A 71834-nucleotide genomic window follows, 5' to 3' on the forward strand; every position below is an offset into this window, starting at 1 on the left:
TTCCAGACGATCTTCTTGTCCATGCTCACTAAAGTTGCTTCTCAGTCTTTTAAGGACTTGTTTTCAGCAAAGATGGTGTGCAAAAGTTCAACCAAATCGCCCAAGATGATCACATATTCGAACACATCAACACTAGGGAATTTGAAAGCTTCAACCCGCTTAGTTCATGGACCAAGTATAAAAATGTCTCTAAGTTCCTATAATGATATAGGGACTGCGATAATTCCAAGCCCCTGTATATGCTACAGATGAGATACTTCTTCCAAGACAATAAGTAGAAGCCAAAATTGGTCTTTGAAGATGGCGATCTCAAAGGGTCATGAAGTACCAAAGTACATGTACGGTATGATCTTGGTGTGCTACGGGGGATTCAAAGTATAAAGGCCTCAAGCTTCTGCATTCTCTAAACCTTCACAAATCAAGACGTTTAAGCGTAATGGAATGTAGAGAGATGGTTCAGTGGTGTCTTTTGGTTCTTTGGGTGGATAGGAAAGTAAGAGCTGGAATCCTAAAAGTTCATGATGACAATGCTTCCATGAAAGTATGCAGCGATATTGGAAGTCCACAAGGTCCTTTCACACTTCGATCACGTTGGGATTTATTTGGCCATGAAAAATTTAGTAGTTGTTCCTGCAGATGGCATCAGGAAGTAAATATGTTTTGTCATACATTATGTGGTAAAAATAAGTACACTAACTTTGTTTCTTTTCATTTAATTTTCTTGTAATAGTAGCGTTTAAATTCCAATACAGCCTTTTCTTTTCCTTTACTTTTCTCATGTACTTTTTTCTTCCTAATTATATGATCTTTCTATTTTTCATTTTTTATTCCCAAAGATACACAAACACAGACACAATGAATACACATACACAATCTTTTAGCTCTATCAAATAAAGAGCCTAAAAAACTAGCCATAATTGCAAAAAACCATCAATGAATGGTAGTAATAGACAACACCCAAGCTATCATCATTACCATGTAAGCAAGTGTGCAAATCAAATTATTAAGAACCTATATCTATCTTGTCTTGTTACTAAACCCTACATCTACCTTGTCTTATCACTAAGACTTGTGGATTCATTTTGGCGGCAAGTGCTTAAGTGAATCCCTAGGCCCAAAACACATAGTCCCACTCATGTCCTTTTTGCCGCCATTTTTCCCACTCATGTCCTTTTGGGATTTTTGCCACCTGGGTACTCATGCATTAGTTCACTTATTAAAAGCACACATTTGACACTACTCACTCCACAAATGCACGCACAAACACTCACTGTATGCTTTCAGTTATGCTTAAAATAACATAACAAAATATCAAAAATTTACTTACTCCAAATTAAAAGCCATGTATTAAGATAATTAATTAGGAAATTCTGGAGAAATTGTACATATCATGAGCATTATATGTGCATGACGTGCATATAATGTGCATCGGTTGGGTTGTCCAAATTTTGCTAAACCCAATGCTATCTTTTAGTTATTGTGCTAGTTTGTGATAAGGATAAGTTTAGTAGTTGTACAAGTACATTAGTGTACACACATCCTTATTTATATTATTAATTAAACATAGACCCTTCAACTTGCCTAGAATTTGCTCAGCCTAATATCAAAAGCCCATGCACAAAATATGTAGAAAGTATGCACAACCCATTATCACAAGCACATGCACACAATAAGTACAAACACATGCACACAATAAGTACACAGTATGGCACAAATGAATATCGAACAAACCATGAACAAAATTAACTTCAAATTACATGCAATTACACAACCCTAAAGCCTAATTCATTAATTTTCCCTAAATTAACTATACAAAATAGTCAATCTCACATAAAACCCTAAATTCCCAAATTGGGAAAACCTAAGTTCAAATAATGAAAATTCAATTCAAAACGCCCCTCTTTTTTTTTTTTTTTTTTTTGCCATTACAATTGTCTGAATCAATGGATACCAAACTCGCCTTGGCCGCGAAAATTATAGAAAAGTTTGCAAGCTTGGCGTCGGTCGGAAATTGGACAGGATTTAGGTCGCGTCGTTTGGGGATTTAGGATTCTAGAGATGGGGGCCGTGTGAGAAAGGTTTTCAAACAAGGAGTAAATGCTGACTAGGTTGGACGAAATAGCTCATTTATATACGAGAGCAATTAGGTCATTTCCAGGTTTTGAAAAATCCTATTTCTGTCATATTGTTGTGTATGTCTTGTGCATGTTCTATGCATATACCAAAAATCCTATCTTGGTCCCCAAATTAAGGAAGTGACCCATTTCTATCAATTTCTCTAAAAAAAAAAAAAAAAAAACATAATAATAAGGTGAACCCCATACAACACCCAAATGGCTACTTAGTAACTTTTTTTGACACACATTTTGTAAGACCCATGACGTAACCTTTTTCAAGAATTTGAATCGTCTATATTTCAATTCGTTGTTCATAGATTATGCTTGAAAAAAATTACACAAATAAAAATCATTAAGACATTTATATGACATTTGGATCAAATGGTAGTTATTTTAGTGTTTGTTTGTGTAATCGTAGTCATTCATTTTTCTTCACAAAAAATAAATGTCTTAATGATTTTGAATTTGTTTAATTTTTTACAAGGATGATCTATGAATAAATTGATAAATAGACGGTTTGAATCACCAAGAGAGGTTACAAAATACCTAAAAAAACTATGTCAAAATGTGTCAAAAAAGTGTCCCTCAAAATCCCAATTGAATACACCTCTTAAGTTTCGAATATAAAAGATTTCAATTATAAATAAAGAAGAATACCATTAAATCGTAATAATAGTTAGTTATATATATATATATATATATATTTTTTTTTTTTTAAGAAAACACAAATCATCACTTTTATTAAAGTTAACATGAACCCATATTTATAGAGGAAAAGATTAATCCTAGTTAATCCTAACCATCAAAAGTTGCTGAGACAAAATTACTTCCTTTTATTGCTAAAGAGCCAGGAGTATAGTCAAAGTACCAATTTTGGGTTGGGTCTCAAACTCTCCGAGCAATAGAGAGGGAAGACATAGAAGAAATAAAAAGCCGAAAGGGCCTCTCACTCTCTACCTTTTGATCAAAACTTTCACACAGAGAAGAGAGAGAAAGAGGGGTACAAGGCGAAGGTGGTACACGAAGCATCATAGTGACCATGTCCTTGGGTTATGCAGAGAAGCTTTCCTACATAGAAGATGTGGGCCAAGTCGGAATGACAGAACATTTCGACACGCCTCAAGTTTTGCAAGAAAAAGTGAGAATCTTTTGAGTTTTTGCCCTTTCCAATTTTGTTTTAAATTTCTACTTGTTCTTGAAGTTGATGTTCTGGAGTTGTGATGAATGATAGTTAGGTTTTTTGCTTGCATTTGGTACAATTATGGCTTTGTTTTGCTAGGGAACATAGATTTGTTCCTAAAACTTAATGCTGATTAAGATCTGATATTTGGGTTTAGGCATTTATCTGCATTGTGATTGAGTTTTACTTGCTTTTTTGATCAATGAGTTGGTTACTTCCTTACCTGTGTTTTGGTAATTCCCAAACATCTATGTTTATACCCTTAAAGAGGTAGAGATTATCAGCTTCACGGTTACCACATTTGGTTCGAATGTAGTTGAATTATACCGATTGAGTGGACAAAAACACAAGCTTTTCCTTCTCTTTTGTTGTTATCCAGGACTTACATATCTGTTGAAGAATTTAAGGCCTCGTTTTGTTAAAGAGGATTGGCCTGGAACTGCTCAACATACTGAAGGGCATTTTGAAAGAAGAAATGGATGACAACTTTATTTTGTCCAAGTTAAAGACTATTCAGGAACAAAAGATATCCCCTACTAATCCTCACAAAAATGGTACTATTAAATTGGACTACTTTTCTTTATGATTAACCTTCGACTTGGACAAAATAAGGAAGTTATCATCCATTTCTTCCTTCAAAATGCTTTCAGTATAGTGAGTAGTATTAACCAAGTCAACCCTCTCGAACAGACGAGGCCTAAGAGTCTTGGATTATCTCTTAGCTCCCAAAATTGTGATGTTTTGATTATTCAATTTCGTTGATATTCTAGAGGTTTACAAAGTAAACTTATGAAGGTTTACTTAAACATTTTGAAATGTAATGTGATATGCTTACTAATTGCAAGCTCCATTGCATTTTTGTGCACTTTTGTGATCTTTCATTTTTGTGTTCTATTCTTTGCGGACGTATGAGTTTGTGTATGTATGCTCTTTATGCTGACATCATGTGCATGAATTTATTTTTTGGGAATGGCAGATTGAGCGGCTTGCTATGTTGATACAAAAGGTTTGAACCTACACATCCCATTACAATATGTATATTTCATATTCGATCTTATTTAATCAATTTTTCTAAAAAATTCCTTGCACTTGCAGAGTAAGCATCTAGTAGTGTTTACAGGTGCAGGAATCTCGACTTCTTGTGGTATACCCGACTTTCGAGGTCCAAGGGGAATTTGGACTCTGCAGGTGAGAATCACAAAACCTCATACCAAATATGTAGAGTTAAATTTTCTTCTTTGTGATTTGTCCTTTCAAAATTAATGATATTCCTTTTCGCGCGATTACTCTTGATTGGAGGGGAGTTTTGTATTGAATGTAATTTTGGTTTGAGTTTTGAAGGTCTTATGTTAATTATGATGGACTTGTTATCCATCGCAGATGTATCTTTTTTCACAAATAAAGTTTGTTTTTTACAAGAAAAAAGAATCCTAACCACATCTAACATGGATTAAGAAAAAAGAATCACATCTAACATGGATTAATGCTTCTACCAGATACTAACTACTTAAAAATTGACTATTTGAGTCATTTGAACACAAATTGGATTTATAAGATAAAACTTACAAGGAAAGACGTCTGCTGCATCAACCATAGTGAAATAACTAACTTAGAGAGGAGCAACTGATTCCAAATACCCAGTGATCTCTTTAAGAACTTGATTTTTGGAAGGAATTCGGGTCCATTTTAACTCTCTCTCTCTCTCTCTCTCTCTCTCTCTCTCTCTCTCTCTCTCTCTCTCTCTCTCGCGTCTAGTCATTAGTTACGTTTGTATGAGAAACTGAGTAAAAAAAATGTCCTCATTGTTTGAACCTTTTTGGCTTATTATAGCCATACGAGAAACAATCATAATTATACCAAAATAATAATTACAAAAGATAGAAGCACTCATGCATCTGCAGAGCACTATGGATGTTGCTGATTTCTGTTTACTAGTGCAGCGTGAAGGCAAGGCTTTGCCAGAAGCATCATTGCCATTTCATCGTGCAATGCCGAGCTTGACTCATATAGCTTTGGTTGAACTGGAGAGAGCTGGAATTTTGAAGTTTGTAATTAGCCAGGTATACATTACTTGGTCTACCTTGCAGAATTTCTTTATATTGAAAATTATTGATGATGTTTTAAAATTTGTTATTCACGTGGCTTAATATCTGGTCATGCTTTGGATGCTAGCATCTTCAAGTCTTTGAGGCTACATTCTCCTGTGTCCTATTCCTATATTGGGACTGGGGGTAGGGCATAGTCTTTTTACTATTAAAAAGTTTGTGGCCATTGTGGTTTGTTTTTTTCCTTTGCTGGGGCAGGGACACATTAATAATTCCTTTGTGTTTGACTGTTTGTATTATTGTTGCACCCGCATAAATAGCTCATTTGTCTCTCTCCATGTTTATTCCCTTTTATGTTTGAATGCTAGAATGTTGATGGTCTTCATCTTCGATCTGGAATACCGAGGGAGAAACTTGCTGAGTTGCATGGTAACTCCTTTCTGGAAACCTGCCCTTCTTGTGGAGTCGAGTAAGGCTTTCTCTTTTTATCATCCTGTTATTGTTGCCTTTCCTCATCATTTTTCTTTTTCTTGGGAATTGGGCCGGGAAGGGTTTAGTGTACAGAAGTTAATATTTTGTTTGCTTCATAGTTTGGCTCCTTGGGTCGTTCTTTTATCAAATTTAATTTCATGATTTAAACTTGTTAAGGTATTTGAGGGATTTTGAGGTTGAGACTATTGGACTGAAGGAGACTTCAAGACGGTGCTCAGATAAAAATTGTAGAGCAAGGCTTAAAGATACAGTTCTGGATTGGGAGGTATTGCTTACTAATAATTTATGTTCTGTTTGGATGTCCACGGTGAAGAAATAATTTCTTGGCTTTCATTTTATTAATCTGTCAGTTTAATTTTGATTTAATCATTTTTTTTATTCACATAAGTGTTTGCCTCTTTTGGGTATCATTGTGTAAGTATTTATGGAATGTTCATTCTAGTATTGTATACCTTGATACGTTGGGAGTTAGTGTTTTTGCTTATTATAAGTTTGTGGTAGGGTTTACCTAAGAGGATATGGCTTTCATCTCCTTATGTACCTCTGTTCTGTGCATCTACAAAATTTGTATTTCCCATAAAAGAAAATTTTCATTTACCACACTTGTTTTGTCTGCTTGGAAACTCTTTGACCAAGAGTCAAAAGTAAAATATATAATTGCATTAGAATTGTACGTCACTTTCAGCTATATAAGATGAGAAATAGGGAGAATCTTCTGGGGACGTGGCTTGTTCATGCATTTTTTTTTAAAAGATGTTTCTGAGAAATGCTCTCTTGCTTTTGCTGTGTTCAGGATGCATTGCCCTCAAAGGAGATGGATCTGGCTGAGAAGCACTGCAGGATGGCGGATGTTGTATTATGTTTGGGGACAAGGTAAAAACAGAGTTACCTAATTTAGCTGTCACAATGGTAGCTTAGCTTTTGTATATAAGGATATTGTGTGGTAGTTACTACTTTGTGGTTTTGATGGACCATATACAGTAATTACTTAGTTGTAGCATAATAACGTTCAAAGTTAAATTCCTTAGTCGAATTCTGAAATGAATTTCACATTCCCTTTTTTACTGAAACTAGGGCTACAGAAGGATGAATCAGGCTATAAATAGTTTAGGGCGTGAAGTTCTTCCTGATTGGTGTTATTTCTGCAGTTTGCAGATCACTCCAGCGTGCAACCTTCCTCTGAAATCACTCCGTGGTGGGGGAAAGATTGTAATTGTCAACCTTCAAGTAATTACCTTCTAGTTTATGGCTATTGTTTAAGGGCTGCAAAAAATTGGAGATGTCACATCAAGTTTATTAATGGTTATTTATTACGTGCTTTATTCTACTTCGCAGAAAACTCCAAAGGACAAGAAAGCAAATTTAGTGATCCATGGACTTGTTGATAAGGTATTGAAATGTATACCATCAATGTAGTTTTTATTAGACAAGCTTTTGTCACCTCTGCTGATGAAGTCTTATTGTTACCCATTATGCATATTGTACATGTGCACATCCAATCAGGTCTTATCTGGGCTTTATCAATAGGGGCGTGAATCAGAATGCTGAGCTCCAATTTGTTCATTTTATTTCAACATTTAGATTCGGTCTCCTACATCATTATTTATTCATTTCGGCAACAGGTTATTTCAGGTGTCATGGACTTTCTAAATCTTCAGATTCCTCCATTTGTCCGGATAGATCTTTTTCAGATCATTCTAACTCAAGCCTTGAGTTTAGGTAAGGTTTCATGTTTACCGTGTTAAATATTTTGTACAAAGTGCAGAGAGTCACACATGCATGCTTGTTTTGGATGTACAGGAGATGCTTTCAGTGTGCTTCTAGTAAATTTACAACTCTATTATATGTGAATGCGATTTATGTCCTTTGGTTTGCTATTAGATCTAGCACTGAAGCTCATTCTTCTTTTTCCCCTGACCTTTTCCAGCTTTGACTGTGACCGCTCTTCTGCAGAGCATATTTTAGTGTTAATTTCAAACACATTTTTGGTCCACTCCCTGAATAAAAACTGAAGCTTTTGGTGTCCGGTGGTTGTCTAACAAAGTATCCGAGCCTTGGTTTGCGGGAGGCAATGGGTTCGAAACCTCCATACCCATTCCCCAATTAATTGTTGGTTTGCATGGTGGAGGATGGCGCTGCACCTATATGAATATCTCTCTACATTTCTTAGCCTATCCACACACAGAATGTGTTAACTAGATACACATCCCTGGCCCTTAAAAGCTTAATCTATTGGGGTAGTGCCATAGTGGTTGTCTAGCGCTGAATGTTGTTAACATATAAACGTTTGCAAATGCTTTGTACTATTATGTGATGCCCTATATATGGTAATGGACTACTCTCTCTAATTACTCCTTGTTTTTGTTCCCAGACATGATTAACAAGTCTCAGTAGTTCCATGAATTGTCCCTCAAATTAGTAAACTTTAGTTTCATCTTTCTCACATAGTCCTTTCACTTGCTTACAGATAAAAAGAATGTGAACTGGAGCCTCCGCGTAGCAAGTGTACATGGACAGAAAGCTCCATTGCCATTTGTCAAATCTATTGAGGTGAAATTACTTTAAGATACTTGTTTCATTGATCTTGCTACTTGCTTCCTATCATTTTACTGACAGACCACATCTTAAATTTTTCATCTTTAGTTTTTGTATTTTACAGGCCCGTGTATAGAACCAAATAACTGTAAATATAAAACGGTTGACCATTTTCTTTTATATCTATAAGGATGAACCCTGACTTTTTTTTTTTGTATACTTTATGAATGTAGGGAAGTTATGAAACCCACTGTAAGCAAGAAATCACTACATCTTGTTGGATATAGTTTATCTTTCGTTTTCATTCTAGCACTGCGATAAGAAACTTGTTTACAGCTGCCCCTCAGAAATGATCCTCTTATTCACAAATGGTTATATGTTTTTTTATATATAGCTTTTTCCATGTTCATAGATGCATATTTGCATTCTTGTCATTTACCGATTGACCAGATCGTTAGGTGCTTAGTTTTGTTTTTGTGTCGAAAGTTACCGCTCTGCTCTGCCACCCAAGCCATAGTAGACTAATTTTTGAAGCAGTTGACCTTTGCACCAAAGAAATCTCTTGTAACAGTTCCCATTCTTGTATTTTAGCAACCGAGCGTAGGAACATTGCTTTATCTCAAGATTGATCAACATAGTGAATTTGTGTGGGAAGCTTAGGGCACATTCCTTTTCTACAAGACATCCCCTTCAAATTATCTTGTTATATTTCCTTTTCCCAGATTTGGTTCTAACCCTCGTGTTATATTTGCATCCTAGATATCCTTCTTAGACAATCAAGGGTATAAATCAGCTATTCTACAGAAGGAACCATTTCAATTGAAAAGGTATGCTAAACTGAATTACTTCTATTCAATTTTGAATTTCAAATAAGATGGGTCATAAATACTTAAGGTGATTGTAAACTAAGTAAAATATAGATTTTATTTAAAACGAGAAAACAGTATGATCAGTCAAGACTTGTATGGTTATTTCCAGCAGTTTGATATTTGTTATCGTAAATTCCTTTGATTGTAAACTAGTGGCTTTATTTGTATTTCTTAATGGTATAATCTGCATGGTGACTGCCATATTTTGGTTCGTCTGGTCCCATTGTTTTTTTAGAGTTTAGACAGAGGTATGCAAGAAAGGAGAGAGATGAGAGATGAGGGCGGTGAGGAAGAAGGGAAGGAAACATAGAACCAAAGCTAAAAACAAAAGTTTCTTAAATTGTTTGGGGCTTGTTTGGTATTGTTCTTGGATCTTAAGTTTCTGAATGGTAGGTAAATTACTTAATACTGGTTAGTTTCAAAAACAAAAAATTTCATTCAAGGACACCAAACAACTCAGTTTTTTATCTATGAACCTCTCTACATATATTTTCTCATCTCTCCTTCACATTATCATAACTCCTCTCACTTTCTTGTCCTCTAGCACTGAAACTCCATTCTGATGTATGTGGATGATCCAATAGGCTAATAGCTTATGATGTGTTATCTAATAGTGTCACGTTCTCACATTTTGTATTCGATATGTATCAGGAGAACCTTGCAGGGAAAATCATTTGATATGGTTTTGAAATTCAACTTGATAGATAGTTGTGGTTGTCCGTCCACAGAAATTGTTGTACCTCTTAATTTTAAGGTTGGTTAGAAGTTCGAACCTTGTCTCTTATATGCTGTTAGTAGTTATAAATTACATATCCTTGATTTTCGAAATCAAGGATATCGCCCTTCTGTGTTCTAAGGGAGGCCTGACATTACTGTGACTTATTATTGTCCAGGTTCCAGAAGACTGTCTTACGCTTGATAAGGATTCAGTATTGCAAAAGCTGAGACACACAGCAATTCAAGAATCATGCTGTGGGCAGAATGCAATTGTTGAGAGAAATGTCATCCTGACCCCAAAAACTAAGGTTGTTGCATATGCCATTGTAACAAATGTTGTCCGGTATAGGATGACTGCTGAAGCCTTGCAAGCTGGTTCCCTAGGTAATGCCATTAAAAGGCGAAAAGGAAGTGTCAATGGTTTTGAAACATCAAGGAAGCGATCAAAAGTGCACAGGCGCAAATCTAGATTTTAGAAACTGAACAGTTGGTGGTTCGGCAAGAACTTGTAAATGGTACTGAAAATCTAGAAATTGATGAAAGGTCACAGGCATGTACGTTATAGAAACTGGCCGGTCGCGCTTGGATTTCTTGTAAATATCTTATGCTCATTAGGACTGACGAAAAAGTATTGAGCTAGTAGGGACTGGGTGAATTTTGTTAGATGCTGCACTCATCTCCCCAGCTATGAATAGGTGGTGTTATAACTTAATCGGCTAATATGATTCAAATTATGGTCTTCGGTTGCTTCTATATATTTTTCCTCTCTCTCTCTCTCTCTCTCTCATCCTGTGAGTTTTGGGTGAATGGAGATTCTCTGTTGCCAAAGAGTGGAGTGATTGAAGAGACCATCTCCTCTTCGTTGTAAACTTGTTTCTTTTCTCATAACCTGATGCTTGAACAAGGCTGACCGGTTCAGTCTTAACTTAAGCAGCCAAAGAAGTGCACACCTTAAAATTCTTTGTACCTTGTGCTTTACACGCCCTTCCAATTGTTTGTCATCTTTTTCAAAAGTATGTCATAACGATAAGAGATTTGGATTTGTCCTAACGAGAGTGGTTTCCATTTTTTACATTTTGATCAATTTTTTGAATTCTTTCCGACGGTTGACAGTTATTGACAATTTGTCACTTTCCAAAATCCTAACCCCATGTTGGTATTGGATTATAGAAATTGATAATTGACGACAACCGCCTACTGTTGTCGGAATTTTTTTTTTTATGGGAAATTGATCCAAATGCGGAAATTAAAAACGGTTCATAATAAAAAATAAAAATAAAAAAAGAAAGAAAAGTAAATTTTATGTGTCATAAATATGGGACCTTTGTATGCAAAAAGAAAAAAAATTGGCATCTTTCATAATGAGATTAACGAATGGAGGATTATATTCATACACCTCCAATTACTTCTTCCACTTTTTTTTATTTTTTAATATTCTTTTATCAAGTGTTAGTGGTGTGTAGAAAATATTAAAAAATTAAAAGGATGTGAGAGAAGTAAATTGAGGTGTGTGAATATAATCTTTCTTAACGAATATATATGGAATCTCATAAATACGTAAAATATTTTATCTAATATGATGTACATTAAACGGTGCAGTAGAAAATTAATTTATTGAATATATCAAATTACGGATTACAAATTTTTATTCTTTATCAGAGAAAATTTCAAAAATAAAAAGAAGAGTGTAAAGTACATGATCATCAAATAATAGGGTGATTTGCCTGAAAAAGTATATTTTTCAAGGAATACAAAAAGAAATTACACTGCAATGACAAACCATGATTGCATTTTGGGCCACAGTCTAATATCTTGGAGAATTAAAACTTGTGCTCAAGATACATTGTATTTAGGTTCTTCCCTTGAGTTTATTGTTTTAGTCTTGTTTGGGAGGTTAATTTTTTCACTGATGCTTTAGCCAATTATGGTCACTCTATCCACATTGTGATGTAATTTAGGTTTGTACCTCTCCTCATGCTAGACAGGCGTTGTTGTATGGCGTTTTATGTACTGGAGGTAAAGGCCCTTGTGGTTCTGTTGTTTAACTAGTTTATTTCCCAAAAACAAAAAAAAAAAAAAAATTCATAAAACGGGATAAAATCGTAGTTTTTCTCACAAAAAACATAACTCTTTTGCCCTAAACTTTTAGTTGTCATTAAATTGGGGCATCAGTACCCAAGTGAGCATAATGATAAAATTACAAGGTTTTGGTGTATACTCCTTTACTACAAGTCTATCTTCGTGAGCTTCCAGAAGTAATATATATGTGGAAACCTATGTATCATTAGTTGTAACATTGCAATACCAATACATTTGAAAATCTGTCAAAGACGTGCACACCTTAAAATAATTTGTCCTGTTATAATGTTACATAGAATTTTGGCTTGTCTTAAAGCAAGCGGTTCTATTTTCTACATTTTGATAAATTTCCTGAATTCTTTATGACAGTTGGCAGTTATTCATAACTATAATTTTCGAAAACCCTAACCCTAGCTTGGCACTATTGGACTACATAAAGTGATAAGTTGACAACAACCGCCAAATGCTATTGGAAAAAATTTATGGGAAATTGGTCCAAATACAGAAATTAGGAACCGTTCATTTTTTTTTTTTTTTTTTTTGGTCAAATGATAGATATAGTTAGATTAGTCATCGATATAATTCGAACCCACGCCTGATGGCACATTCCACAATGAGATTAACAAAAATATAGAATCTTAAATATTTAACCAGATATAGTGATTTTGCATTAAACGATGCACTAGCAAATGAAGTTACTGAAGAGATCAAATTAAACATTTTTATTTTTATCTGAGAAAAAATTAAGAATAAAAAGAAAAGTGTAAAGTGACTTGCCTATAAAAATAAAATTTTTAAGAGAATACAAAAATAAATTACATTGCAATGACAAAATACTTCATAAACAAGGAGAAATTGGTAATTTTACTCTATAAAAATCAATTCGAAAACTTAAACTTTTAGGTGTCATAGAATAAGAGTACGAGTGTCTTAGTGCATGCATGTCTATTTGTTTATTACGAGTGTCTTAGTACGAGTCTCTTTTATTTATTTATTTGTTTATTACCATTTTTCCTTCTTAATCATTTTATATATGCACAGCTATATGTGTGTATAAATTGTAGCAGAGGGTTTCTCAAATTTTTATTTACTTGTATATTTCTTTATGGATTTTATTGCATGCATGTCTAGCTCTCCTCAAAATTTAGAGAAAGAAATTTATTTTTTTCCTCTATCCCTTTTTTTCCCAAAAATATATTGTTCCAAGGCCGATCTCAAATATTGTGCACATGATCCTGCATTTGGTGGTCTTTTGCATGTAATTTTGTGTTTATCTAAGCTCCTTGTATGCTGATGTATCTAAGCTCCTTCTATATACATATATAAGAAGAGTTTAAGGGAAAGGATCTCCAATTTTTTTTTTAAATGAAGACATCTTCTTAATCATTATATTTGGTTTTAATAAAATTATGTGGTTAAGATTATGTGGCCTATGATTTAATCTCAACCACATAATTTTATTAAAACCAGATTTAATGATCAAGAAAATGTCCCCATTTTTTTTTTTTTTTTTGAAAAATAAGGATTTCTTTCCTTAAAAGGCCTGTATCAGGTTTTACCGAGTTGATTAGGTTTTGAGGTAGGAAAACCGGTCTGAACCAATTCGGTTCTTTGACCAAAATTAAATTTTCTGATTCACACAATTTTTCATGATTTATTTTGTCGCGATTCGATTCGTGTAGGTGTTTTTTATGCCCACCCATACCCGACGTACCACAGCCACTGCTCATTGCATTTGACTTTGATACAATCAATGTAAATTGTATTAAGCGGCACTGAGTTCTTCGTACCGATTCAAACTCAAAACAGTCTAAAACTAGTCACCACCTTTAACTCATCGCTGGCACCTCTCTCTGAACTCGGTTCGGGCTCTCTCTGCTGATGGGCTGAAATCGTCTTGTCGATCTTGAAAAGGTAAGCTTGCAAAAATCTATGCGCTTTCTTTCATATGGATTCTATATTCGAAATTTGGATTTTTTTTTCCCAGTATATTTGGGATTTGGGTTAAATTTACCTTCATTTTTGGAATTTGGATTAATTACTGCTATAACTCCTTTGTTCAACTTTCTAGGAAAATTTTCACTACTGGGTAAACTTCAAGATTGGATCTTTTTGGCGTTTCTAAGTTTGGTTTATATTCAGTCACAAGTTTTGGGTTTCAAGGTATTTCCTTGAAGAGGCATCTAGTGATTGGCATTTGTTGGTCTAATGGGAATATGGGAATCTCGCGATATCATCTGTTTGGTTGGTGAGAAAATGTAGGAAAATGGAAGAAACTGTGAGTGTTAAACCTTTCAGTTGTTTTCGGTGCTGCTGATTGAAATAAACAGCTGAGATATGGCTTTTCAGTCGATTGTGATGATCGAAAGCTTTTACTAGCTGATTTTTTTTGTTGCTTTTTGTAAGAAACCAAATTGAACTTTAGGATGTTGTGATCGAGTGTGGCGAGATGGATAGTTCGGGTTTGGGAGGTGGGTTTATGTCTGGTCCCAGTGGGGGGATACTAGACCTTGAATCGCCGGTTCCTAGACGCCAAGAGATGCAGTTGGGTCATCAATTGTTAGGGCATCACCAACATCACATGAATGTGATGGGGGGCGGCGGCATTGCAGGCGATCGTCATCCCATTGGGCTTGTGGAAGTGAAAGGGTCAGTCCCAAAAGTTGGTTCGACTATTGCCAAAGGGAAGGCAGTTGCTTCGTTTAATGGCAATAACGGTTACAATTTGAGTGATGACGATGAACAAAATTATACAGATGATGAGAGCATTGAAGGTGCCAAGGGAAAAAAGGGATCTCGATGGCAGCGGATGAAGTGGACAGATAATGTGGTCAGGCTTCTTATTGATGTTGTTGCTTGCGTGGGTGATGATGGTTCGGATGAAGGTGGTGAGGGGCTTAAGAGGAAATCTGGGATATTACAGAAGAAGGGTAAGTGGAAAACTGTGTCGCAAATAATGATTAGTAAAGGTTGTCATGTTTCTCCTCAGCAGTGTGAAGACAAGTTTAATGACTTGAACAAAAGGTATAAGAGGTTGAACGATATTCTCGGGAGAGGAACTAGTTGTAGAGTGGTAGAGAATCCTGCTCTTATGGATGCAATGCCCCACCTCCCTGCCAAGGCGAAGGATGACGTTAGGAAGATACTGAGCTCAAAACACTTGTTTTATAAAGAAATGTGTGCTTATCATAATGGACAGAGGATACCTGACTGCCAAGAGCTCAATCCCCATGGCTATTCCCTACCTCTTGGGAGGTGCTCAAAAGACATTAATGGATCCGAGGAAGAAGAAGCTGAAGAAAACCATGATAGTGAGGATGATAAATTGGACAACGAAGATCATAACGATGCTGATAATGATAGGGAGAGAATGAGAAGAATGAGTGAGAGGAAGAAGGCTAGGGAAGAAGATGGCCATATGTGGCCACAACATGTTCCTCTCGATAGTTTTGAAGTTGAAGTGGGTGACTGTTTTCAAGACGCAACAAAGTCGTTATGGGAACGGAGAGATTGGATCAAGAAACAGAAGCTGCAACTTGAAGAGCAAAGAGTCAGCTTCCATGCTGAAGCTTTGGAGATTGAGAAGCAAAGGTATAAATGGCTAAGATATTGTAGCAAGAAAGACAGGGAACTGGAGAGGCTGAGACTGGAGAATGAGAGAATGAAATTAGAGAACGAGAGAAGGGTATTGCAACTGAGACAGAAGGAAGTGGAATTAGATTTGAGGAGGTCAGAAGCTTCCTTGGAGCCTTCCTCGCTTGGGCTAGGAAGAGATCATATAGATTTGGGTAGGCATTAATAGCTTCGGAGCCAAGTGCTGTTTGTGTGTGCACTAACTGGATCATGAGAGACATCCCGTGCTTAGTCAATACTCTGGAAGAAGACCTTTGAAGCACTCTAACCTTGTGAGACCTGTCTCTTCGTTTTGTTTAGTTTTATGGAAAAAGATTAAAACACCTATCTCTTGAGTTTAGTTTTAGGAATAATTGAGATTTTGTTGATGTTGGATGCGCTCCTGTAAATATGTAAGTGTTGTATAGTTCCACTTGTTCAAGGCATGTAGTAGGTGTTATGTATTGATATCGTTAGTTTTCAAACGGTCATTGTTGCTAATCATCTTACCGTCTCAATAAAAACCTGTTAATTTGAGTTAAGGAAATGAAGGTGAATGACGCTCTTTTACCATCCCTTTTGGTTGTGCTACCGTCTCAATTATCCATAGAAGATCATATGCTTCTTAGCTCTTATTTCTCATACATACTCGGTAATTAAGTATAAGTTGCAGTTTTACATTGTTTTCTTGTAGAATCAACGTGTTACATATCGTTGTCGCATGGTGGGAATGTTTAGATGACTTACTAGAAGTTTCGCCACTTGTTTGATACCTCGACAGAGGATGTATCATGTCATTTCACTTCATTCAAAAGTTGTATACTGTAGTGTAAAAGACCATACTCTTCATTTTTTTTTTTTCATTTGAGCTGAAAAAGCCATCGTCATGCAAATTATAAAGGACAGTAGTTGAAGGCCACACAGGATTCAGTGGACTGTGCTAGTCTACTTATTAACAACCGCACAGTTTGGAGGATTTATGGAAGATTTAAGCCATTCCTCGCATTCTGAATTTTCCAGTGTGCATTGACCTTAGTACTGTGAATTGCAGGGTGAAAAATAATGAAGTGACCACTTGGTTTTGAAAGAAATTTCGAGATGGGAGAAGGGACAGCAGCTGGACACTTTTCTTTTGCTAGCTAGCATTACTTGCTGGGAGATTTGAAAAGCAAGATGTGCTTTTGTGTTCAATGATGTGCCGCTAGAGCCAAAGAGAGTAATTTAGAGAATCAGAGAGGCTTTTGGTAGAGGTTTTGTTAAGGTGAATTCTGATGGTGCTTGGTGTGGTTCTTCGTAAAGCGCTGGCTTGGGAGTAGTGATTCGAGATGAATCAGGTATTTTCAGAGGAGGTGTAGCAGCTCACTGTGTGTCCTTCTCCGCTTTTATCTGAAACAGCTGGTGCCACTGAAGGTTTGAATCTTGCTGCAAGTTTGGGTTTCACCAAGTCAGCATAGAGATGATTGTCCCTTATTACATGCTTGCATGGTGACATAATTACTGGTGCTCGGGAACTCTATGATCTATCGTCTATTGTTCACCGATGGAAATGGACAAGACACCAAGCTAATGGTGTGCCTCACTGCACCACTTCGCTTGGTTTGAGGATTGTGGAAAGTCTTCGTTGCTTTATCAAATGCGTACTGATGAGTCGGGGATTATACAATATATTTTACCCTATTCTTAGTATTAATTTATTGGTTATTTTGTGAGAATTTTGATACTTTGAATTATATTTTCAATGTAGGACATTCAATTTCCTCTAGAGCAAAACGTGATCAAACAAACGGATTTGGAGTGATTTCAGTTGGAGGATGTTCGTGTATATCTTAACTTGTTCGTGTCAAAGTTTCAGATTTTTCTATTAAGCGGTTTATTTATGGCGATGAAATAAAAGTCAGTGCGCAGTACTGTCAAAGTGACGTTTTGGGCTTATTTGGGCATTTTGGTGCCTAAGATGATGTCTTTTGGATTTGAGGCCATCTTTGGGACTTCCTAAGCTTTAATTTAAGCCGTTTTGGGCCTGTTTTGGAGCTCTGAAGATCCATAAATGTCGGATTCTTGTGTCTGGGCAGATTTCCTAAAGTTAAAATAGGAATGTATTTCCTAGTTATCTTATTCTATTATGTTTCCTAGTTTTTAGAAGACATTTTCTAATAAGGATTTTATTTTGTAGTAGTATAAATAAGGCTATTCAGCCATTAGGGTTTAAGAAGAGGGAGAAAACACTTCAATTTAGAGAATGTAGCTAGGCCTTGACAATTTGTATTTCAAGGTGTTTTCTATCCATATTTTTAATAATATTTTGTTTTATGATAACTGATTCCTTTTGCTAGGGCGAGGCCACGAGTCTTAACAATAATATATAGTTTCTTTTCAATTTACTTATGATATTATGCATGCAGGTTCAAATTATTAATCAGTGGTTTAAACTATCTACTTGTCTTTATGCTTTATCACCATTAGAATATTTAGAAAAGTAATTTGATGCAATTTTAGTCGAAGGTTGGTCCTTGAAATTGATAAAGGCTTCTTGTGGTTAATATGTGCAAGTTCACTTAAGATGAATACCACGTCTTAATGGTGACATGGTTTTTCAAAAGGTTTCACAAAGCATAATGAGTCTTGCATGTTTAGATTTGATCTGAATACCATAGACTGAGTGTATGTTTGATATACGATCTATGTTGGGGGTCCAAGTAGGCATACTTTAGAAAAACCTAACCTTCAAAATATGCATGTGTAAGTCATAAGTAATTGGAAGAGAAGAAGGGGAAACTTGATATAAGTCCAATTTTTTGAGCCAATAGTAGGAATAGTCCAGTTTATTAAAATAAGTCCAATTTGTTATATTTAATTATTTAATTATCAATAGTTATCTGTTCAATGATAAGATTTATTACAAAAATCAAATTTCTTCCCAATTATCTCTTTGCTTATTTCTTTTTATTTATCTTTTTGTTATTTCTCGTTCTTCCTCCTACTTTAAACCCCATTTATAGATTTTATTTTTAATTTTTATAATCAACCTATATCACAGGTTAATTATATTTATCTACCTATATGACAGATTCTTTTTTTATAATCAACCTGTCACAGATTAATGTGTCCTGCTTGTAGGTATGTTATGTTTTTTTCTACTTTTTAGTTAGGTTTCATATCTCACGTATAGGTATTATATACATTCATATATTTGTTACTCGAGTTAGAGTATAATGTTTTGCAGATAAATTTATGTTAGTATATTAGTTTTTTTGTTATAAGATATTAAATATATTGTTTTGGAGTTGGAAAATGCATAATAGTAGAAGATTTTAATTGATTTTTAATATTTTTAGAAAATATAAAATGAGTATAAAAGAAATAAAAACATATAATTAGATAACTGGACTCACTATTAAAAACACTCTACGTTTTTGGACCTGCATCTAAAAGCCCTTTGGAAGAACTACTTAAGAATGTTAAGGTGACGGCAGAACCCTAGTGTTTAATTCAATTTTCAAAACCGTTTTCTTTTAGTTTATTTTATTTTGCCGATTTATTTAATTATTTCTATTAAATTCTTTTTATTATTTTAGGTCATTAAATCAACCTTTTTCCAAATTTTGTTTTAAAATAATTAATTAAGATTTGGTTTGACATAAATTATTCATTCAATCTTTGTGAAGAATGAACTTACTAGAGCCGACTATATTACAATTATCTTGTACTCTTGCAAGTATTTTAAGTGTTTTTATCCTGTCTTAATTAATTGCTAGAGCCGTGTGACATCCCACATCGCCCAGGGGAGTGATCCTTAAATGTATATTCCCATCCCTACCTAGCACGAGGCCTTTTGGAAGCTCACTGGCTTCGGGTTCCATAGGAACTCCGAAGTTAAGCAAGAAGCGCGCGAGAGCATTCCCAGGATAGGTGACCCAACGGGAAGTTCTCGTGTGAGTTCCCAAAAACAAAACCGTGAGGGCGTGGTCGGGGCCCAAAGTGGACAATATCGTGCTATGGTGGTGGAGCGGGCCCGGAAAGTGATCCGCCCCGGGCCGGGATGTGACAAGCCAACTATACACTAAAAATAGTTGCTAGAGTACAAGATAATTGTAGTATAGTCGGCTCTAGTAATATCGTTCTCCACAGCGATTAATGAATAATTTATGTCAAGCCAAATCTTAATTAATTAATTAAAACAAAATTTGAAAAAAAAAAAAAAGTTTATTTAATGACCTAAAATAATAAAATTTTAATATAAATAATTAAATAAACCAACAAAATAAAATAAACCAAAAGAAAATGGTTTTGAAACTTGAATTAAGCATTAGGGTTCCGCCGTCACCTTAACAATTTTACGTAGTTCTTCCAATTACTTATGACTTACACATGCATATTTTGAAGATTAGGTTTTCCTAAAGTATCCTACTTGGACCCCCAACATAGAGCATATATCAAACATACAATTTGTCTATGATATTCAGATCAAATCTAAACATGCAAGACTCATTAAGCTTTGTGAAACCTTTTGAAAAATCATGCAACCCTTAAGACATGATATTTATCTTAAGTGAACTTGCGCATATTAACCACAAGAAGCCTTTGTCAATTTCAGAGACCAACCTTCGACCAAAATTGCATCAAATTACTTTTCTAAATATTCTAAGGATGATCAAGCATTAAGACAATTAGATAGTTTAAATCACTGATTAATAATTCAAATCTACATACATAATATCATAAGTAAATTGAAAAGAAACTACATATTCTTGTTCGGGCTCGGGGCCTTGCCCTAGCAAACTACGAACAATCATAAGAAAACATCTTATTAAAAACATGGATAGAAAACACCTTGAAATACAAATCGTTAAAGCCTAGCTAAGTTCTCCAAATTGATGTGTTCTTCTCCCTCTTCTTAAACCCTAATGGTTGAATAGCCTATTTATACTACTACAAAATAAAATCCTTACTAGAAAAGGTCTTCTAAAAACTAGAAAACATAATAGAATAAGATAACTAAGAAATACATTCCTATTTTAACTTTGGGAAATCTGCCCAGCTACAAGAATCCCGTGTTTTTGGATCTTTGAGGCTCCAAAACAGGCCCAAAATGCCCTGAATTAAAGCTTAGTAAGTCTCGAAGATAATTGCACAAGGCTTCAAACCCAAAAGACATCATCTTGAATGCCAAAAAGCCCAAATAAGCAAAAAATGTCACTTTGACAACACTGCGCGCTGACCCTTTATTTCACCGCCATAAATAAACCGCTTGATAGAAAAATGTATCTGAAACTTTGATACAAACAAGTTGAGAGATACACGAACATCCTTCAACTGAAATCACTCTAAAATTCATTCGTTTGTCACGTGTTTCTCAAGAGGAAGTTGAATGTCCTACATTGGATTTATAATCCAAAGTATCAAAATTATCACAAAATAACCAATAAATTAATACTAAGAATAGGGTAAAATATATAGTATAATATCAACTCATCACATACTATTCGTCTATTTATTTGATTTACAATTCAATAAGTACTTCATTTTCGATTTGGATGATTTTTTGTGTGAAAAATCTTGGATAGTCTCTCAAAATATGAAGATGACTTAAATGAACTGATACAACGTTACAATAGTGTCTCGGTCTAATAACACAATGTCATAGAGAGATTAATACGTGACACATGTGACTGAATTGAGACACTACCACGATGATGTACTGAGTCCATCTAAGTTACTCTCCTCAAAATAAATGGGCTACAAGGGTGGTTTATGCCGTACCTATTTGTTTACATATGGTCTCTAAGTAAGTGAGAGCCTTCCTCTCCATGAGTGAGAGTTTTTCTACCTGTGTGTGAGAGCAGCAAAGAAACTCAATTTCCTCCTCTAGCCGCCGGCCCTATTTCAGTGTAGGGTCGGTGGCAACTTCTGCTTTTTGGATATTTGGTGGTTTACCCAGTTTTCCTCCTTGTTTGTTCTTACCTTTCCATCCCTATTTGCCACTGAGCTTTCCAGCCCTCAAATCTGATTTCTTTTCCCCACTTTAACCAATCAACATATCCCCATCCATCCAGCCACCCATTTGCACGTCCCCCATCCATACCTTTATCTACATGTTTTTGTCTTCCATGGATTCCATCTCTGCTTCAATCTGCAACCCTTTTTAGCCGGGATCTGTTGCGGCCTTTCAAGGAGAATGTGCGCAGAGTTCGGTGTTTACACCGGCTTGGGTGGTCTCACCACCACCTTCTCCTCCCTGTCTATCTTCTTTGGCAGTGTTGCTTGTGGAAATCCCACAAACGTCTTCGGTTTCTATTACTTGGTGGTTGCGATCTGCGGTATGCTATCAGACGAAGGACGAAATCTGTTTTCTTTCCATCTCTGAGGTGTTATTTGGCTGGGCTCCTGGCAAATGTTGGCTGTAGAGGCTCGTGCTCGTTGTGTTGTTGCGGCGCTTTCGGCGGCAGTTGGTGGAGGAAGTTGTTAGGGTTTGTTTGTGTGCTTTTGTTTTGGGCTCAAAACTACGTTTTAAGCTCTTGGGTTACTTCGTAAGTCCATCTTTTGCTTCTGTGGTTTATGTATTTGGGCCTACATTATATAATTATGTTGTGTTTTAGTAATAAAGTAACACCTTTACCAAAAAAACAAAATTGTTTACATATGGTGTGTATAATGTATATAACAGTTTATGTCATTTAAAAGGTCACTTCAAGTGTGATTCAACTCGTTTGGGAGTGTTCTTACGATGGCTAGAAACATTATGTGGAAAAACACTTTCAGTGTGTTTCTCCATATAATCACTTCCACACCTTGGAAACACTTTCTCTGTAAAATTATGTAATGTGGCTTTTTAAGCAAATTTTAGTTTCTTCTCCATAAAAAATGATTCTGACTTTCTAAAGAAGTGATTCTGATCTTCAAAAATTATTCTAAATGGGGAGACTTACATGATATGAGTATGCCAATGTGATGTTTTGTGCCAATATAATTGTTGATCTTAAAAATTACAAAGCCTACATAGCACATATATCGAGTAACTAATGAGCTAATTAAGTCCTTTTACGGTTGATTGTTGATGTGGGCGTGCCCAGTGTTTAAAATATCGATATCGTTGGAAGCCCAGTGTTTAAAATATTGATATTGTGGAAATATTGATTTCAAATTTGTGGAAAGATCGACCGATATATCGAATAGCGATATCGATATTGGTTTCTTCTATGAAAATGATGGAAATTTAAAATGAAACTTTACAGATTGTCAAACATTGGTTTGGACAAAATATAAGAGTTTCTTCAATATTTAACAGATGTATTTTAGCCTAAACTTGAGAGTTTCTCCAATATAAGGTGAAGTTTAGACTTCACCGTCCCTTTCCATATCTTTCTCATATATTTTTGGATATTTTCATGAAAATATCCACCGTATCGAAATATTTTAAACAATGGGCATGCCAACTCGCCACTGAGCTCGGTTGAGCGAATAAAATGAATGTGGTGGTGTGATGACGAAACGCGTTACTGACTTTGCAAGGAGCGGCTTCGCCTGAGGAAGGAACACTCTCAGCCTAAGGTTCTGTAACCTGAAGATAAGGTTATGCAAATCACTATTAAGTTCAAGATTTTCTGTACCCGGTTTGGCAACGTCAACTATATTTTTGAAAATATAAGTCTGACGAATCGGTAACAAACTTTTAAGGACAAAAATACTCAAGGAAGATAAGTGTCTTTATGATGAAGGTGGTTCAGCCATCAATATGCCGAACTCCAAATGATACTTGTGAATAATCAATCATAGAACACTCTACTTCGCCAAGAAAGATGACAAAGTGACCTCGTTTGGTGAAAGAATCAGAGACTCTTCGTCGGTTGAAACTTGAGATAGATAACCAGTCGAAAGAGGAGAACCTGATCCTTAACGGTCCTGATTCATTCAAAACTTGGCCGAACCATTATCTAAATTTGATTATTTAACAATCCTTATTCTATCAGGACCCGGTCGCTCCGCTAGTGTCCAATTTCTGGGATGAGACTCCAACTCCTGGTAAATATTCGTTATTGAAATGAGATCTCGCAGTTCTTCATTTCCTGGACCCAAATTATGGACTTCAGACCGAAACATAACCCCCTTGCTTCTGAGATCTTCGGCTATTGACAAAGGCCAAATGATTTTAAGAAGTGAATCATCCCTTAACCTCTTCCACTAACCTGCATTTATTGCATCGAAACAAACATTTGATGCCCTCAACTTTCTTGACATGAAACCATCAATTCTGCCACCCGTCAGGTTCCTATGGCAACTTCTCAATTTCAACCATTGCTGGATTTTCGCAAAATGATGGTAGAAACTAGTATTAAGGTCTAGTTTCTTTTCACTTATAAGTTAGAGATCTTAAATTCGATAGATATATAGATGTCGAGGACGTATAATATTCGTGTCAAGTTCAAGACCAAGTTATGGTTGGCCCATTGTGAGTCCATATCCCCTCCCCTTAAAGTAAAATATCGTTGTATAAAAAACCAAAAAAAATTACATAAGGGGTGACTCCTCTATCTTAGTAATAGCGTAATAAGTATGTAACGAGTGAGATAGATGAGAAATTTTTCAGGGTACTAGGCACCCAAGTTGATCTGAAGCTAGGGGTGGGAATGGTGTGGTTCAGTCCGGTTTCACCTTCAAACAGGAACTGTAACGGGGAAATATCTACGGTTTAGTTTGTACGGTTCCACTTAAATTTATTACTAAAACTGTACGATTCGGTGCACGATGATTCTGGTTTGGTTCATGCCTGTTTACTGTTCCCAATTTTAAATCATTTGAATACAAATCAAAATGGTATTCAAAGTTTAGTTGTTTTTTTTTTTCCTTCTTGTTTTTGCATGCTTGCATTAAAATACGTCTTCTAAAATGGTTATACAAAGTTACAAACAATTTTTTTTTTTTTCAAATACTAAATCAAAATGCAAATGTCCAGTTGAATATAAATAATTAATTAAATTTATTAATTGTATGCAAGTGTGGCTAGATGAGTAAACAATAAAAATTCATGTTTGGATAATGGACCAAGTAGAAATAGAGTAAGTGCATGCATTGCATGTGTTATGTCTGTAAACGAGAACATCCTCATCAAAGATGGATTAAGTATAGGAAAAATATGTGTCTGTAATTTTTTTTTTTTTTTTTTTTTTTTTGGAGAGTAATAAAAAGAAAATTGAAAAAAAAAAAAAAAAAAAAAAAAAAAAAAAGATGAGGATGAAACCTTTTCACAAACTAAGTTCTGTTTTTTGAATCTGTAACTGCAATTGAATGAACTGCAAAAAGATTTTGACCCGAGCATCTCAAAGTATGCTTCCATAACCTACAGAGACATACACATTGAACAAAAGGTCAACTCAAATTCTGGTTCAAGATATTCCAGCAAGCTGCAATGGTTGGCAATTTGAACACTCATCTGGTGATACAGGAATAAAATTAATAAATTATTTACATTTACGGTCCGGTTCGATTCTAGCGGTTCTGCCAAAATGAAAGTTGAAATGGAACTGGTATGAATGGTTCGATCTGATTCTTGAATGTAAGTTGACTTTTTTTTGTCAACATAGTTTTTAACGGTTTATTTTGTTACGGTTTGATTCGGTTTCGCAGTTTTTATGCCCACCCCTGCATGGAGTACTTATAGCCTATTGACACCTGTATTTCACAATTAATTATTATAAAAAATAAAAATATAAACAAGTGCCCGCAAGAAACGCAAGACTCTTCCAAAAATGCTGATCAGTCCTAGCTGTGCTCTTATTTGAATTTTGTATTAAAAAAACTCTCCTTTGTAACCTCTATATAAAGATGAATATACATAAGAAATGTTCATCGAGCAAAATCATACTCAACCTCTAGTTTTCTATCTTGGCATCTCCCTTCTCTCTGTCGAACGACTCAAACACTTCTCCCACCTCAATGGCTCTACCCGCTGCACATTCGATTCCCATCCCAATGTCACCAACTTCCTGACTATCAAATTAGATCGTAATAATTACCTTATTTAGAGGGCACAATTCATCCCTCTTCTCCGTAGCAGTGGTCTGCTTTCCTTTGTTGACAGATCCACTGTTTGTCCACCAGCTTTTCTATCCATTGATCGATGGTAGAGGATGGACAACCACTGGAAGCAGCACCCAAAAGACCAGGACGGGGATGTGCATTGGAGGAAGAGCAGAAAAGGACCCGCCACGAGACCCAGAGAAGGAGCCGCCACAAATCGAAGAAAGAGCCTCCACGAGGTGGGTTTGCAGTAATACGGCGACCACGAGTCACAGCGGTGCCATTAGAATCACCAGGAAGAATAAACGTCAATTAACAACGTTCAACCCTAAGCAACAAAGCTGCAAGAGCAGCATAGGAAATGGGATTTTCACGGGCTTGAATGGATGCAACAGTATACTCATACAGCGGACCAACATTGTTCATGATGGTTGCAACTAAATCTTTATCGGTGATGGACGGCCCAAAAAGGGTAGATCAGCTAAAGAACTAAGCTTATCCAGAAAGTTTGTGATGGAAAGATCACCACGGCATTGATTCATGAGCTTCCCACGGAGCTGAACAAGCCTGTTATGTGAAGAAGAAGCATACCTTTCTTAAAGTTTTCACCACAGATCAGCAGAACTGATTTTGTTCACGATAACGGAAAGGAAGTTAGGAGTTAAGGAACTCGCCAACCAAGATAGCACTAATTGATCTTGCTGTATCCAAGCGTCATACAACAGATTGGCCGTATCAGTCAATGTACCATCATTAATGGATAGACAAGTTGGTGGAAAAACGGTGGATCTGTAGACAAAGGAAAGCAGACCACGCCTACGGAAAAGAGAGATGAATTGAGCCCTCCAAAGAGGGTAATTGTTACGGTCTAATTTGATAGTCAGGAAGTTGGTGACATTGGGGTGGGAATGGAATGTGCAGCGGGTGGAGCCATTGAGGTGGGAGAAGTGTTTTGAGTTGTTGGACAGAGAGAAGGGTGATACCAAGATAGAAAACTAAAGGTTGAGTCTGATTTTGCTGGGTGAACATTCTTTCTGTATATTCATCTTTATATAGTCATAGAGGTTACAAAGTAAAGTTTGATGCACAACAAACTCTTGTATAATAAACTGATAATACAAGTGATAATTACATTAATCCAAAATACAAATAAAAGCACAGCTAGGACTGATCAGCATCTTTAAAAGAGTCTTGCGTTTCTTGCGGCTTTTGTTGGCCAGAGGAAATATTTAAATTTCCTCTTGGCGGGCTGGATCGCCACCACATTTCCCTTCCTTTCCCATTAGCCGACTGCCCACTGCCACCATACATCCTGAAAAATAGTCGATTTCTTTCAATTACGTTTTCCAATCATCCAAATAAAACAAAAAGCATAAATACCCGGACTCCTAACCCGCGCCGATGACACTGTCCATCCCACTGTCCATCCCACCCCACCTGCACCAATGGCACCAACAACTTCACAAACACTTAGATTGGAGGTTGGCAATAACAGATCTGATTGTCCCGCCAACCATCGCTCGGGTTCCATTTCGAAATAAGACTTGGGAGAGAAAGAGAGCGATGAGGAGAAAGAAAAAGAGGAAGAGATAAGCAGAAGACATGCGGTCTTGCCGGAACAAACAACGGCGATTGAGGTGGGTAGGTGCTTGGCGTGAAGGTAGGCGATTAATGTCTCAGTCTCTGACCAAAATATGGTTTGTTTTAAGTTTTAACGTACATGTAATGCTAGAAAAACTAAATTTGGAGACAAAATTTGCAAATTAAAGGATATGTCACCAATACAAATGAGCACGTTTATCAAAGTTTATGTAATAAACCAATCATCAACTTTCATGCCTTTTAATTTCCAAAATTTTATCTACAAATTTAGTCTCCCTAACATTACCCTAATTTTATTTTAATTTGAAAATATGTGTCAACAATCTATTTGTTGGAAGCTCCAAGTTAGCTTAGGTACCCGGTACCTTAAAAAATTTCTCCAGATAGACAAAGGAGGATTGAGTTATTGTCTCACATAGCAATTTAAAGGACAAAAAACCCCTCTCCTCTGTGAGATTATTTATCAAATATAGTAAAAAATTAAGTCTTAATTTTAAAAATGTCACTTTTTATAAAAACTTTCAAATATATACAAAATTTTACTTAAATAGACACAAATACCCTCAAATTTAACAATTAAATAAATTAAAGGCTTTTTAGCTACTGTCGCCTTAAGCTCTGGTCCAACTTCACCTTCGCTTCTACACTCCAAAACCACAACCCTATCCCCTTCGACCCCCTCATCACCGACATTGAGCGCCGTGGTGGTTACCGCAAGTGGGAGCAACAAAATTTCAATGATGCATTCAACGCCTTTTTTCTTACTAATATCATTTTTAGTTTTAAATATAAAATAGTTTTTAAAGTTAATTCACATGTCGTTATATAATTGTATTTGTGGGACCCACGTGGTGCCACATCATCACACTAACAGAACAATTGACTGATCTTTCACGAAAAATCTAAAATGATCATGATGGACAAATTCAAAGAAATACTAAAATGATTCACGATAGACAAAATCAAGAACACTACTATTGATTATCATTAATTGTTAAGGACCAGATTAAGGAGTTATGTCAATGTCACAAATCATTTTGGGTAAAAAGTCTTTAATTTATTTGATTGTTAAATTTGAGGGTATTTGTGTCAATTTAGATGGAATTTTAGATATATTTGAAAGATTTTATAAAAAGTGACATTTTTTAAATTAAGGATTAATTTTTTGCTATATTTGATAAATACTCATTCCCTCTCCTCTTTGAGAACCCCCTCCACTGTGAGCCATTCCTCTCACTTGTTCTCCTTCACGGTCAGCCCCCATCCCCTCTCCTTCATCCCCACCTAAATCTACCCGCATCTTTTCTCTCGTCTTAGTTTTCCCCTTTCGCTATTTCTTCCCCTCTAACCCTAGATCCTGGTTGTCATACAGTGTTCTTGTCCCCTATAGAATTTTTATATCCAGTTCCCAGTCAAATGAACCATCTTTTCCATCAAATCAAACAAACCTCCATAATATGAGTTTAAAACTCTGAAGCCCAATTAGCCAAATTTTTAATCTTTCTTTGATTTACTCCCTACCAACCCTGAAGACCCTTTATTTCACCCTCCTTTCTTTCTCGGAGTTCTTCTATACCTTATTTGTCTTTTGTCCATAAGTTCCCAAGCTCCAAAGTATCCCCACCCCCAACCATTTTTTCATTCGGTTCCGGGCTTCATTTACTCCTCACTAGCAGTTCAGTTTTGGTCCCCTTTCTTAACTCCTATCAGATTAGTGTCCCCCCTCCCCCAATGAATTCCTAGTGTTTACCTCTCCAAGTTAAGTATCATAGACACCACCAGATGTCCCAATATCACTTGTTCTTAGGAAAAATCATCCAGACTTCCCAAACAAAAGCTAAACCCCCCATTATAAAGAGCCTAACAACCCTAGAGCCATTAACTGTCCAAATCTCAACCTTCACACTTATCCCCCACACATAGTGCGTACCACAAAAACCTACTTTCATAATCACCTGAGACACACCAAGATGGAAGATAACCAATGTGATACTAATAATCTCCTTTTTCAACTAGAAAGAAATCTTGTTCTCTCGAGTACAAGAGGAGAAACATGTCTGGCTGCTTTCCTAATAAAAAAGGCTTTGCTTCCGTATGGGGACTTCAAAATTGTGGCTCGCTCCAACTCCATGTTTACAATCACAGCCTTTTCTGAAAAAGCTGTGAACCGAGTTATTGAAGATGAACCTTGGAATGTGGCGGGGGACTGCTTAGAGCACTTCTAGAGTGGGAACCCCTCTCAAGCAATACACCATGTTATCCACCCAGTGAACAGTAACTGCCCTTAATGAACAGTAATCGCCTTTTGCATCTTCACTGTTGCACTTTAATAGCCCTGGCAATAGGCAATAAAATATTAGTATTTTTTTATTTATAAAATAATACAAAATAATTTTATTTGTAATTTCGGATAAGATTTTTAATCCTTCTCGTTGCGCCACGTGTCATAATTGGTATGAATAAGACTCCACATTTCTCGCAACTGCATCTCATTACCCGTAAACGAACTATGAGTAACTTCAACCCAGCTAGTACACAACGCAACATCTTCAAGAAGCGTCCAATTCGTACCTGCATCAGTAGTCATTTTGTTGAAAAAAATTGGATTGAAACTTTGAGAGAAAGGTAGGAATGTGGTTGAAAGTAGTTGAGAAAATATGAAATTATGGTGTAAGGTAGATGATAATGAGAAGATATTTATAGAAAAGTAAAAACAATTTTTTTTTTTAAATTTAAATTTTTTTTTTTTTGGATTTTTATTCATTTTTTACAATTTTTTAAATTTTTTATTCAACTAATTAATCTCTGCCGTTGGATTTAAAAAAAATTGAATTCCAACACTCCAGATTGTGCCATGTGACACAACAGTAACATTTTTTAATTTTAAAACTATTTTTTCTTTTTTTTATTTATAAAGAAGAATAATATCAACTGTTGATCTCAGATCGAAATGTTGATATTAAATAAGATTTTTTTATTTTTTTTACCATTACAAATCTGACGATCCACATTTTCTTGCCGTTGAGATCCAACGGACCATGGGAAGCCATGTGGCTTCCTAACGGTAACAATTTGAAACTACGCCGTGGGCCCCATTCGCTAAAAACATGTCGGGTGACGCACCCCCCCCGCGCTGGTGCAGTGCACGTGCCTGACTATTAAAAAAATAAAAAAGGGGCTGACGCTTGGCTGACGTTAGCCTTACGTCAGATATCCTTTGGGCTTGCGGGCTGGCAATTCATGATAGGCCCGGTGCTCAGGCCTACCTTGTCCTTCGGGCTCCCACATGTTGGAGTCAATAGGCCTAGCTCTCGGGCCCTGTTTGTTGGCCTGTCCCCCGAGTAAAAGCCAACGCTGGAAGTGCTCTTAGCGATTCATCGATGGCTGCCTCATTAATCATTTGATGAGATCCCTTCCCACTGGGTTTCTTACTGGGTTCAAATGCATGGCGTTCATTTGGAAGATTTTTCTATTGAAAATGCTTGAGTCTTTAGCCAACCTTTTAGGGAAGTGTTGGCAGCTGAAGACTCGTTCAATGGCAAGGAAGGAATTAGAGACTGCCTTCAACTGCGTCTAACGCTTATCCAACTTTTGCTTTAGATGTGGCAGATTAGGTCATTTGGATAGGTATTATGCCTTTGAGGTAAAGAATCGCAATACTGAGTTTCCTTACACAACTAATATGGTCGGCCAACAAGTTAAGGTGTAAGTTTCAATCTATCAACTTTCAAGCAAGTAGCATTAGTGGAAGGTTTTCTCAGCGGTAGAACCGGCCAACTTCTGGCATAGCTCAACATATGTCATGGATGCAGACTCAATCAAGGTTCCAAACCTCCTAAGTATATGAACTTTCCACGACATCAGCCATGCAAACTGATGGGGCCATCATTGGAACTCCAACTATCTACCACCGGGGCAACTCTTACTGTTAAGTTGGCTCAACAACCCCCTAGCCACATGCCCAACAATATGCCACAAAATATCTTTGCTTTTGACTTTCTTGAAAGAAACTTTCCCATCCATAATTCTAGGACTTATTCCTTTTGTCCTAATGGACCCACCCCCAATCAACCTTTACAAAAGTCTTCCCCAAACCCAATCCTGTGGACCACTAGCCATCACTCATAAAATATCCTCCCCTACCATATCACCTCTTTCATTAAATTCCCTCATCCTCCAACCCAAAAAATGGAAACAAACCTTCTGTCTCAATAACTTACTTATCCAATGGGGCACTTGCAACCACCACAAACATTTTGGGCATGCCAAAAAAGAATTCCCCCACCCAAGTCATCTCACCCATTATTTCTTAAATTGCCCCAAACAACATTATGTCTTCTCCCTCTCGAGTACCTCCAGTAACAACTTCTACCCCTAACCTACAGTATAGTGCGGAAGAGATTCTTCTTGCTTTCCCCCCTGCAAAAATCATTCTATAAAGGCCCTTAGACTTTACTATCCCCAACATCATTGCAAAAAAAACCTAAGCTCCCTCTGCCTTGGCAAAGTTGGTCATGTTGGAGTCTTGTGAGACAGCTGCAGCAGCAACAAATCCCCCGAAAATGAATCTTCTCATTGGGGTAGAGGTTCGGGCCACAAATTGTCTGCAGCGTCGTATCGGCTTCTTGCCTATAATGGCAACTTGGGATACCCAGTAGAAGACTAATGTGGTGGACTCAGGTAGCTCTATTTTTTCTACTTCCTCCGCAAAACAAGACAAAGGTAAGGCTCCAATGGTAGTGGAGAACCAAGACAACCTCCAGGGTGGTGGTAGCTAGCCTGATGCAGTCACAAGGCCTAAATGATCTACCTTGCTTGGGATTGTCAAAGGATTAGGCAAGACTTGACAGATGACGCTCTTAGCAAGTAAGACTAAATAAGCCCTCGATTGTGTTTTTATCTGAAACTAAGTGTATAGATGCAGGTATTGCTTGTACTCATTCCTTGGGTTTCAACAACATCTACTTTGTGCCAACTTTGGGAAGATCCAGTGGCCTTTACCTTTGGTAGAAATACCATATTACTGTTTAAGTCATATCTACCCCTGACTTTTTTTTGGATACCATTGTGCAAGATTTTACTGCTGATTCCATCACCCATGTCTTTTGATTTTACGACCCCCCTCATAGCCATAAAAAAAAAAGGCAATTTTAGGAATTATTGTTTATCTTTTTTTTTATTTTTTATTTTATTTTTTTTATTTGCAGGGGGTTAGCCTTAGATCTGCATAGGGGATTTTAATGAACTTTTGTGATTACATGAAAAATCTGGCGGTAAGGAATGGGAGCCGAATCGACATCGTTATCTTAGAGAGTTCATTCAAGCAAAGACCCGAGTAGATATCGGTTTTTCGGGTCTGAAGTTCACTTGGGAAATAGACTGGGATGATTTGGGCAGAATCGAAGAACGGCTGGACAGAGTGCTTGCAAATGACTCATGGTTGTGGAATTAACCTTCAACGGCCCTCACCCACGACCCTTTTGTTGGGTCTGATCATCACCCTATTATTCTACATTTTTTTTCCTGCTTTATGTACTGGCCCTAGGCCTTTCTGTTTGGAACTATCATGGATCAAGGATTCCGAATTCCCATATGTTGTAAAAGAAGCTTAGAATGATAATATTGATGGAACTTTCTTTTCGTCTTGGTTATTAAAGATTGACAGTTGTAAGGACTAATTTGTGGCATGGAGCAAAAAATTATCTAACAATTGGCATACAATAAATAAGCTTCTCAACGAGCTTAAGTTAAATGAGTTCAAAGTTATTCCGTCTGTGAGATTGGAAGTGGCCCGTACCACCATAAAGTTGTTGGTCGAGGCTTGGAGAAAGGAAAAATTATACTGGCTTCAACATTTGTGAATTTCCTGGATAAGGGATAAGGACATAAATACTTCTTTCTTTCACAAAAATACAATTTAAAGACGGCAAAATAGGATTATGAGCCTTATTTCTCATCAGTATTTTGGCAAGTGTGGCTTTTGAATTCTCTGATCAAGGTATCCTTCCCCTTATTTTGAATTCTACTAATCTGGTGTTGATCCCAAATGATCTAAATTCGGAACAAATATCCCAATTATGTTCGATCAGTTTGTGCAGTTTCTCCTATAAAGTTCCATCCAAACTCCTAGTGAATAGATATAAAAATCCACCTTCCTAGACTTATTTCTCATCATCAAAGTGCTTTCGTTCCAAGTTGCCAAATTCAAGATAACATCTTTGTGGCGCTTGAAACTTTCCACTACCTCAAAAATAAGAAAACTAAGCATGGGTTTGAGTTGGGCATGAAAGTTGATATGAATAAAGCTTATGATTGAGTAGAATGAGAATTTCTTGAGGTCGTGCTCTCCCGCCTGGACTTCTTTAATCGTTAGATCTCCTTAATTATGATATGTGTCAAGACGGTGTCATTCTCCATTTCTTTTAATAGGAAATCTGGTGATTCTTTCAACCTATCCCTGTGGGTTACGGCAAGGGGATCCTCTATCACCGTTTCTGTTTCTATTCATCACGGAAGCTCTTTCTGCTTTAATTGCCAATCGTTGTCTGGATGGGTCGTTATCTAGTATTCTTCTGGGCCCCTCCTACTCGTCTCTATCTCACTTATTTTTTGCTGACGACTCGCTTTTCTTCATTAGTGCAGATCCAAGGAATTGTCGGACTTTACATGACATTTTTGACACTTATTGTAAAGTTTCGGGATAGGCCATCAACCAACAAAAGTCTTCAATTGTCTTCTCAGCAAATGCCATTCCTCGCATCATTGACAAGGCTTGCAGTAACTTTAATATACCTTCCTCATTGGATTCTGGAAAATACCTCAGTCTTCCAACTGTTTGGGGTCGATCAAAGAAGGAAGCGCTGGGCTTTGTCAAGGATAGGTTTGTTTGGAAAGTTCAGAGTTGGAAGCATGCCTCTCTTTCTCTCTCTGGCCGTGAGGTTCTGATTAAGGTCGTGGCAATGGATATTCCTACTTATCCTATGAACTGCTTCTTTTTTCCAATCACTTTCTTTAAGGACATTGATTCTATGATTGCTCGATTTTGGTGGGGCCAAAAAGACTCTAAGAACAAAATCCATTGGTGTAATTGGACAACAATCTTTTCTCCTAAATCGGTTGGGGGATTAGGTTTCCGTAGTTTGCATGACTTCAACGTTGCGTTGTTGGCCAAACAATTTTTTTGGGTCCTTACTCATCCCACGGCCTTATGGGCCTACATCTTTCATGACCGTTATTTTGCTAAAGGGGATGCCCATAACGCTTCCAAGGGTTCGCGTGCTTCATGGGCTTGGAGCAGCTTGCTTCTTGGTAAGGATTTAATTGGTCATGGAGCCCGCTAGCAAGTTAGTAATGCGAAAGTGGTAAATATATGGCAAGATAAGTGGCTCACTTCCCTTGGGGATGAGCTCCTTCATCCTACTCAACCGTTTTTTCTCACTACCTTGTCTTTGGCTCGGGAGTTTATCAACATCAATTGTGGAGCTTGGAATCTTGATCCTATAGATCTCTCATTTCGACTGAGGAAAGTTCGGCTATCTAGTGCATCCCTTTGGGGGATCTATCTTCTTGTGATCGCCTTATTTGGCATTGGACGGAGATTGGGGAGCACTCAGTCAAATCGAGCTATGCCTTAGGACATTCTATCCAGGAGGATCCTCTTTCCTCTCAGGGTAAAGCTCATCAATCACACTATACTCACCCTAATTTTTGGAAGACCATTTGGGGCCTCAATGTCTTGCCAAAGATCAAGTTTTTCTTATGGAAAATTGCAAAATGTCGGGCCTTTTTCAATGCCGAGCTCGAGATAGTCCAATGTCTAATTTATGCTTGGATTTCTCTAAAACTTTGGAGCATTATATCCTCTTCTGCCCTTGGACCGCAACAATTTGATTTACGCACCCTGTCAGTTATAAAATCAATGTTCAAGCTATCTCTTCATTCGACCTTTGATTCCTGGCCTTGTCTACTTGCTTTAATAGTGTTACTACGAATCGTGACCACTTATACTCCTTGGTTGCTTTCATATGTTGGGAAATTTGGAAGATAAGATGTCATGCTAGCTTTAATGGCTCTTTCCTGTCTCCCGTTTTTACTGTTCATAAGGCACTTTCGGCGATGGAGGATTTATAGTCTACTAACCCTATTTTGGTGCCCTCGGATCTTCCATGTTTAACTTCGCCCTGCCAGGATTCCTTATTCTGATCCCATGTTAAAAATTAACTGTGATACCTCCAGGTCGAAAGAGTCCGGCTTTGCGGGTTTTGGATTGTGATCAGTGATGCCTCTGGCTCTTTAGTGGCTGGGAATAATGGTTCTGGCTGTGCAAATTTCCATCCAAAATAACATGACAAATGTCATCTTTGAATCTGATTCAGCCTCTTTGGTGAATAGTATTAATGGTGACAAACGGAAGGCTAGTTGGTCTATTTTTCCTTTTCTCTGTCAAATCTGGAACATTTGTCACTGCTTTACTTTTAAGTGGTGCTGGATTCCCCGCCAAGCAAACTCGGCAGCTGATTGGGTTGTCTAGCATTGCGAAAGAGGGATGTGTCTAGAAGTCTGGGTTCCTAGACACCATTTGCTCTGGTTTATATCATTTCCATTGACACCCTACCATGCCTCCACTAACGCTTTATGGGGGTTTTGGTCCTTTGGGTGGTGACTTGAGCTTCACTCTTGGTCTTCTGTAACCAGCTTGAGGTCCTTTTTCCCTTTTTTTTTTTTTGGTTGGGGGGGGGGGGGGGGTGGTCTTATCTTGCTGTTGGGGTTCTCAAGCTTTCGTTGGGACCCTTTCGTTACTATAGCTACTGCTTAATATAATAGTTTCTATTAAAAAAAAAAAAAACACACATGAGGATTATACTTCCTTGACATACAATAAATGATATCCCAACACACCATGAAGCCCCCAAGCTTTTTGGATTCACCATTTCGTGGATGTTTGAAACCTATGCAACATAATTGGCATTCTCATGAGTCATGATTGTATTTGCCAAATAAGAAGGAAATTTCGTACTCATTCTTGAATCAATAATCCATCAGAAGACGTAAATATGAATTTACACTAATGAAAAAGATGTAAATTTGCGAACTCATTTTTTTTAACTGGCAGGATTCATCTCCTAAAAGATGTAAATTTAAATTCTTATTTGCATTTTACATTTTCTTAAAATTTGTCTAGTGAAGAATGTTTCGACCATCAAAAAAATATAAAATGCTCATTTCAAAGCATGAAAATACAATTTTATCAAAAAAAAAAAAAAAAAACATGAAAATACAACCAAGATATTTCCTATTTCGTAAAAACATTGTAGTTGTTGAATCAAATCTTGGAGAAACACCTAAGCTTGACAGGTGGTGTTCCAGAACAATAAAAATAAGCCTTGTGGCTTTCTACTTTTTTAATTAGAAATTATAAATAGTTAGAGCATCTCTAAATAAGATGTCAAAATCCTAGGTGAAATGCCATTGTGCATATTTAACATAAAAAAGCTTTCCAACCGAAGTGTTATTTGCTGATTGAATTTGAAGGCTTTGTGATTAGGAGTCAAATTTGATATCAATGTCAAATTTATTTTTAATTAATTTTAATGGTGGATCCTTTATACCATTAACATTTCAACCAATAAAAATTTTATTTCAATTTTTTTTTTTTAATAATTACAACCATTTAAAGCTCTATTTTAATAAAATAACAAAATAATATTTGACAATTCAGTTGGAGAAGTAAAAAATTTGACATGAGACTTCAGGTTGCCACATCAGCCACCAATATAATTTAACTGTTATAATTTGACATTTCTTTTGAAGATGGTCTTAACACCAAAAAAAAAACCTTTCCTTTTAACTTTACCATTGTTATAATTTAACATTTCTTTTGAAGATGGTCTTAACACCAAAAAAAACCTTTCCTTTTAACTTTACCATTGCCTTTCTGAATTCCTTCTCATTGGTTGTAATTTTTTATTTCTTCTTTTTATTTCTTCTTCTTCTTCAAAAGATCACGAGAAAGCTCAAGATTGTAATCTTTCTGTTTGTAAGTTTTCAATTCGTCCCTTGTCGTTTGAAAGAGTAAACTTTGCCCTGCTTAGATTTCGACGGAATCATCCATGTTGCCTGAGATGTGCGGTGGCTGCCTCCTCCTCCCACGTAAAATTTTTAGTTTCCGATTGAACTGATTCTAGGTTTCTTATTTTTAGCTTATACTTTGTTGGTATTTAAGATAACTATTAACATCTTGGGAATGAAAGGCCTTGTTGGCCGATTGGATTTAGGAATTAATTTGTTCAAACAAAGAACCATGAATCAAAGGGAAGTGTTATTGGCATTCCAAAAAACTCATTCTACACTCCTCACAAGTGTATTTTTCTTTTAAAATATAGAAAGTTTGGAGTGTACAATGAAATTTTTGGAGTGCCAATAACAATTCCCTGAATCAAATTTGTTTCTTATAATTGATAGTAGCATAATTGAATTTCAGTAAACGGAATAATTTTGCACAAATTTACAAAGATGAGGGAGAGAGAGAAAGTTTAACGCCATTGTTGGAATGAAGTTAAAGTTCTTAGCTTATTATTTAATCATAAAATAGAAAGCCATGGCTTATTTTAATTGGTCCAGAACACCACGTCTTGCTGAAGTGTGTGTTTCTGACACATTGAAATTTTATCCAAACCTTGAACCAACGAAACCAAATATGAAGAATCATTTTAGGGGGACGTATTCAATTAAAAATTTGAGAGACTTTAATAGATTTATAAATCCATGAATTTTTATGGAGTTTAATTGATTTGTAGAGATTCCATATAAGGGGATGTATTCAATTGGGATTTTGAGGGATTTTAATTCTTTTAATGAATCTAGGGGTATTCAATCAGGATTTTAAGTGATTATCTGAAATTCAACATGGATTCAATTAGAATTTTAAGATAGTTTATTAAAATCCTAAGAAATCCAGGTGTATTCAATTAGGATTTTAAAGAAGTTTAGAACATTTTAGGTGTATTCAATTAGAAATTGATTTTAAAGAATTTGAGAAAGTTGAGAAATTAGAGGGAATTGGAGAGATTTCGTAGTGTATTTTAAGCATCCACAAATCTCACATCTCCCCAAGAGATTTTGAGGGAATTGAATTAAAATTTTATATGGAATCTCTACAAATCAATTAAACTCTATAAAAATCCATTAAAGTCTCTCAAATTCTCAATTGAATACACCCCCCCTAAAATTTTGATTCAATTCCCTCGAAATCTCATGCGGAGAGGTGAGATTTGTGGATGCTTAAAATACACTACGAAATCTCTCCAATTACCTCTAATTCCTCAACTTTCTCAAATTCTTTAGAATCAACTTCTAATTGAATACACCTGAAATGTTATAAATTTCTTTAAAATCCTAATTGAATACCCCCGGATTTCTAAGGATTTTAATAAAGTATCTTAAAATTCTAATTGAATACACCTTGAATTTCAGAGAATCACTTAAAATCCTGATTGAATACCTCTAGATTCATTAAAAGAATTGAAATCTTTCAAAATCCCAATTGAATACACCCCTTTGATCACATACCAGTTTGGATGGAAAAAATAATAATTTCATGCCAAATGCAGAACTTTGCCCAAGTCCGCTCACCCATGTCCCCAAAAAAACTAAGTTCTCCCGTATCATCTCCCTTATCAACGGCTACGATTACCTTCCAAATCACTGGGCCGTTGGAGAAAATTTTATAAGAACAACGTAGGAGGGGAGTATTCATTTCGGTTTCTAACCCTCGTGAGTGGCATTGACCTTCCCACCAAATCTCCTCCTTAACCTCTCCTCCTTTCACATTCCGCTTCCCAAGCTCAAGGGGTAACCCCCTCTCTCTCTCTCTGACTTGATCGATCACATCACTCTTATTTTATGTGGTGTTTAGACCTTGTATTTTGCTGAAGTTTCGGATTTCACAGATGTAATTTGTTGTATTTCCATTTTTGTTATAAACCATCAAAAGGGTGTTCAGATCTCTCTTTTTCCCTTTGGGTCACTTGGATCTATCACTCTTCCCCCTTCCTCTCTCTCTGCATCGCATATATCAACTGCTGTAAAAGGTATATATATTTGTTGAATGTATCTTGGGAACTTGTTTAGGGTTAGAGTCACGATTTTACACATCCATTTCGTCTGTTCGCGCTCCTTTCATGTTTTCATGCTTTCTCATTATGTTCCTCAATTACCGAAGCACAAAAAAAAGTTGGATCAGGAGTGCCAATCTATAAAAAATAGTAGTGTAAATATTTAGCACCCTTTTTTATTCACGTTGTTGTTGGTATACGATTTGTCAGTTGCTTTCGTTGGTTTTGAATTTTTTTTCTTTATAATGTAAATGCTTTCAAATAATTATTTTTTGGTTTTAACCTAGATATGCTTGTAATGTGTTTGATACATTGTTTACTCCTATCATTTTATGTGAAGTTTGGGATTTGATTATTTTTTCCCTTTTTTCTTAATGATATAGTTTTCCTTTCACTTGCTTTCTACTAATTCCTTTCATCTTATTATCAATCTTATCATCGTGTTTGAAAATTCAGATTCAGTCAGTGTTATCACTGATTGTTTTGTTGGGAAATTGACTAAAATGATCATACAAATCCGGGTTATCGATCTGGTCAATATCAAATGAACAGTGATCATTTCAACAATTGAGAATTTGAGATCTGTAAAATGATTATTTATTTATTTTGGATTGAAATGGTTGTAAAAGTTTTAAGCAACGAATTCCCATATGATCGTGTTAATTTCAAGCTGGAAATGTTGAGTTTACGTTGTTTTTATAACTTTTGATGCAACAGATTGATCGTGATAGCTGAGAGTTAACAATAAGCAAATTGTCAGCTGGTTCCTTTTATTTTTATATGATTAACATTGTTCATTAGTTGAAAATTGTTTCGGTCTTGTATATTTTTCAGAAAATTTTAACTTAGGGTTCATTGTTGTTGCGGATCTGTTAATCCTTTTAGAGTTTCTGTTATGATTTGTTCGATCTTTTGTACAATTTTTTATTTATTTATTTATTTTTTGGCTGTCTGGAAACGTTGTAATCTATATTTTGCATGATATTGTCAACCTGTTTGAAGCATAGTGGATATTTTCCCTTGTCCTCCTTTCTGACTACAAGATTGAATGAGTTTGCAGGTATTTCATTCATTTCTAAGTAATGGCTGATAGGCGCCAGCACCCAACTATCACGGAAAAGTTTTCGGGTCAGCTTCATCTGAGTTCCAGCCACTATGGGGCCATCCAGAGGCCTTCCGTCAATCAAAGGCGTTTTTCATATGGAAGTTATTCAAATGAAGCATTGCAATATCCCATGAACCAAGCGTGTCGAGCTAATGATCCGTTGGTGGCTTCAGGTGCCTTGCCTGTGTTTGTCCAAGCCCCAAAGGAGAAAGGATTTTCGGGCTTTGCTATTGATTTTCTAATGGGTGGTGTTTCTGCTGCTGTGTCCAAGACTGCTGCTGCTCCAATTGAGCGTGTAAAGCTCTTGATTCAAAATCAGGATGAGATGATCAAAGCTGGTAGGCTCTCTGAACCCTACAAGGGAATTGGAGATTGTTTTAGCCGAACAATGAAAGATGAGGGGATGGTATCATTGTGGCGAGGAAACACGGCAAATGTCATCCGTTACTTCCCAACTCAGGTCTGTCTTTCCACATATTCCGAGTTCTTTAACTACGTCATCTTGTTCTCGCATTCAGTCTCCTGTATCTGCGAGTCTTACTGCAGTGTGCTTACATTGGTTTGTCCTTGTTCAGGCCTTAAACTTTGCGTTTAAAGATTACTTCAAGAGGTTGTTCAATTTCAGAAAGGACAAGGATGGCTACTGGAAATGGTTTGCAGGTAACTTGGCATCTGGTGGTGCTGCTGGTGCCTCTTCTTTATTCTTTGTCTACTCTTTGGATTATGCTCGTACCCGTCTTGCAAACGATTCCAAGGCCGCAAAGAAGGGAGGAGAGAGGCAATTCAATGGCCTGGTTGATGTCTACAAAAAGACTCTCAAGTCAGATGGTGTTGCTGGCCTTTACCGCGGCTTCAACATTTCTTGTGTTGGAATCATTGTGTACCGTGGTCTGTACTTTGGAATGTATGATTCTTTGAAGCCTGTGATCCTCACTGGAAAGTTGCAGGTAAGTGGATTGCTTGTGTACCAAGTCATATTTCCACTGTCCATATACACAAACTTATGGGGATTATCTCACATTTTTTTCGTTTTTTTTTTTTTTTTTGGGAAATTTCAGGATAGTTTCTTTGCTAGCTTTGGTCTTGGTTGGGTTATAACCAACGGCGCCGGACTTGCATCTTACCCAATTGACACTGTCCGTAGAAGGATGATGATGACATCCGGTGAAGCCGTCAAGTACAAGAGCTCGCTTGACGCTTTCTCTCAAATCCTTAAGAACGAGGGTGCGAAGTCTCTCTTCAAGGGTGCCGGTGCCAACATTCTTCGTGCAGTTGCTGGTGCCGGGGTGCTTGCAGGTTACGACAAGCTTCAGGAGATCGTGTTCGGAAAGAAGTATGGTTCTGGTGGAGCTTAAGTTCATATGAACCTACAACTCCACCCCCATTTCGCTACAGATATTGATTTGGAACTAATGGGATTCTCACTCAATAACCTAGTTTAGAGGATTTCGTCTCCTAGACACTATTTAATCATGTTCCGGGAGTTTTGTTCGCATTATCCTGGTTGTAAGAGTTGTTGCAAGCTTCTACTGTTAAATGTTTAAGCTTTATTTTGGTGATAATAGGGTTAATAAGGGAAAGAAGCAAATATTTGGAACACCAATCCAAAATAGATTTCATTATGTTTGGAACAAAAGACGGTACGCTATATGTTATTATACAAGTGGAGGAAATTTCTTTTTTTTTTTTTTTCCAAATATCCCTCCACATATGTAATGAAGTGTGATGTATATGCTTGTATTCCGGGCACACTGATAAATTTCTCCACGGTCCAATTGGGACACAAGTGGAAGAGCCAACTTTGCTTTGGTTGCCAAACGTAGGCAGACAAAAAGAATAAAGAATATATGTGATTACTTGTCCTTGACTTGTCTTGCACGCCAGGTTTGATTCCGTCCCTATGCCTGCCAGCTCCCAGCCTTTGTCTCTCATGGCAGACCAAAAGCTAAAAACGATTAATTGGACAGAGAGACCACAACTACAGTGGAACAGTAATCCTTTCTCTCCCATTTGGGAGAAGCAACACAAATCTTGCGATCTAGCTACAGTACTTACAGCTACTTAATATTATTATGTGACGAATTGATTTATTGGGTCAAACGTTTGTCTAAAAAGATCTTGTTTTTGACCATAATGCCTTGATGTTCAACCCCTTGTTCGACCTAATAAATACATATGTTTGAACTTTATTCTATTGTTCTAATACGAATGTAATATGTTTGCCCTTTTACACGACAAAGTATTTGAGTTTGTAAGATGCCCAAAGGATTATGCTAGAGTTTGGAAAACTTGAACCAAAATGGTATATAGGTGGTGAAATTGAAGTAATTTCATACATATTTCAACCAAAAAAAATGAAAAATAAGGGTTGAAAATTGCATCGCAGCCACAGCCGAGAAAAGTCAAGTACAAGTTCCTTAGTGGCAACAAACAATCATCACAAACTTTTGCATTGCTCCATTTATAGTATAGTTTATTTGTTGAATCAGGTGTCAAAAGGGAACCAACCACCCCACCAATATTAACTTCAAAACATGTAGTGGCCCCCCTCACTCCTTTCACATCATCTATGAGTTCTTTTTTTTTGGTAATAACATCATCCATGAGTTTTTAGTCACAAGTATGCTAGGAGAATTCTTTTTTTGGTAAAAAAAAGCTAAGAGAATTCTTGCTAGATTCTCTTTCTAAGAATCATGGAGATCTTCTAATCACATCCATTCATCATACATCGTGCAGTCATAAATTATTATAATTTTTTTATTTAAAATTGAATATAAACAATACCTGACAAAAATTGGTCACACGATATACGATGAACACATGTAATTAGAGGATTCCCGAGATCCTCACAAAGAGGATCCGACAAGGATCCTCCCTCACAAGAAAGTAACAAGTAAATATTTTCGATTATGATTTAGTGATAATTCTCTTTCACTTGTAAGTGAAAAGTTTTATGTTTGATTATCGTTAAAGGCGAATTTAAACCGCATTATTGTTAACCCATCGTGAGACTAAGCCCACACCTCTTCCTTAATATAAATAAAACATTCGTGCAAAAAATAAATATTTTTGAATCAAGCTACACAAATAGTTAATCAAGACAAACTCTTATCAAACTCGTAATTTGCAAAAGTCGAACTTAGGAATACAACAAGTTGAGTCATAACGAACCTCGACTGACACCAACTTCCTTTCGGGGGGTTGGGAGTCAGATGGTTTTGGTGATCTATCTTCAACCAAATTAAAGGTCCCATTTTTGTAATGGCAAATTTGGCAAGCCAACCTTAAAGGTCCCATTTTTGTAATGGCAAATTTGGCAAGCCAACCACTCATTGCAATCCCAACCAGAACCTTGGATTTGGATCATTTGGTTCGACTTCTGTGGAGCCCACGCTTCAAACTTCACGAGTTCGGTGATCAAATGTTTCGCCTCTCGTTTTTTAATTCTTATTTATTTACTTTAAGTACGATATCATGGCTATTGAATGATTGAATCCCAACGCATTCACATCAAAGAAGAAACTAAGAATAGAGTCAAGTTGTAAATTTGTATTCATGTGATTTAAAGGTGGCATTTTTAGACATGATACAATAAATCGATTCGGAAAATACAACGGGTTCATGTCAATAATAATCATGTCGATCCATTTGCTATGAATTCACGGTTATTAAGCAGTTCATGCTTTGAATAAATCCGCCTAACTTGAAATTACATGTTTTATCATGTTTACGCAATTGTGTAAGTTGTTAATGCATATGCAAACCATATATATAAAATGATAAGTTTAGCCTAGGGCTATAAATTAGTATGAAACAGCTCGAACTTATATTGGATTTGGCTCGTTAAAGAAATAAGGCAAGCTTAGTTTGGCTTGATTAAGAAACAAGTCAAGCTTGAACATTAGTTTCTTTAGTTCATAAAGCTCGTAAGTAGTTTGTATTTTTTTCATGAGACAAATTCAACTAGAGTGTAGACTTAAATTTGCTTGGAAAGAAGGACCATGTGTGAGATATTTTTTTATTTATTTTCATATTGTTGACATAGATGAGAGAGAAAAAAGAGTTGAAGTATTGATTGTTAAACTTTGGTTGTATTATCTCAACCAGAAAAATACAATTAAATCACTGATTCGAATTATTATCGAGAGAGAAAATTCAGACCCGAATTTATAAAAACCACTAATCCAAAATATTAGCTAGAGAGAAAATTCGAACCCAAATTCATAATATAAACTAGTCCACTCGAGTAAATGTGAAACGTGTACCGATTAATTTTAAAAGAAAATAATTACAAAGAAGTGGGGGCGGAGCCGAGCAATGGACAAAGAATAAAGGCAACGGTTAAAGCAGTAGCAGAGAGAGATGATTGTGTTGGCATATGCCGCGCGACAGCAGATCCCAATCTCCTCTCAACAAACGGACATCGCGTGTCACTGAAACCACTAGATAAAGCCACGGCAGTCACGCGGGATTCTCTCTCTCCTCCTCACCCTTACTAAGTACAGCACCATCGCCCTCCCTGAACCTAGAGAGAGAGAGGCACAGAGCAAAGCAGGAAAGCCATTTCCTTCAAGCAGAAGCAGAAGCAGAAGCAGAAGCTGGAGACGAAGCGCTTCTGAGGAGAAAAACCAGCAATGTCGGTTCTTTGATCCCTTGAGAATCTCAATCTCTTTCGGTTTTATTTATTTATTTCGTTTTGGTTAGCTTGCTCTGATCCGTTGATGCATTCTAATCTCATTTTCCGTCGCGTTTTCTCGGATTTTCTCTGCTGTCCGGTGTTTGGTTTTTTCTTGATTTGGTGTGATTGGAGAGCTCTTTGAGATCAATGCCGTCTGATTAGGTAGATTTGGCGGGATTCCTTTTGCGTTTGGTTGCCGGGAAAGTTGATAGGAAAAGTACAGGAAATGCTATGATATTATTATTTCTAATTTTTGGTGTTTTGGATCAAATTATTAGTGATTTCATATCTAAACTTGTTACTGTTTCGGAATGATGAATCTCTTTCTAGCTAATCTGTAAATTAAAACAGTCTGGTTGGAATCGGCAGTTTACATTTAGTTGTGGTCATAATGATGCCTGGTTTTCGGTAGCGATTCGTTTCCTTTTAATCCATTTGTTTTGTGTCTGTCTGAACGAAAAACTGTTCCATTAGAGAGTTACCAGAAGGAAAATTTCGGCGCAAATGACCGTGGAAGCTTCCTAATTAAGTAAACTGTTATCTCCATTCATTTTTAGTAATAAATTTCTAGTAACTAATCGAGTTTAATCCTTCCCAGAGACAGATGTAATGGAGATTAATAATTTCACAAATCTGCTTAGATCTACCAATGCCGGTTGAAATATGAAGATACCGGAAACTATATGAATTTGGAACAGCTTCGATTTCATTGTTTCAACCATCTTGCATTCTTAAACTCTGGATTTATGTTCTCCGGCTGTTGATTCGCTACTCTTGATTTTTCTTCTGGGATGAGTTTTTGATTGTTCGTTGTGATTTGCAGGTATTTCTGTAAGTGCGAAACTGATAGCATTTTTCGCTTGCCTGTCTGAATTTATTTTATATGATATTGGGTGCTGGAATTTGTCGAAAGATCAGGTTTACATCTCTCCTGATTCGTTTTATTTGTGAACCTTATCGTCTATTCATCGTTGTAAAATATTCATTTCTTGTATTCTCTTTGTGCCCTTTAGATTGCTCGTCTGTCTTGCGGTTTTTAAAAATGAGTTGGGACCCAAACATGGAAGTTCATTACACCTACACCAGCTGTCCTTATAGCTCAGCGGGTAGCTTTATGGAGTATTTTGAGGGTCTTACCTATGAACATGTGAACTTTATTTTTTCAGGCGATTTGCATGCTCAGGTACTTTACCTTAAATATCTGCACAAAGATTTTCTTTTTCCACCACCGTGATTTGTTTAGTTAGTCTTTAATTATTATGTTTCCAAAATTTAGATCTGTAGGATTGCTGTACTTCATTGAAAAGGAGTTTATATGGTTTCCCATGATAGGATTGCTTTAAGACATAAGTAGCGAGTTGTTGTTTGATGTTCCCCATTATTAATGCAAATTTTGAACCTTGGAATGTTTATCTGTATTTCATCTATTTCAATTTCTTTCAATTGCAATTTCCTTCTCACATGTGTAGGAGAGTGCTTACCCAACAATGAATACAAATTATTACAAGTTTGGGTTATCGGAACCTGGGAATACTTCATCCTATGATCTTGGGTTTGGTCATGCTTATGAGATCAATGGTCCTGACCCAAGAAGTGGTGAACAAAGAAGGCATTTGCAGAGTGCTTCAACGATGACTAATGAACAGAATGTGGCAGTGAACTCAGAATGGGAAGGAAATGCAAATACTTCTACACCCAACAACCCCATAGAATGTAAGTTATTAGCGTTGCTTTTCTTCTTTCTTTTCTTGGGATGGGCAAGGAGGCTGGAGGGCTTCACGATTATGCTCTGCGGTTTTCTCTTTTGTGGTCCTATGTGAGAGGCCCTGAAGACCGGTAAAATAATTAGCATTCTCTATTATTATTATTTTTTCCTAAGTTGTGGATTAGAACATTACAGGGCCTGGAGGGACTGGTGACATAGAGAATAAGTATTCTTAGTGAAACTTATAGAGTTGGATGAAATACATTCTACCTCTAGGGAAGAAGAAGATAAGAATTAGGTGTTTTATTGTTATAAAGTTTGTCATTTTTCATATTGTTGCCTAAAGGTAGCAGTCCAGTAGGACCCCCGTGACTGTTTATTATAAACTTATGTTTAAGGACTGCATATTATAAACATGTTTCTGACTGAAGTTGATGGTGTGGCTGCTATTGGCTCCTCCATTTCTATACTCTTTGCTTCCAATGTCATTTGGTCTGTTCTGAGTCACTTCTTTATACTTGAGACTTGAATATTTTCTATCAATCTAAGTATCATCATTTACATTTCAGGCCCACGGAGACATCAAAATTCCCATGATCGTCAGGTATTTAGTTTCTTCATATTCTGGGTCTTTCTCTAAATGTATGTATACATATAACTGTGAATGCATTCATATATGCATATGTGCAACAAATGTGCACACGGGCACCTAAATTGGGGCTCAGTAGATTGGCTTAACATGAATGGAAGTAAAACCACAGCTTTGGCAGGCTTATTCCTGGTTCCAGTGATTTCAAAAACCACTTACCGGGAAATTTTTACTCTACATCATTATCATATTCAAACTTTTATGTGAAACAAAATGAGCTCAATAGATTACTAAGTTGGAGCATTTTCTGTGAAATATGCAGGTTATTTGGCAAGACAACATTGATCCTGACAGCATGAGTTACGAGGTTAGAGCTAACTGCACTTTATCCTCCTTAGAATTTGGATAATACAATTATATTATAATTTCAAGTAATCTGTCTTATCTGTTGATTTGCTGTTTAACATTTATCTGGATTAGGTATTATTCAGATTTTATTGTAACAAATGGATACACTAGCCATGGTTTATACAGGAATAAATTCCATCTACCACCCACCTTGGAAATTTAAATTGTGTTATTCTGTACATTTTCTTTATGGTACAGATTTACTTCATTGTTTGGAGGAGTGCTTGTGTGCTAAACAATCATTGCACGACTCCTTCTGTAATTTCTGTTCTTAATGAGGAGATTCTTGCAAATTTCTTAGTCTCTGATTCTTTACTTTTCTATCTCTCAAATGCACAAGTTTCAGTGTAGCACTGCACATATTGTAGAATTCGAATTTTGTTGTCGTTGATTTAAGTGCATTGTTGTAATTATAGGATGACTGGCCTCGTATTATTTTTTAAGTGCTCCCCTTCTCACACAAAGTTGTGTCAAACTGGTGGAATTTACTTTTAAAGCACTCACGTGTATAGACTGATTTTGAATTCAATTCTTTTAAGTTGGATTGCTCAATTATTTGAACCCACTGGAATAGAAGTTTATTAAGCATATCATACTCCTGGTTAGTGTCATCAGAATTGTCTTCATGGTGGGGACCCTACTGTATGAGAGTTAGTGAGTGAATCTCTAAAGCAGAACAGGGTTCTCGAGTTGTGAGGGTAGTTTTATAGTTGTATGCCTGTAATGTCTTGTGTTGTATGGGAACATCTGCTACTCACTAAAAACCTTTTATTTGGAATAAATGTTACTGACAATGTTCTTTACGTTCAGGAATTACTTGAGTTAGGTGAGGCAGTTGGAACTCAAAGTCGAGGTCTCTCCCAAGATCAGATCTCCTTGCTTCCAATCTCAAAGTACAAATGCAGCTTTTTCTTGAGAAAGAAATCACGAGGCGAGAGGTATAGATTGCCCTTATTTATTGTTCTTTTGAAAAAAATGTGATTACTCTCTCTCTAAAGAAATCATGAGACGAGAGGTATAGATTGCCCTTATTTATTGTTCTCTCTCTCTCCGAATTCCTGTTTAACGGAATCTCTCTTGGTTAAATATAGAAATGGGAAGTTTAACATCTACTAATTTTTGCAAGAACAACTTTTTTCCTTGCTCAAATCTCAAGAATAGAAAAGGAACTTGTTTTTGTTGTTTTCATTAGTATGGTGGTCTGTAGAGAAGATATAGAACGCTGATTTCTTGGGGAGTGAAGGTAGGTATCATAGGTTGTATGATTAATTTGAGTCTCGAATGGTTCTTTCTGCACAAGGCTATAAAATGTTGGGATCATTTTTACGTTAGGATATTGAATTAAAGTGGACATGACTTTAGGTTTTTCATATATTGGCACTGTGGAGCGTAAAAGTAAGGACTTGATCTTCAGCTGCATACTTCAGTGACCTACTTGAGTCTTATGCAACTTGTAGTTTTCTTCGGAAAATATACAGAGAAGCAATATTGGGTAAGAATCTTAGGATTGAATCTGGTAAATTTAATGGTTTCAAATCGGTGAATATGCATATTGGTGAGTATACTTTTCAATTTAATTCCCATTCCCTATTAAAAGTGCTCGGGATCTTTCTGTGCTTACTGCCGACAGGCCTTTCATCCCATGTGCACTTTAGTTGCACCAGAAAATAATTTAATTTGGTGTGGACTTGTAGCTCCTCTGAAACAAGACAACAGTTTTATATTGTAATATCCGTATCTCCTATAAGCAGCTTTCTGTGTATACTTTTTGCAGTCATATTAACTTGTAGCCCCTTGTTGCACGTAGATGTGTGATTTGCCAGATGGAATATAAACGAGGGGACCGGCGGATTGCTCTACCGTGCAAACACCTCTATCATGCTGGTTGTGGGACCAGATGGCTAAGCATCAACAAGGCAAGTAATTTTTTTTTTTTTTTATTATTTTTAAAGATGAATATATTGGTTTTTAGAATCTGTTGGATTTGTTTTAGCAGCGACTCAATTTACCTGACAGTATTTCTTTCATCAGGCTTGCCCAATGTGTTACACTGAGGTGTTTGGTGACGCGTCAAAGAGCGCAAAATAGAGGTGTATGTTTGCTTCATTTTTCAAATTTTTCAAATTTGGATAACAGAGGTGTATGTTTGCTTCATTTTTCCACGTTGTTTTTAGAACCATTGTGTTAGCTTTTCTAATAAATGAATATATTACGAAGTGAAGAATTCTGATAAATAGATCGTGTCGTGGCTTTTTGAGGAGTTTCATCCTTTCGTTATATATATAGTTTTACAAAACGCTCGCAAATTCCAGGATCGCCTCATAACATGTGGTGACTTCGTAACGTTAGACGGTTGCAGTGTATAGCACAAAAATGGTCTTGTAAATATGGAAGGTAGTTGCAGTAGGTATAGTTTCCCCTCCTTTTATTTCTGCTGCTGCACTTTTCCTTTGTATTGTGTTGGGTAGCAACAATCTTTGAGTTTTGCTCCATGGAATTGAATGTTATGAAAGGTATTATGCCTATTCTCACATTAAATCCCACCTCGGAGTCACAGGCACTCGTATTGTGCTTCTTTTACAACATGTTATCAACATGAAATATGTAGAAATTTTTGGACAAGAGTATATAAATGTATGAACGAGTGGCTTAAAGAAAAACCGTGCTCGGATAAGAATATATGAGAAACTGTAGTGAATGGAAAAGAGCCATACACGCCCACGTAAAAGCTCAACCAACAAGGAATGAGAATGTACAAGGAATTTCTACCTTTTGTAAAGAGGGCGATGTGCTCTAAGATATAATTTAGGAATCGTCGGTTAAAGTGTTTGAATATGATTAAGAGTTTCTATCATATTCATGTGAACCATATGTACTTGAGAATTCACATTAAGGGATCAACACAGATTTAGTGCACTGGTAATGCGGTTAAGCATAATGAATTAGTGAGAGATTGTATTGCATTGTTGTTCTAACTAAATATGTTCTCTACCATTCTTCCTAGCTTAGATAACAATGATAAACTACAAGGAGTCACTCTCAGTTTGTGGGAGCCGTGAAAATTAACCGTAACAAGTTCTCATAGAATTGGAAACGATTTTAAATTAATCATCGATTAGTCATAGTTCTAATTGCTTAAAACCTCACTAAATTAGAACCTAATGGATCAAAAGCTCATAAGCTTAAGTTTGAAAAAATCAACATAGATGGTAAGTTAATTAATTTGGGTTAATTAGATCCTTAGCTTAGTTAAGGATGTTATTCAAAAAATTACAAGAGCATATAATGCTGAAATGGGCCTTAAAGTTAGTTTTGAGTTTCTAGGCTCATTGGGGCTTTTGGTGTAAGTTGTGCATGATAACTTATAACAAAAGGTCTAAATAGGCTCATGACAACGAAAAATTGCACCTTAGACTATCTTCAAAGGGTGTGCCAAATTCTAAGTGAAATGTCATGATCAAATTGAAGGTAGAAAGAAACTCCAACTGATATGTCAATCCTACGTGGATTGACATATGAGTCTTTTGCTTTTCACAACACCACGTCAAATTACAATTTTATTCATGCAATTAATGGACATTTAACGAAAAATTATTTTTGAACTAAATTTTCTGACGTATTCTACCACAATGTTTAAATCTGAATTATTTTACCACAAGAGTTATCTTCTGAATCTCTTACCACCATATAGACCATTTATCTAATTTGGCCTTTTAAAATTATAAAGAAAGAAAAGGTGGGTGGGAAATGGGGATTGGTGAAGGGAAGGGGAGACGAGAATGAAAAGAATGGGAAGATGAGAATGAGCTTTCTGTGTTTATAGGACAGTTAGAATGGACAAAAAGAAACCTTGTATTTGTGCAGTTGCGTTACAGCTCCTTGACCTGCTTAGAATCATATAAAATTTTGTCGTTTGCATGCTCTTCATCTAACAGTATTCGCAGCCAAAGACATTTATGTTATTTGTCTCAAAGTTAACACAAAATATAAAAGTTTAACAAATATATATGTATATATATAGTTTTATAAACATGGTTAATCTCATTTTACTACGCTTAAGTTTTTTAATTTTCAATATTTGGTATATTAAATTTTTTTCATCCTAAAATGGTATCTAAAGTCAAAATTTTAGGACAATTTTATACTTCCGTTAACGTTGCTGTTAAGTCAACTGTTAAGTGATGACGTGACGCTAGGTGGATATTGACTAGACATCGCATGTCAATATGAACCCACATGAACATTAAAAAAAAATTAAAAAATTTAAAAAATAAACCTAAAAATTTCATTCCCACTTTCTTCTTCGACTCCCCCTTTCTCTTTCCCTCTCTCTCCACAACCACCACCTCCTTCACCACTCCTTTCCTAACCCCCACCCTCCTCCTTATCCTACACCCCAATCCAGACCCAGACCCAAACCCACCATGGCCACGCAAACCTCAGGCTCTGTGACCTTCGCGCGACACTCTCATCTTCCTGCACGCACTTACGTTCCAATTTCGTCTTGCCCCTCGTCCTTCATGAAAATTCCCTTCAACACCTTCTCCTTCCTCAGATACACCTCGAACCAGATCCCGTCGTCGACCACGACCCATTCCGTGGACCCGAACACCACATTTTCTTCCCTCACATTCGTGTTCACGACCTGGTACAGTGCAACGCCAGCGATTCACGTCGGATCTTCGACCCTTCGATCTCAAGCTCGCTCTCGTTGATCCGCAGAAGATAATTAAGAGTGAGCAATTTAGGTGATAGTTCTCGAGTATTCAAACCCAAAAACTACAAAAAAAAAAAAATCCCGAATCTTCAATTGATCTCTGCGCGACTGGATTCCGTGGTAGTTCGTATATATCCGTGTTTAGGCCTGGGTTGGGGTGCAAGATAAAAAGGAGGGTGGGGCTTAGGTGAGGAATGGTGGAGGAGGTGGTGGTTGTGGCGATATAGGGGAGAGAGAAAGGGGGAGTCGAAGAAGAAATGGGGAGAGAAATGTTTAGGTTTATTTTTTTAATTTTTTCAATTTGTTAATGTTCATGTGGGTCCGTATTGACATGTGGCGTTCAATTATTGTCCATCTGAACATCACGTAATCACTTAACAGTTGACTTAACAGCAACATTAACAAAAGTATGAAACTGTTCCAAAATTTTGACTTTAGGCACCACCTGAGATGAAAAAAATTTGATATACCAAATGTTGAAAGCCAATAAACTTGAGGATAGTAAACTGAGATTAACTCTTATAAATAACAGGTTTTTTTTATCTAAAATGGTCCTTGAGATTTGCATAACTCCTCATTTTGATCTCTAAGATTTGAAATCAATAGAATTAGTTCTTAAGGTTTGCATAACTTCTCACTTTGATCCCCGAGATTTGAAATCAATAGAATTGGTCCTTGAGTTTGTCCACCATCAATCATTTTGGTTATTATGTGAGAAATCTCCATTAAATAAGAATAAAGTGACCAAAATACCCTTATTTTTTGTCAAATCATTTTGGCCTATTATTTATTAAATTGAGGGTATATTTGTCATTTTGGTCCTTATTAACATAATTTTGCACAGAAGGACTAACATGATTAATGGTGGACAATTTCAAGGACCACTTCTATTGATTTCAAATCTCAATAATCAAAGTGATGTGTTATGCAAATTTTAGAGACCATTTTAGCTAAAAAGCCTAAATAAAACACATATGATATTCAATTTTAAACGTCCTGAAAGAAGGTAATCGAGATGCACTCTTAGTGATGTCTTTTGTTTTTAGGGACCATTTGCTTATTGTTAATATATTACCTACTATATTAATTTGTTCTAAACCTCTCAAATATGGAATTGTATTTTTTCTAGGTTTTATCATGCTTTCTTCTATGCGGTCTACTTGTGCTCCTTCATTATAATGTTCATTTGTTGGTCTCAAAAATTGTTGATCAGTTTTGCTTCCGTGTCTTGGATTTGGATTTTCTACTCCTAATGTACTACTTTCTTCTGGTGGATTACATTTTACTTTGAATTCTGCTCTCAATTCTAATAAATTATTATATTATTTTGGTCCTAAAATATGTTCTACTCCTATTTCTAAAATTAAAATTTTCATCTCTTCATTTGAAATTATATGTAGTCCTAAATCATATGTCTTATATTTTTCTAAGTATTGTTCTTCATCTAAATGGTCAATATCTTCTATGAACTTATCTACAATATGATCAAAAATTTTCTCAACTAAATTAATATCTAAATTATCAAAAGCCATATGGATACTCTCATTTTCGATCTCGCTTTCATCCTCTTCCATTTTTTCTAGTTGCTTGTAATTACTAAACCTAATTGTGGTGATTATCCCATTTATCATCATATATGTATACTAAAGCTTTTGCGCCTATTTGTGCTCTGGTCAATCCTGCTATTCCAATTAATATTGTTCCTATATGAATTTGACAAAATTGTGATTTTCTCAAATGGGTAACTAATTCTTTACTAATTAAATTAAGTGTAACTTCTTTATCGATACAGCTAACTTCATATTGACTGATGCGACTTACAATATTACTTCTGTTTTCAAATAAACCTAATTGATACAAATTATATTTGTTTTTTTGTATTCTCTCAAAACCTCTTCGAATAAATTTTTGTGCTTCTTCTTCATTTGGATAAATATCTTCGGCTCTAACTACTTCTTTTTCCTTTTTCCTTTTTCCTTTTTCCTTTTTCCTAAAGAGTTCCATTTTCTAGTATCAAAAGGATTTAGCTTAGGTCTTCTTTTATTATTTGCACTTAAGGTTAAATTTTCTAATTTATCTATCAAATATGGTGGAAGTGATGGAGATGCGTTATGTAAAATTTGGTTTATTTCTGCTATTTGTTCTTCAACTTGATCTAATTTTTCAGCCAAACTTAAAACTAATTGAATAATTAAATTATTTTGCCTAATGAGAATATTACTATTGGTTACTTGTGTTGAAAAATCTGTTAAACCTACTGGTTCTTTGTCTAGCTTACTAATTTCTTTCAAAACTTGGATATATTTTCTGCTAGTTCTAGAATTGGTCATTAAACTAATAATTTATCTATTTTTTTTATGCAACTTAGCTACTTGTTCACTTAACTCTTTTTGCACTAATTGAATTTTTTGGACTTCTAATTTTAACTGCTCAACTACTTCTAATGATCTAAGTTCTACTTGCTTAGGCTTACTGTCTATGAGGTCAACGAACTCTTTTATCTCTCTTTTGCTAGGAAACTTTTGAATATTTTTATTATTATCTTCTAACTGAGATGTAATATAGTCTAAATTTTGTCTAATTGTTTTTATGGAATTTTTCTGAAAATACTCTAACAACTGATTTAACAAATGATTATGCTTATTATTTTCTAATTTTATATTTTCTGCTTGACTAATAATAAGATCTACAATACTATTGGCTTGTGGATTTTCTTCACTATGCAAAATATGATTATGCTTTCTCGATGGAAAATAACAAACTAAACTATTTTGGTCTAAGGTTATGTTTCTTTTTTGAGGTTCACTAATTTCTAAATTAAGGGAATCTATCATAAATTACATTCTACCTTTCTCTAAAGTTATTGCTAACTGGTTTCTTAGAAATTCTCTTTCTTCTTTCAAGGTCTCTAAAGTTTGATCTATTGCTCTTTTTGCTTCTAAACTTTATGCTGCACTTCTGTGTTATTATATTTACGAATAAATGAAAGATGTTCAAGATAACCAAGATAAAACTTTTGCTTCTTCAAAGTCCTGCTAATTCTTTTGGATATGTATGCTAATCTTCTCTTTTTGCTAGTTATAGTTGGTTGTCTGGGACAATAAATACCTGGTGGTTGTGGTTGACAAGGTCTACAAGGACAATAATATCTTTTGTTCATACACAATAAACAAGTGTGATATCAGTTGTATCAATGACTTCCGTCCTCAAGGTACTTTACTATTATAATTATACTATTAAAATGCTAAACTTAGCTCTGATACCAGATTCGCAAAGCATACCCGGTTAAATAGTCGGATGACCATTATAACAACTAGACATAAAACCTTGCACAAGGAACTTGACATGTTGCAGCATGACGGCCACTCACAATGTAGGTATAAGGCCTTAATGGCTAAACTCAGAGGTACGAAGAACTTAGAGGTACCCTGGTTAATGTCCAGTTATTTGTATGGCAAGCATTCAACTATAATAGAGTGCTCGAACAAAGTATGATTGTTAGTTTAGCAGGTTAATAATACAACTACAATAGTGTTTCCCTGTTTTGGACTAGAAGTCTAATTAGACAAACACACTAAAGAAATAAAAGAAAGCTTACATAAGACTTGGAGATTGCTTGAATATGTACACTTGAACTTTTATTGATATACAAAATGTTTGCAAAGGGAATTGTTTATAAGGAAGTGTTTACAAAGGATGGTAGAAAAGCTACGGATGCTTTGGTGTAAGAAGTATGGTATGTGAGTATCTGGTGTTGAAGGGTTTTGAGATGTTGAGTGTGGTGTTTCAGATGTTGAGCTCGAGGTGTGTTCTACATGGGAGAAAAAGCTCTCTTATATACAAAACCTAATTCCTAAAACAACAAAATAATTTTTCATCTATTTACAACTTTTTGAGTAGTGACAACACACTGTTTTTGAAAGTTGTCAGCACTGTTTGTGGAATCTAGCTAACTTGTCTTTGCTTTAATGAAGGTTATGTGAATTCATGTTGTCTTGGTTGTTGCAATATTTTCCACCTTGGTTTTTGTATTCCAATGTAATATGAAAGTGTCAGCCTTCTTTTCTCTTCTTTTGGATGTATTCTTTGGTGAAGTCATGTGAACTTTGCTGTGTGCATTGCTTGAGCAATCTTGTCTATATGTGTGAAGGGCAAGATTGGCATTTTTGAAAAATTATGTCCTGATGATTGAAAAGAAAGTTTTCTTGGGTTTTTGGTTAGTTTTCCATTTTATAAATAGGGTTAATCTCAATTTATTATCCTTAAGTTTGTTGGTTTTCAACATTTGGTACATCAAATTTTTTTCATCCTAAGGTGGTACCTGAAGTCAAAATTTTGGGACAGTTTCATACTTCTGTTAACATTGTTGTTAAGTCAGTTGTTAAGTGATGACGTGGTGCTCAGGTGGACAATGACTAGACGTCACGTGTCAATATGGACCCACATGAACATTAAAAAAAATAAACCTAAAAATTTCTTTCCCTCTTTCTTCTTCGACTCCCCCTTTCTCTTTCCCTCTCTCCACAACCACCACCTCCTTCACAACTCCTATCCTAACCCCCACCCTCCTTCTTATCCTACACCCCAACCCAAACCCAGACCCAAACCTAAACCTACCATGGCCACGCAGACCTCAACCTCTGTGACTTTCGCGCGACACTATTGCCTTCCTGCATGCACTTACATTCCAATTTCTAGTCTTGCCCTTCGTCCTTCATGAAAATTCCCTTCAACACCTTCTCCTTCCTCATATACACCTCAAACCAGATCCCGTCGTCGACCACGACCCATTCCCTGGACCCGAACACCACATTTCCTTCCCTCACATTCATGTTCATGACCTGGTACAGTGCAACGCCAGTGATTCATGTCGGATCTTCGACCCGTCGATCTCAAGCTCGTTCTCATTGATCCGTAGAAGATAATTAAGAGTAAGTGATTCAAGTGATGGTTCCCGAGTATTAAATCCCGAAAACTACAGAAAAAAATCCCGAATCTTCAATTGATCTCTGCGTGACTGGATTCTGTGGTTGATGCAGTGCATGAAAGAGAAATTTATTGTGCTTTCATAATTAAGTGGTTAATTTATATTTTAGTAATTTGTATTTTTGTAAGTTGTGTTTTAATTATGTATTTGGGTTGGGACTTGATTATCATTTATGAAGTTTTAGTGGACTAGGAAGTTTTGTTAGTGATTAATTAAGCAGTTGGCTAAGCCTTTTAAAATGCTAGAATTCAGGAGGTTGAGGGGGAGGTATTTTGAATGAATCTATGAACAGAGCTTGGCTCTTTATCTTAGTCTCATTCTCTAGTTGTGCTAGTGTTCGTCTAGTTGATTCTCTGCCCTTTAACATTCCCCCATCATTTGGTACCAGAGCTTTTCTACGTTCTTTGGGTCATTTCCGCACCATTTATGTAAAATGGTGGGACAAAGGGGTAGAAGAAAGCATGAGCACCATATAAGCATCGTGGAATCTAGAGATGAAAGAGACAAAGAACTTCAAGCACTTCGAAGACAAGTTAAGCAACTTAGTAGGCGAATTGAACGCCAAGAAGCTCGTATGAAGCTTGGTGGGTCAAGACGTAATGATTCTTATCATGAGGCAGAATTGAGGTGGTTTTCCAATCCACGACACTGTTCGTCTCATGGGAAGAAAAATCAATTACAGAATCTTGGGATGCCAACATTTCATAACTGACTTAAGGTTGCGAGGGATTGTGCGGAAGATTACAAACCAGATGACGCTGAAGGATTAGCCTTTGAGGTTGAAGCACCAATTGAAGTCAACAAAGTTTCAAACCTGGACGTAAGTCAATTTTGTTTGCCTTATTATTTTGAATTTAGGTGTAAGGAAGATAAACTTGGCATTTCTCTTCAAGAAGAAACTCATTACGGTGAAATGAAATTTGATTGCGATAAAGAACCCAAGTTTGATCAAATGGTTTGTGCTTTTGATTGGACTGTACCACCTATTTTTAATGAATATGTTGACGATGAAGAAGTGAACTTGAAGAATGTCAACCTTGACACTTTTCAGGACAAAACAATTGAATTTGTATCACTGAAGAACTTAACAAGTCTATGTCAAGAAGGGGTTTGCAAATTAGATTCTACAAGGGATACTTTGGCATCTACTTGTGCTTTAGATGTGGAGTCTTGTGTTGATTAAACAAGCAGCAACTTATTAATGGTTTCTGGTAATAGAGATGTGGTGTTAGAATTCAAAAATGGATGTATGCCACACAACATTGACACACATAAGCAACCTAAAGTTGTGGAATTTACTCCTACATTTGAGTTTCATGATCCGGTTTGGTATGACTTCATTCACATTGACTCAACCAAAAAAATGGGAGAATGAAAAGAGTTATTGCAATATCTGGAAGTTGATACATCCTCAAGAAATCTTTACAAACTATTGCGGCTCTTGGAAATAACTGTCATTTTGTTCTATCATGCAAAGAAGTTGTTTGTCAACTTGAAAAAGAAAACTACGCATGCGAAGAAAAGGTGGTTACAACACTTTGGGTTATGGATCGATTTTGAATCAGTGAACTCGTGAGCGAGTTCTTTCTCACCTGCAGAGTCTGATGCAGTGCATGAAAGAGAAATTTATTGAGCTCTCATAATTAAGTGGCTAATTTATATTTTAGTAATTTGTATTTTTGTAAGTTGTGTTTTAATTATGTATTTGGGTTGGGACTTGATTATCATTTATGAAGTTTTAGTGGACTAGGAAGTTATGTTAGCGTTTAATTAAGCAGTTGACTAGGCCTTTTAAAATGCTAGAATTCAGGAGGTTGAGGGGGAGGTATTTTGAATGAATCTATGAACAGAGCTTGGCTCTTTATCTTAGTCTCATTCTCTACTTGTGCTAGTGTTCGTCTAGTTGATTCTCTGCCCTTTAACATTCCCCCATTAGTGGTAGTCCGTCGATCTGCGTGTCTGGGTCTGGGTTGAGGTGCAAGATAAAGAGGAGGGTGGGGCTTAGGAGAGGAATGGTGGAGGAGGTGGTGGTTGTGGCGAGATAGGGGAGAGACGTTACTACAATATATGCTATCACCGGCGAAGCAAAAACCGACGAGAAATCAAATTTCTGTCGGAATTTTGGCACAAATCCGACATAAAACAATGTAATGTCGCATTGGAATAGCGACACTATTGCTAGTGTCACGAAAGGGCTTCAGTGTCGGTTTGTGGGCTTAATCCGCCACTACGCAGTGTCGGTTTAAAGCGACACTAAAATTGACGTTGGTTTAAAGTGATGTATACTTACACATTACGTCGGTTTAAAGCGACGTGCATTAGCAATTTAATTGTAAAATATGCAACCTACTGTCGCTTGTAATCGACATCGTAATAAAATTAAATAAATAAAATATCCCTTAAACCGACGTCAGATAACAATTAAATAAATAAAATATGAAATCTAGTAACGGTCTTAACCGACACTATCTTTGTTAATAATAATAAAAATAGGAGGACAACTACATGCATTTTCAATTAATTCCAACTAAAAAAAATTATATAATCAAAATAATAAATTTCAAGGCCTAAATAAACATTAATAAAAATAATTACAATAATTAACAAGAACAATAGTGCCAAAATATACAAATATTGTACATCTAACATTCCACATAATATACAAAAACTCATCCGTCGTAACAAACACTAAATCCGACATTACAAACATAACATAAAAAAACAAAAAGATAGAACGATCAAAGTGTCATATTTATCCGACAAGAAAATGAACCAAATAAACTACCCAACCGAATTTGTGCCTAAACGTCGCCTAGATCCTTCTCCTTGAGATCCTCTATCTGATCCAAAAATCCTCGACAAGTCCACATCAAATCCAACACCCGCAAGCATTCCAGAAAACCCCCCAGCTGGAACGTCAGGACAAAATCCACTAGGAGCAACCATCTTGGGTTGATATACTGGCACTTGATAAGGCGGTTGCTGCATGTATGGCATAGGCGGCTGCTGCATGTATGTCATAGGTTGCGTAGGCATCTAATACATAGGATATGAAGGTTGCTAATTATGGCCAACATACGGATATGCAGGGGGAGGCTGATTTTGGCCCGACTTTTGAGGAGAAGGCTGACTTTGGCCTGACTGTTAAGGAGAAGGCTGACTTTGGCCTAATTGTTGGGTTCCCGGGCTATACGGTGGTTGTGGCTGAAATCTTTGGAAAAACCACGCAAACAACTGATTTTGCTTGTTCTCTAGGTCTGAAATCTGCTTATTATTATTTTCGTCCCTCATTTTCAACTCATTATTTTGAGTCATCAACAATGCCATTGAACTCTTAGATGACCTCCTGGAGGAAATTGATGTAGAAGATGAAGAAGATGCATAGGACACCATATCAGGAGTCACACCATGACCATATTCTCTGACTCTATTATGCCTCTCAGGACCCATTGTATCAACATAAACTCGGGTCCTAAGACCTATTATCCTCTTTCTCTAGAGAAATGGGGAGTCGAAGAAGAAAGGGGGAGAGAAATGTTTAGGTTTATTTTTTTAATTTTTTTAATTTGTTAATGTTCATTTGGGTCCATATTGACATGTGGCGTCCAGTCATTGTCCACCTGGACATCATGTCATCACTTAATAGTTGACTTAATAGCAACATTAACGGAAGTATGAAACTGTCCCAAAATTTTAACTTCAGGTACCACCTGGGATGAAAAAAATTTGATGTACCAAATGTTGAAAACCAATAAACTTGAGGATAGTAAACTGAGATTAACCCTTATAAATAAAAGGCGGTTTAGCTAAAATGGTCTCTGAGATTTGCATAACTCCTCATTTTGATCTCTCATATTTGAAATCAACAGAATTGGTTCTTGAGGTTTGCATAACTCCTCACTTTGATCCCCGAGATTTGAAATCAATAGAATTGGTCCATGAGTTTGTCCACCATCAATCATTTTGGTCATTATGTGAGAAATCTCCATTAAATAAGAATAAAATGACCAAAATACCCTTATTTTTGGTCAAATCATTTTGGCCTATTGTTTATTAAATTGAGGGTATATTTGTCATTTTGATCATTATTAACATAATTTTGTGCAGAAGGACTAAAATGATTGATAGTGGACAATCTCAAGAACTACTTCTATTGATTTCAAATCTCAATAATCAAAGTGATGTGTTATGCAAATCTTAGGAATTATTTTAGCTAAAAACCCTAAATAAAACACATATGATATTCAATTTTAAACGTCCTGAAAGAAGGTAACCGAGAGGCACACTCTGTGATGTGTTTTGTTTTTGAGGATGGTGGCACTTATTCTTGGTATTGCATTGGTCCTTGTTTTAGCAGAGGATATAAGTGTCTAAATTTATATTTAATAAAATATGATGCATTTTGGGAAAAAGAAAAAAAAAATTATTTTCCATTGTGTATACACAGCTAGCTTTCTACCTGAAACGCGGATTCTCTTTAGTCCCAATCTTTTACTTACTAATTTTGCCTTAGAGTTGCTGTCTAAAATGTTAGATATTCAAAGAGACGGGTCATTGGTCTACTTATAATTACATCAATATTGTTTCAATTTAATCACTTATTATCAGGTGTTGAGTTTTATCACAAAATGTCTCGATGCTATTAAAAATGAAACTATAGACTTTATATATTGAAAGTTTCTCATTTATACGATGTGAGACTTATATTCAACATAAATTCATTGACTATGATAGGATTTGGTATCACTTGTAAAATATAGTGGACTAGGGGTTTTGTGAGATCATTGGATTGCAGAGAGGTAATGGATTATTTGTTGACGAGCTGCAGAAAATGTGTATGGATAATGGATTTAAGGTCAAAAGTAAACGAAGAATAATTTAGAAAGGAGCCCCCATGTAATTTGGTATATTATGCGCCTATATTACAAAATAAACACTTGGCTATAATGATAAATGGAAAGGTTTACTTCTCATGGTGAATTATGACGTTCGGTTAGAAAAAAAGTGTAAAAATTTTCGAACATATGAGTTAACCAAACCATTGGTTTTGGTATATGTCAGGCAGCAAGATTATAAATCATTTACACGTGTGTGGTCTATTTTCAACAAAAAACAATATATGGTGTTCTTACTTTGTTCTCTTTGTAAATAATTAGCATTCATGCACACGCTCCAGCACGTGCAAAAGACATTTTTGAATCAAGACATGCTACGCATGACTTACACGTTTTAAATGTACTTATATGCGTAAATTGACAAAAGGAAAGTCAAATATTTGAAGTAAATGAATAATCTTAAATCATGCTAGAAGAAACCCCTCATAAACCAATCAAAGTAGCTGAATTCACATAATAAAGTTTGCCTCTATTGAATTTAAATTAAGAATAGAGAAAATAATATTTAATAAACAATTGATTGAATCATATTATTGCTAATCCATTGTGAGGCTAAACTCATGCACTCCTCCTTAGCGTAAATAATATCGTTTGTTCAAAAATTAAAAAAAAAAAATTATTTGACAACTAATTTAATCACATTATTATGCGGGTGCGAAATAGAGCTTTTTTATAACCAGCATTACATGTCTCTTAAAATGTTTTGAACGCGTTTAAAAATAGAGAAAATAATATTTAATGAACAACTGATTGAATCACATTATTACTAGCCTATTATGAGGTATTAATTATAAAATAAAAAAAATAAAAACTGTACAAAAAAATTAATTATTAAAAAAAACACTATTAAAATAACAAAAATATCCCTGCCACCTTTTATGCATTATTTTGGACTGCTTTTGAAGTTCTTTTTTTGTTTGAGGGGCACTTATGTCCACTTATTTTTGGTGAGGCTTGTGACCCCAAAAACTACTATTCAAAAGCCCTGCCAGCTTTATATATAAGATTTTTTACGGTATACACATCTATATTTAATTTCAATAAAACATCATTTACTTAATTGTTTTAAATTTTTAAACTTGGAATTGAAACACAATTGAATAAGCAAATTAAGATTGTGAGATCAAATTATGGAAGATAATATTTTGGTAAATACATTGAAATTGGACGACAAAAGGATCCAATTGCATTGTTTATACAACAAGAAGGCATTGTTGGATAATACACTACCCTTGCAACTTGTAGAATTTAGTTTCGTTTTGAAAGAAGAAATCATTGGTTATGCACTTGTCTGTGCCCTACCAATGTTGTTGAGAAGTATCATTCTTGTAGTCAATCTGTAAAACAAATTTGGCTCCACCTAAACACATTTGGAAGAGCAAAAGTCTGACTTGGAAGGGCCATGTTGGCCGAACCCCAAGTAAATTTTGGTTTACTTTGTGAACGATTTCCTATGCTCCCGGATTCAATTTTGGTGCTTGTTTTAGTTTTGGATAACGTTATGGATATTGTTCTTAAATATGAGTTAATTTAATCATATTTCTTGTATGCACGTGACCGAATTCTATTAAACACATGATTAGGTATAAATGTGGTGAAGTTAGTTATTTGGATGAATGTGCTACTACACACACTAACTTCATACCTAAATAACGATGAATTTAGGTCTATCTAACTTGATTAAGGAGCTTGGTACCGCTCCTTATTGTATGAATGGTATTGAATTACCATTAAACGGGCGTTATATTTTCCATGTTTTGGAAGAACGTCATTGATTTTAAAATATATTTGAGAAAACAATGATCATGATTGAAACCACTGAATAAAATAGAGTAAAATACATTTGCACCAATTCCTATGAATATGGTCTGAAGCGTATTTAGGAGCCAATGCCCCCCTTGGCTGGATGATTTAAGCAGTTTACTTGCTTTGGCACAATCGTTTAGGATGGTGGGATTTGGGGCTTATAATGAGGATGATGCAGAAACTAGGTTTGTGTTATCGATTTCGTTTGGTGTCCTGTTTGGGATTGGACTTGACTTCTTGATTGGATTCATTTCTTTGTGGAGAGATTTTGTTAATTACCTATTTGATTAGGATTTGGATTTACTTCCCATTAGGATTTGGATTCTCTTATTGTAACCTAAGTCCTATGCACTATAAACAGGACCTTAGGGTTAGTTTACTTTGTGCGTCAACACCATTAGTTTAGAGAGTTTACTCTCTTTTGGTTTTGAGTGGAGGTCACCGTTTGGAGTCAGAGTGTGTGGCAAATTCATGGTTCATTCATTTGGCAATTTGGTAAGAATTAATTTGTGAGTTTGTGTTATGCAGTTAGCAACCTAAATTTTAAGCTACTAATTACACGTTTTAAACTCACAAGTGCACAAGATCAAAGACATTGTATAGAAAGCAAGTAGGAATTCCTACTAGAAAATGTGCTATAGGGTACCGATATGAGGGCGTCATTCTCTATCAGTAGCTTTGTAAATATATGTGTCACTATTGTTGGAATTTGGTGCCTTAAACCTTTTGAACACCATTCATTGGTGTCAACTATAAAATTTTTGACACCAAAATCATATTGTTTTGTTTTTTAACTTAGGATTCAGTTTTGCTTTACTTTTTTTTTTGTCAAAAATAGTTTTATATTCATTTAATAGTATTATTCCACATCCATATAAAATACAAAGTTATGAAACCCTAAAGATATTTTCAACATCTGTTGCTATTCATATTTCACTCAATTCACTCCCACTTTTTCTTTCTCTGCTTCTTCCAGATTTCTTGCCAACAACCCAAAACAACCATGGTATTTGCCAATCTCATCTTCCACTCTCCGTTCTCTCTAGAGCATGACAACAACGAAATTTATCTCAACCCTAATTTTCGACCAGCCATTCTCTCTATCTCTCTCTCTCTCCTCCTTGCACTTAACGGTACCCTTATCCTCCTTCCTAAGGCCATCTCCAACCGAAGGGTCTAGAGGGCCAGAGGGCCGAAAATAACCCAAAAATCATCTCCAACCGAGGTCTAGGCCAGAGGGCTTGTGGAATTTGAGAGGGGCCCACAGAATCTAAAAGGGCCAAAGGGCTGGCTGCATGCCCGGGGCTGGCCAGAAAAAACATTAATTTTGTCAATTATAACCGATAGGAATGCTTAAGCTAAAATTCAAATGCAACGGCTAGCTGACATCAGCTAGCCGTTGCATTTGAATTTTTTTTTTTTTTTTTTACAGTTTTATTATTATTTTTTATTTACAAATTTTTTCCTACAACTTCTATTTTTCATATATTTTTTTTAAATTCTATTTTTTTCCTATAACTTTTATTTTACAAACTTTGTTTCATATATTTTTTTAAATTCCATTTTTTTCTATAACTTCTATTTCACAAAATTTGTTTCATTTTATTTTACATTCTATTTTTTTCCTATAACTTCTATTTCACAAAATTTGCTTCATATATTTTTTTCCTATAACTTCTATTTCACAAAATTTGTTTCATAATTTTTTTAAATTATATTTTTTTCCTATAACTTCCTAAGCCATTATACAACATTAAATTAAATTAAATAACATGAAACGACATTAAACAATATGAAACAACATTAAATAACATTAACCAACATACAAGGTATACAACATAAAAAAAAAAAAAAAAAATTAACAACATGAAACTTAAACAACATTTTTAAAAACATTTAATAACAAAAAACTTAAACGTCTACTACATGCTTCTTTTGGGCCAAAGATGTGCAACAAGATCATGTTGTAGGTACTTATTGTGGCACGAGAACGTATCATTCTATAGCCTCATGTACTCATTTATCGAGATACTATCAGTTCTTGGATTGAAAGGCAAATTAGGTCTATCATATATTTTTGCACGAGCCCTTCTTGACCTATTTGGATCTTCTTGGTTGTCGTCGGACTCTCCATCAATATACCCATCTCGCTCATCCTCCACTATCATATTGTGTAATATGATGCAAGACATCATGATGGAGTCCAAATTTTCTGGACTCCACCCTCTTGCCGGTTCGCTGATGATCTTCCACCGTGCTTGTAGGGTACTGAAAGCTCTCTTAACATCTTTTTGGTATGCCTCTTGGTGTAAGGTAAACAACTTTTTGGCATCATTCCTAGGGTTTGGAATTGCTTGGGCAAGTGTCGCCCATTTTGGGTAGATGTCATCTGCCAAGTAATACCTCATATTGTATTGACAACTGTTGATGTAGTAGTCAAGTTGAGGTGCTTTACCTTCCGTCAAGTTATTGAAGAGAGGTGAATGCCCAAGAACTGTAATGTCATTTTGGGATCCAAGGACTCCAAAGAAATCATGCTAGATCCATGCGTCATATGAGGAAACCGCCTCTAACACAACAGTTGACTTTCTTGACCTTCCGCTAAAGCCTCCTTGCCATCCGGTGAGGCAGTTCTTCCAATCCTAATGCATGTAGTCTAATGACCCTATCATGCCCGGAAACCCACGGTTTTCAGCTTTGCAAAGGAGCCGATTCAGATCTTCTTGATTTGGCTCACAGAGGTACTCGTCTTTGTAAACCTGAACAATTGTGTCACATAATTTTTCGAGAGTATGAAGGCATGTAGACTCAAACATACCATGGGTTTCATCCATCGAATCAACTGGGGAGTCATAGGCCATCATTCAGAATGCAATAGTACCTTTCTAATGAGGTGCGAAACCAAGATAGCCTGTTTTGTCCCGTTTCTGTCAAAAGTATAGATTGACCTGCTGGATATCATGAAGTAAACGCTCAAAGACAGGACGCCTCATCCGGAAGCAACGTCTGAAATCATCTTCTGTGTACACCGAGTTGAGGTTAAAGTAGTTGTTCATCAAATTGGCATGCGCCATCGCTCTGTTTCATGGTTTGTAAGAGCGACCAGCAATAGAGCCACCCCATTAAGGCTGTTCCTCAGTTGGCTGACACACCATGGCCTCAGCCATGGCTGCTGCTCTGTTTTGTTTGTTGCATCTTACTTGAACTTCTTCATCAGACTCCTCATCTTCTTGTCTCATTTGCGCCCATTTTGTTTCCAATTTGGAATTCAAAGAGGATCCAAAGTTGGAATTCATTGCAAACTTGAATTGAAATAAATTGAATTCAAAGTTGTGTGAATTATAGCCTAATATCAACCCTATTTATAGCCAAAAAAAAAAAAAATTTCAAATCCAACGGTTAGCTAACGTCACTTAGCCGTTGGATTTGAATTTAAGTTGTAGGTTTTAAATAATAAATTATGTTTGGCCCTATGGTTCTTTGGCCCTCGGTTGGAGATGGTGTTTTGTGACAAGGCTAAAACGAGCCCTATGACCCTTTGACCCTCGGTTGGAGGACGAAGCAAATATGATCTTGTACTCTTCATTAAAATATTAATATCTTAGAGGACTAGAGGACTAAAACGAGTTGTCTGACCAACCCTCAGTTGGAGATGGCCTAACCTTGCACCTTTAGCCTTTCGATTGTAGAGCTTTCTCAGTTCCTCGCTTCTACGTGGAGTCGTATGGCTTGGGGATCTACATTCTCAACGTCCTTATTAGATTTCTTTCTCCTCAGGTCGACCTGGAGATCCACGACCTCTTCTCATTGACGTCTCAGACGTGGACGGTTCACTCGTTAACTCGTTTGCTGGGGACAACATGTTTTCAATTTCAGGTCTCTTTCAATTTTATGATTTTTTTTCTTGATTTTTTAGATTAATTTTCCCTTTCAATCTAAGAAATTTAAATCGATTTCAATTCAAAATCTCTGGTTTCAGGTCCCTTTATTGCCCTCTGCTCCGTACACGTCAGTGACCTCGCTCACTGAGCCCAAACTCGTATGTATTGTCGATCTCCATACCTCGACCTTGCCGACTTGCTGCTCCAACTCGCCCAAACTTGTAATCTCTCCTCCACTTCTGGCTTTCGGAGTCTGCAGCTCAGGTGATTTTCCTCATGGGGGTTTGCCTGTGTTCAATTCTTTTGGTCAACTGCCTGTGTTCAATTATGTTTTCTCGGTTTTGTCTAATTATGTGATTTCTAGGTTTGAATATGAGATTTTGCTGATTGGGTTTTGTTCTCTTGGTTTAGTGAGTTGGGTTTTATTTCTGTTCAATTGGGTTTTGATTGATTTTTCTACAATATGGTATTTGGGTTTGATCAATTTAACTTATATATGAAGGTGTCAACTTTATTTTTATTTATTTTCTAGAGTGGCGTTAGCTTTATTAGATTGTCTATCATCTTGAATCCAAGTGATAAAGACCATTGAAAACAATGGCCGTCAAAACAGAAAATTTGTGGCTGCCTAATAATGCCATGAATTTGTCAGGTTAAAATCCAAGAACGATTATCTTATTATTTCCCACTGGGGTTTTGTTTTCGTTGATTTATACATTACCTCTTTAAGTAATTTCCTCTTTAAATTTATTTAGCGTTCTTAGTTTCTCTTCTTTCATTGTTGTACATTTGAGGGATAAGAGAACTGCACAGGTTTGTGGCTGAAGGTAAAATTCCTTTTTAATTTTCAATTTTTTTTATTGCACACACTTTTTGCTTAAGTGACACTAGTGTTTAACTAATGGATGCAAAGTTAACATCAACGAAGTGTGTGCCACCCCTGAAGGACGGTCGTCCATGTTGGATGACTTGCTAATCAATTTGTCATTGGTCTAAAGCGCAACAAATCTATTGGTTCAAAAGATTCAACTGCCTAGAAGCGGATAAACATGGCATAAACGAATCACGACTTAATCTTTGTCTCAACCAATCATCTCATTATAGTAATTCAGATTATCTTGAGACCTGAAGTCTTTAGTCCTATAAACTATTTTGGGTGAGATATGAAATTGGAATAAGGTTATCATCAAAGATGTTTCACTTATATTGTAGCTACTGACATAAATGAAAAGTGACGATAACAAACCGCATTCCATTGATGTACTCAACGTAGAACTAATTGGCCAATCGAAAATAAACAATGCAGGTCGAATTATATTCCTTATCAAAGAGTGTTTGGACCTATTGTTCTTACTTTGCCCAATGTAGTCTTGTTGTATTACAATTGGGAAGGAAGTGGAATGAGATGAATGAAATAGTGTAATGTAAGGCCCTTATGGCGCCAGACTTCTCTCAAATGCCCTATGATAGTTTTCAAAGAATTAACTATTCAGCTTATGAATGTGGTTAACGTCTCTATAGGGATATTGATATAAAGATTTATATGTAATTCCTGAAGAATAACATGGACTGGCTCATATAGTTTTAGACACATAACACCCTCTTAATTCAAATAAGGCATTCGCTTTACAGATTGAAGCAATCAAGGTGAATGTGGTAGACTCGTCTAAATGATTATTTGATTAGTCAGAAATATGAGAATATACTATGCCCTTGTGTTTTAACTAAAAAGTTTGAATTGCTAGAGTTGAAGTCTATATCAATGACATGAATTTCACTAAGACTCTGGGAGAGCTTGAGGAAACTACCTCGCACATGAAGATGAAATTTGAGACGACGGATCTTGAGAAAACTTGTTTATGCCTTGACCTAAAGTTTAAGCGTTGTTTAGACTATATTCTAGTCCATTAGTCGAACCACACCCCAAATGTGTCTCTTGAGCACACTCATGATCGTCCATACGCTAAATGTAGATGAGATCATTGAAGAGGTTGTGAAACCCGAAATTCCATATCTATGTTCAATTTTTCGCTTTGTTGTACTGAGCTCATTGCATTAGATAAGACATCTCCTTCTATGTTGATCTATTTGTAAAGATACAATACTACACCTACATGGTGCCACTAAATTTGCATTATTGACATTTTTCCGTTACTATGGATTTAGGCTCATCCCTACACATCCCGAGTGGATCCAACTCCTAATCCTCGAAATGATGTTTGTTGGTTATCCTAGTGTTGGTTACTTATTAAACCCTCAAAATGCACGTTCACAAATGGTTATGTCGTTACTATTAGGGATATCGTAATATCTTGGAAGTCCATAAAATGGACCTTAGTTACGAAATCTTCTAATGATTTCAAGTGTACCATACCTAATTATGCCACATGAAGACAATACGACATATATCGACTAGACTAAGACATGATACAGCAACAAAGTCAACATCAAGCATATTGCACAATTCTCACATTAGCAAAAGCATAAGAAGATTAAAGTCAAGCATATCCGATCCAAAGACAACCTTATCGACCTCTTCGCGAAATCATTGCTAAATTCTATTTTTCAGAAGTTTGTCCGAGGAATTGTATGTATAACTATCTTATTTGCAATGCTTGTAATTCTCAAGGGAAGTTTTGTCAAATTCAGGAGAGTATCTTGGAATACACTCAGTTGACCTTAATATACTCTTTTTCCCTTAATCAAGAGCATTTTCCCCACTCAATTTTTGCTAAACTGACGAGGCACCAGTCATACTCTTGTGTGCATTTTCTACTAGTTGCGTCCTAAAGATGTTTAGCATCGACATATTGCATTAATTCACATTTTATCCTTAGACTATGAGTTTATTCCATTTGGTTTTACCATAGCAGGATTTGGTGATACTTACTCCTACATGCATTTTCCATTGGAGACTTGCGTTTGCTATTGTGCCGACTAGACGAGACAACTTCATTAGCTGCTTCTACATTTGCTTGATGATATGATACGCCATCTACTTGAGTATTTACACACTCAAGAATGAGTGTTTTGATATTAATTATAGCATATGTATGATTGTGTAAATCTCTTAGAGATTGTATTTAGGATACACACAAGGGCAATATCAGAAGAACACTATAACGAAATTTTGGAAAAAAGAAAAACATACTAAACAAAGTTTGCTAAAATGGGACATTGCATTTATAGTGCATTTGACTACTAATCAGTTAGTTAATAAGTATTAAATAGTTATTTGAAAGAATTTTGTTCTCATACATACGTAATCTAGGTGATATAATAAGTACATCACCATACCATGCTTTTATATTTAAAACGTAAGGAGGCTCAAACCAAAAACATAGAGAATGCCGATAGCTACGTAACCACCACACTATGCTTCATTTTCTTTATTTATTTTTTTTGTGTTATAACAATTTATACACAATATAAAATAAAAAATATAAAAGAAAATATAGCAACCAAAATTTTAGATCATGTAAGGACCTCCATTTGAGTCTTACACAGGACCTCCAAAATCTCAAGACCAGCCTGCTAAAGGTTAAATTCGAAGACAATAATGTGCGTACTATTTTCTCAACATAAAAAAATAAAACTTATATAAATAATTAATAAGGAAAAGATTACAAAGCTTTATGAACTTTCAACATACAAGTTTATTAGCTAGCTTCACTAATTGCCGGAGAAA

The 71834-nt window shown here is 36.0% G+C and overlaps 4 protein-coding genes across 7 annotated transcripts; all 4 read left to right on the plus strand.

Moving 5' to 3' along the window:
* Positions 1-2966: 2966 nt before the first annotated feature.
* On the plus strand, positions 2967-10694 carry LOC103946250 (NAD-dependent protein deacetylase SRT1). Of its 2 annotated transcripts, XM_009356903.3 has the most exons (14): positions 2967-3255; positions 4274-4303; positions 4393-4485; positions 5238-5357; positions 5711-5811; positions 5991-6099; positions 6628-6707; positions 6983-7061; positions 7170-7223; positions 7457-7553; positions 8302-8384; positions 9129-9196; positions 9890-9992; positions 10132-10694. In XM_009356903.3, the coding sequence occupies exons 1-14, from the start codon at positions 3157-3159 to the stop codon at positions 10429-10431; spliced, it is 1416 nt and encodes a 471-aa protein (XP_009355178.2). In that variant the 5' UTR covers positions 2967-3156; the 3' UTR covers positions 10432-10694. The 2 variants fall into 2 exon arrangements, with proteins under 2 accessions (XP_009355178.2, XP_048430786.1); XM_048574829.1 differs by lacking the exon at positions 2967-3255 and having other exon boundaries at positions 4277-4303; positions 5233-5357.
* Positions 10695-13713: 3019 nt separating this feature from the next.
* Positions 13714-17487, plus strand: LOC103946251. 2 transcript variants are annotated; one of them, XR_007254791.1, is made up of 3 exons: positions 13714-13948; positions 14106-15939; positions 16698-17487. XR_007254791.1 is itself a non-coding variant. In XM_009356904.3 (2 exons), the coding sequence occupies exon 2, from the start codon at positions 14484-14486 to the stop codon at positions 15831-15833; it is 1350 nt and encodes a 449-aa protein (XP_009355179.2). In that variant the 5' UTR covers positions 13714-13948; positions 14106-14483; the 3' UTR covers positions 15834-16219. The 2 variants fall into 2 exon arrangements, 1 of the variants encoding a protein (XP_009355179.2); XM_009356904.3 differs by lacking the exon at positions 16698-17487 and having other exon boundaries at positions 14106-16219.
* Positions 17488-40181: 22694 nt separating this feature from the next.
* Positions 40182-42035, plus strand: LOC103946249 (ADP,ATP carrier protein 1, mitochondrial-like). The gene is made up of 2 exons (XM_048574848.1): positions 40182-40940; positions 41056-42035. Exons 1-2 carry the CDS (start codon positions 40458-40460, stop codon positions 41833-41835), a joined length of 1263 nt encoding a protein of 420 aa, XP_048430805.1. The 5' UTR covers positions 40182-40457; the 3' UTR covers positions 41836-42035.
* Positions 42036-44956: 2921 nt separating this feature from the next.
* LOC103965534 (E3 ubiquitin-protein ligase BIG BROTHER-like) lies at positions 44957-50126 on the plus strand. Of its 2 annotated transcripts, XM_048574799.1 has the most exons (9): positions 45058-45116; positions 45982-46076; positions 46172-46341; positions 46628-46871; positions 47433-47467; positions 47775-47819; positions 48671-48798; positions 49668-49776; positions 49892-50126. In XM_048574799.1, exons 3-9 carry the CDS (start codon positions 46201-46203, stop codon positions 49946-49948), a joined length of 759 nt encoding a protein of 252 aa, XP_048430756.1. In that variant the 5' UTR covers positions 45058-45116; positions 45982-46076; positions 46172-46200; the 3' UTR covers positions 49949-50126. The 2 variants fall into 2 exon arrangements, with proteins under 2 accessions (XP_048430757.1, XP_048430756.1); XM_048574800.1 differs by lacking the exon at positions 45982-46076 and having other exon boundaries at positions 44957-45116.
* Positions 50127-71834: the final 21708 nt, after the last annotated feature.

This window comes from the organism of the source record quoted next, unplaced genomic scaffold (genome assembly GCF_019419815.1).
Source record: "Pyrus x bretschneideri cultivar Hongxiangsu unplaced genomic scaffold, Pyrus_bretschneideri_v1 Contig75, whole genome shotgun sequence".
Taxonomy (NCBI): Eukaryota; Viridiplantae; Streptophyta; class Magnoliopsida; order Rosales; family Rosaceae; genus Pyrus; species Pyrus x bretschneideri.

Excerpts from the sequence above, each read along its gene's own strand:
- LOC103946250 (XM_009356903.3), top strand. The coding sequence starts at position 3,157 with ATGTCCTTGGGTTATGCAGAGAAGCTTTCCTACATAGAAGATGTGGGC. Across the intron at positions 4,304-4,392 it reads TTGCTATGTTGATACAAAAG|AGTAAGCATCTAGTAGTGTT; the intron begins GTTTGAACCTAC and ends TTGCACTTGCAG. Across the intron at positions 7,062-7,169 it reads TTGTAATTGTCAACCTTCAA|AAAACTCCAAAGGACAAGAA; the intron begins GTAATTACCTTC and ends TCTACTTCGCAG.
- LOC103946251 (XM_009356904.3), top strand. The coding sequence starts at position 14,484 with ATGGATAGTTCGGGTTTGGGAGGTGGGTTTATGTCTGGTCCCAGTGGG.
- LOC103946249 (XM_048574848.1), top strand. The coding sequence starts at position 40,458 with ATGGCTGATAGGCGCCAGCACCCAACTATCACGGAAAAGTTTTCGGGT. Across the intron at positions 40,941-41,055 it reads TCCGTTACTTCCCAACTCAG|GCCTTAAACTTTGCGTTTAA; the intron begins GTCTGTCTTTCC and ends GTCCTTGTTCAG.
- LOC103965534 (XM_048574800.1), top strand. The coding sequence starts at position 46,201 with ATGAGTTGGGACCCAAACATGGAAGTTCATTACACCTACACCAGCTGT. Across the intron at positions 46,342-46,627 it reads CAGGCGATTTGCATGCTCAG|GAGAGTGCTTACCCAACAAT; the intron begins GTACTTTACCTT and ends TCACATGTGTAG. Across the intron at positions 48,799-49,667 it reads AAGAAATCACGAGGCGAGAG|ATGTGTGATTTGCCAGATGG; the intron begins GTATAGATTGCC and ends TGTTGCACGTAG.